The following is a 69193-nucleotide window of genomic DNA, read 5'->3' as shown; positions in this document are numbered from 1 at the left end:
TTTCTCAGCCCGCGCCCCCAACCACCCGTCCCGGGCAGCGGCGCCGCGACAGCTGGTGTCCCGGCTCGGGTTCCGGGGGGAGGGGCGGGCCGGGCGGGGAGCGCCCTCGCGGCGCCTCGGGGCACCGGGGAGACTGAGGCCGAGCCTGGCGGAGGGAGCGTCGCGGACCCGCCCGGCCCTTCCCGCCAACTTGGGGCGATCCTGGGGTGCGCCTCTCGTCTGTTTCCCGGACGCTCTGGCTCTTTGTGTGTCCTGCCTCGTCCCCGCCCCTCTCTGCCGGGTGCCCTTCTCTGTCCCTTTGGCGGCTAGGTGTCCCTGTCGGTGTGGCTCTCTTTGCCCATTGTATTTGCCCGTGCGTCTGTCTGTCTGTCCATCCCTCCCCGTCTCCCTGCGTCCTCGGCTGCTCGGCGCCTTTGGGCTCGCGCTGACTCCGGGCTCCTCCCCAGCCAGCCCTGGACCCTCCCGCGGCTGAGATGGGAGTGGGCTGGGAGGAGCCCCCATCCGGTCTCTCTGAGCCGCCCTGGAGCGGGGAGCTGCCAGTTGTCACTGACCATGGAGCCAAACTTTGGACCGGGCAACCCGGGAATGGAGGGAGGTGTGGGTGTGCGTGCCCGGCCACCGGAGTTGGAGACCCGGGGCGGCCCGCGTAGGAGAGGGGCCCGGTCTGATTTCCCCCTTCCAGCCCCTCTTTCTTCCCTTTCCCCTCATTAAATCTGAGGTTCATTCTGCAGCTCCCTCCCGCTCGGGCCCCACACAAAGAGGGGCGGAGAGAGGGGGCGCCGGCGCTGCTGGAGGAAAGCTCAGAACTTGGCTTCCTTTGTCCCCGATTTGTGTGTGCGAGGAGGGGCGCGTGGGGTGAGCGCTGGGGAGCGACAGATTCACTTGGTAGCCATTTTCTGAGAATGAGCTCGGCCTAGGGAGGCCCTAGAGTGGGTCCCTCGACGCAATTCTCTGTTCTTCTCTGGGCCTCCATTTCCCATCTGTGAAGTGAGTGTGTGAGTGTGTGTGAGTGTGTGTGTGTGAGTGTGTGTGAGTGTGTGTGTTCGCACCCAGGATGACGGCTCCGCCGGTACCTGCAGTCCCTCCCAGCCCAAAGAATTCAAGGTTGGGGCTGGCCGGCTGGCCTCCTGGTCGGGAAGGAAGAGCTCCCCTGAGGGTGACTGGCTTTTCTCCTGGTTCTGCTGGTTGGCACGGGCTTTGCTGTGCTGGGTGGGGCAGGGGATGTAGGGGAGCCCTGCTAATCCCCATCCTAGGTCTCCATCTGTAAGTCCAGGATGATGGCAGTGTCCCCCCGCCCCCATGCTGTTGGGAATGTTAAATGGTAGACGTGGGGCCGGGCCAGGGTGCGGTGGCACACACCTGTAATCCCAGTGACTCAGGAGGCTGAGGCAGGAGGATCCCAGTTCAAAGCCAGCTTCAGCAACTTACCAAGTCCCTCAGCAACTCAGAGACCCTGTCTCTAAATAAAATATAAGATAGGGACTAGGGATGTGGGAGTAGGGATGTGGGTGGGAAAGCTCCCCTGGGTTCAATCCCCAGCACCAAAAACAAACAAACAAACAAAACCCAACAAGAAACGCGGTAGGCATGGAAAGTGCCCAGCACAGCTCTGCTCATCTGGTGAGTGTTCACCATGGGTGCCCTTATCTCAGAGGGAAGAAGGTGTGTGGAGAACTCCATCTGGAGAGTCTCTGAGTCACAGGATTCAATGCTGAGAGCAGACAGGTCTGCTCAAACCCTCCTTTTACAGACATGGAAACTGCAGCCCAGAGAGGTTAGCTGCTTTGCCTGAGGTTGCACAGTTGGGATTAAAATTTGTTTCCTGGTTCAGGTTTCTGTGCACACCCCCACTCCCTCTCCCGCATCCTGGCTGCCTAGGGACAGGGCTGGCCTAGGTAGAATTGGGAGGAAAGTTAGTGAGTGTCTAACGTCTGCACAGGACCTGCCCCTCCTTTCAGTTCCTTCCTCTTGGAGTTCTGACCTCTGACACTGTTCTTGGTGCTGTGCTGAGACCGTCCCCCATGCCATCCCCCCCGTGTGGCACGTGTGGCACTGATGTCTCATTCTACATGCACCATGCCCATGATGGCCACCATTTACTGTGTCCTTATGTAGGCCCAGTGCTCATGGGAAAGAGCTGTCCTGCAGCCCAGCACGATGGTGAGCGAGGCACTTCATAGTCCCAATTCAAAGATGAGAAAGCTGGATCAGAGAGGGCAGGTGGTTCCCCATGGCCACACAGTATTAATTGGTACAATGGGCTCCTACTGGACACCAACATCCTGTTTCAATAGAGTTCCCCCAGGACTGAGGTCCTGATGGGAGGTTTCCAGGCATCTTAAGGGGACTGTCTTGGGTACACGAGTTGGAGAAGACTTCTGAACCCTCCTAGCTGTGACCATCTGCCTCTCTGAGCAATTGCTGGATAGGAGGCGAGTCCAGCCTTGGATAGGCATAAGGTGGGTCCTCCAGAGCTGGGAGTGGCCAGGCAAGTCAGCATGGTGTGACGGGATAGTCAGCAAATATCGAGGGAGGGCCATCCACATGGAGGACTGTGAAAGGCCGCTGGGGCAGAACAGCTGGACTCAAGTCCTGTTGGCCTCTTCTCATCTGGAAGGCCGTGGGCAGTCCCTCTGCCCCTCCTTGTGTATGAAGTGGAAAGAACAGTGGTACCTGCCGTTCAGCAGCGTTGCAGGATTAGATGGAACCAAGATGAAAATCTCAGTATGTTTAACATGAAGCTGGCGTGCTGTGACTGCCCCATACGCACCCCAGGGTGGCAGACTGCTCCAGACCACGAACGAGGAAGTGGTGAGAGGCCCGGCTCTCCAAATGGAGCCTGGGCTCAGGAGCCATTGCTCCTGCCCCAGGAGCCCATTTCATAGATGAGGAAACTGAGTCCCACAGAAGGGAGGAGGGACTTTCTTGGACTCCGACTGTGAGTGGGCAGCCAGGCCAGCACTGGGCCTGCGTCCTTGGCACTGGGTAGGGGAAGGACGCACGCCTTGAGTGGTTTCAGGCCACCTCTTCCCTGTGCAGGGGCTGCCCTGCGGTAGCTCAGCAGCTGTGAACGGTCTGTGAACGGTCTGCATTTTTGCCTGGGCCAGTGTTTTTGTTCTTAAATTGCAACAAGCTACACATGAGATTTACATCTTAGCCTTTTTTTTTTTTTTGTCTTCAAGGAGCTTGTCCTTTGTTTCAGCCGATGTACAAAGTAAAGTTTTTTTTTTTAGTTGTAGATGGACACAATCCCTTTATTTTATTTACTTATTTTTATATGGTGCTGAAGATAGAATCCAGTGCCTCACATGTGCTAGAGGAGCACTCTGCCACTGAGCTACACCCCAGCCCCCCAAAAAATGGGTCTTTAACTAATGCAGCCATAATGATATGGATCCCCAGCGAGTGGCATTATCAGAGTTTCCTCTGATAACAGGAAAACAGCCATGTGGGGAAGCTGCTTCTTAAGTCTGGCTTAAGAAAATGGCTCCGGCTCCCCCTCCCTCCTCCCACAGCACTGCAGCCCACCCCCGGAGCCGGCCTGGGTTCTGCGGTCAAAGTGATATATCTTTTTTTTTTTGTACTGGGGATTGAACTCAGGGGTGCTTAACTACCGAGCCACATCCCCAGCCCTTTTTAGTTTTTGAGACAGGGTTGCTTAGGGCCTTAATTAGTTGTAGAGGCTGGCCTTGAACTTGCGGTCCTCCTGCCTGAGCCTCCAGAGTCCCTGGGATTACAGGCATGTGCCCCCATGCCCAGCCAAAGTGACATATCTGAAAGGCAAATCTGATGTCATTCCTCTTGGCAGTGGTTCCCTATTGCCTAGGGGGTGAAGTTCAGACTCACCTAAGGGACTCTGGCCTCCACTTCCGGGTACCACGCCAGACACCCTGGAAATAAAATACTGACTGAATCTGTGTGTGACTCCCCTGGCTGGGACGCCCTCCTCCCCCCTCCCTGGCTGCCTGCTCTCCCTGGAAGCTCCCGCCCCTCCCTTTTTTATTGTGGTGAAATACCTGTAATATAAAATGTCTCATTTTAGTCATTTTAAAGTGTGCATTTCAAGTGGCCTTCGGTGCTGTCACGTGGGTGTCCCGCCATCGCCAGCCCCCCAGCCTTCCGCACACCATTTCATCTTCACAGACTGAAGCTCCCATTAAACAGTAGCCACCCTGGTAACCACTGGTGACAGCCGCAGCCCCTGGTAATGACTCTTCTACTTTTTCTGTCAATGAACTTGACTGCTTGAGGTTCCTCAGTGAGTGCAGGATGCAGTGTTTGCTCTCCTGTGGTGGCTTCTCCATGTGTCATGTGTGTGTGTGGGGAGTCTTCCATGTGGTGTGCAGAATGTCCCTCCTGTTCCTGAGTGAGTGGTATTCCATTGTGTAACTAGACCGGGTTCTGTCTATCCACTTATCATCAATACACATCTGGGTGGTTTCTGCCTTTGGCTGCTGTGGATGAATCTGTGCTCACCCTCTCGGCTCTAGTGCCCAGCTGCTGTGTGCGGCGGGGAGCTCTCTGTGGGAGGCAGGGCACAGGCAGCAGAGGCTGGCTGGCTGCTTTCGGGCTGGCTTGTCAAACCCAGGAACCTCGTAACTCCAGGACTCTGAGGCCCAGGGCTTCCAAAGTTCCCAGGGAGCCCTCCGTTCTGAGGCCCTGGGCTGGTGGCCGGGCTGGTTCTGTGCTAGGCCTTCTGGGCTTTTCCACCCACCTCAGGCCCTGGGGAGCAGGAAGTGGTGGGAGGCCTGGAGGGTTTCTGCTCCCTGGGCCTCTCGCCCTGCCCAGCACTGACCCATGTCACTCGGCAGCTTGGTGACTTCCACCACCTCTGTAGTGATCCGAAGAGTGGGCGGGCCACCACCGTCCCCAGGTGTGGGACATTATTATTATTTGCAGGTTCTCAAGACGATAATAAGCTCGTAAAACCTAAAGCTTTGTGCCAATTTCAGGTTTTTATCTTTATTTGTGAATCTTATTTTTTCATATTTGTAAAATCAACTCCATTGACACATAATTAAATGTTCTCCAGTTAAGTGTTACCTGCCCTCACACTCGCCCAGGTGGCGGGGAACCTTCCCTGATGTACAGGTGGACATTCCCTTCTCCGTGTCCCCATGTTTCCGTAGGAGCAGGAACTTGTCGTGTTTGTGTGGGTGCCCACGACCTGCCCCTGCTCCTGCGGCCTGGCCGGCCTGACTTGGGAAGGGTCCTTTCGGGAGCTGTCAGAGGTGGGGAGAAGGGTCCAGGGGACCAACCTGGCTCTGGCAGCCGGGGCTGCTTCTGCCTCCCCTCCTCCTGGTCCCTTGGTTGCTGATTGGGCCTTGCAAGTCCCAGGTCTCAGGTGTCAGGAACACCTGGATTCGGATCGCTTAAGAACTGGAGCAAATTGAAAGGTCAAACTCCCTGAAATTGGGATGGCTCTTCTTGTCGCACCTGTCGCAGGTTGAAAGGTCATGAGTGGAGTCAGGCCCCCAGGTCCTCAGGGCGCGTGGGCTTCCCAGGCGAGTGCTGTGCCCTGGGATTCCTGTGGCCGCGGAGGGATGGTTTTCTTCTCTGTAGTATTTTTAAATGAACGAGGCCGCCCTCAGTGCGCTGGGAAGTCGCGAGGCTCTTGGGCAGCACACAGACCCCTCAGCTTGCTTGCTGGGTGACCTTGCTTATGTCACCTTTTTGAGTCTCTGTTTCCTCCTATGTAACTGGGATGTTGTCACACACCTCCTACCGTCAGGGAGGCTGACGTAGATGGAGTGCTTGCCACCGCGCCTGCCGCTGAGTACCCCTCAGAGGCGGTGGCTGTCACTTGGGTTGCTTGAGTCGCAGTGTTTTTATTGACTTGCTGCGTGACCCCAGGTGAGTTTCTTAACCTCTCTGGCCTCAGTGTCCAGCTTTATAAAATGGTACTTATAGCCCTGCGTCTGATAACCAGGAGACTCCTGTGGTCCACAGAACACTGCCCCAGGTTATGCTGTCCCCCGGGGATGGCAGGGCTTCTGGCGGCAGCTCAGGGTGTAGCCAGGAGTTGCTGGGAGGGGGCATTCCCCAGCCGTCCAAGGTGGCACCTATGCTGTACCTGGCCTTGTGGGTGACAGAGAAGGGACAGGAGGGCTTCCAGGGGTGTCATCAAAGAGGCAGAGGGAGGCAGCTCCACCCAGCTGAGGGTGCCCCCGGCCTGTGCCCATCCAGACCGGAAGGCGGGGAGGGAGCCTCAGGGGCCGGGCCCTTCAGCCTGCTCTCTGCCCAGCTCATCTCCCGGGCAAGGTTGCTCCTGTCCCTCTGCCTTTGACACTGAGCCGGGTTGTACTTGGGATGCAGCCAGTCCTGTGCGTGGCTGCCACCCTGCGGGGTCCTGCCAGCCCGGCCACACGGCCACTTGTGCTCCCACCTGCAGCTCAGGCGGCCTCCCCAGGGGGCCCGGGGGCCTTCTTCCTCCTGCCCCTCAGCTCTCAGCTAAAAGGCGCCCTCTTCCAGGCGCCCTTCCCCGACCTGCCACCCTGTTGGCGCTCATGGCAGCGGGTACTTCTTGTCGCACCCATCAGGACGGGCTCTTGCTCTTAGACACCTGGGTGAGGACTCGGGGACGGTGGCCAGGAGGCTGGAGGCGGGGCCTGTTTCCTCAAAGGCCGGAGGGCGGGTCCCCCTCAGGGGCCAGCTGTGAGGGGTGTGGCCTCCGCCGTCCCTGGGAAATTTCAGCCTCCAGAGCGGAGGGCACAGGCAGGGGACCCCAGACGGGAAGGATCAGGCCGCCACCTGTTGTCCCAAACTGGTGCAGCGCTAGGGCCGGAGTTTCCATTGGTTCATTCAACGGATGCTTACTCTGCGCCTGTGTTTTTGAGTTTTTGAGCCGAGTTGGCTTCTGGCCAAACACTTCGGACACTCAGCAGAGAGTCCAGGAGGCCTACTGTGTGCCAGGCACTGTTTGGCCGGGTAACAGCACAGTGCGCACAACGGGCGAACTCCATGCTCGGGGCTGGGGTTGCGGCTCAGGGGCAGAGCGCTTGCCTGGGTGAGGCCCTGGGTTCGAGTCTCAGCACCACATATAAATAAATAAAATAAAGGTCCATTGACAACGGAAATAAATACATACATAAACATGCTCTGCGAGCAGGGGAAGCAGAGGAGTAGATATAGGCCTATCAGGATACAGAAGGTCCTTGGGGACAAAATGAAGGGACAGGAAAAGGAAGCCCAAGGGCAGGGGTAAAATTTTTAATCCTGGTTTGTTCTCACATTTTTCCTGTGAGAAGTAGGTATTGTTATTGATTCCTGTTTTATAGAAGAGGACACAAGTTCAGAGAGGTTGAGTGAGTTGTATAAAGTCACACAGAGCTGGCTTTTTCCCTTTTTTTGCGCCACCCTCCTGACTTAAGTTAGAAACTCTGACCCGTCCTCGCTCATGCGCTCGTGCTCTCTCTCTCTCTCTCTCTCTCTCTCTCTCTCTCTCTCTCTCTCGGTGTGGCACTGGATTGGACCCAGGGTTGCTCTACCACCCAGCTACATCCCCGGCTCTTTTTAATCTTTTATTTCCACTGTCTCACTAAATTGTCAAGCCTGGCCTCCAACTTGCAATCCTCCTGCCTCAGCCTCTTGAGTCACTGGGATGACAAGCCCATGCCACCCCACCTGGCTCCAGCTCTCTTTCCAAAGCCACAGTGGTGCGTGAGATGGATCCAGGTTGGGTCTGGCTCCTGTGGCTGTGGTGGCCCGGCGTGACTTCCCCCTGCAGCTTAGACGGGTATCCTCAGGGAAGGGCGCAGCGCTGCCCAGCTTGGTGCAGATGCGGAGCCCTGGACAGGCGGGTGGTGGGTGCCGTTGCCGGGTGGTGAGTGACAGGGCCCTCCCGCCCCCCAGGCCTCCTGCCTCTGTGGCACAGCTCCCTGCCTCCTGTGCGGCTGCTGCCCCGCCAGCCGCAACTCCACGGTGAGCCGCCTGGCCTTCACGGGCTTCCTCTTCCTGGGCGTGCTGGTGTCCATCATCATGCTGAGCCCCGGCGTGGAGAGTCAGCTGCACAAGGTGAGCCCCGGGGCGCTGGCCTGGCTCAGGACGGGCCTCAGCCGGCACCGAGGGGTGGCAGGACGCCAGGCGCCCGCCCCTGTGAGCTGGCAGGGACCTCTCTGGGGAGTCCTGTTCCTCATAAGCCGTGGTCCCCTTGGGATGCTGGGATCACAGTTGTCCCTTAGACAGCTGGCCCCGGGACACTCTGCTCCCGGCAGTGCTGAAGCCGGGAGTGGGGCCGCCTCTCCCCTTCATCTCACCCTGGGGCTGAGGTCAGGGGCGGGCACACCCCGGGTGTCCAGGCTGCTCCCTGGACTGAGTCTGAAGCGGCTGGGCCACAGCTGTTTTCCCCAAGACGCTGTGACTCCGAGCCAGGTGGCAGGAGGCCACACTGGGAAACCCCACAGTGCGCCCCTGGGCCCTGCCGGGTCATCTCGGGAAAGCACGCAGCCAGGAGCAAGCTGTGAGGGACCAGCCCCGGGCCAGGCTGGGCTCCCGCATCCCTCCTGCGCCCTGGGTGGGCTCAGGCTGCTCTCTGTCCCCACAGCTGCCCTGGGTGTGTGAGGAGGAGGCCGGAAACCCCGTTGTCCCCCAGGGCCACATCAACTGTGGCTCCCTGCTGGGCTTCCGCGCTGTCTACCGCATGTGCTTCTCCACCACGGCCTTCTTCTTCCTGTTCGCCCTGCTCATGATGTGTGTGCGTAGCAGCCGGGACCCCAGGGCTGCCATCCAGAACGGGTGAGAGGGCCCGCACCCATGCACCCTGCCACTCTCCCCAGCACCCTTCTCCTTCTCTGCCTGTTCCTGGGGATCTCGAGACCCTGCCCTCAGACTCGGGAGTCACTGAAGCCAGTGCTCATAGCACAGAGAACAGCTCATTTAGTTATCCCTGTTTTTCAGATGGGGGAAGAAAGCTCAGAAAGGGCAATAGTATGCTTGAAGTCACACAGCACCGTAGTGACGCAGTTGGCTAGAGCCTGGTCAACGATGCTCACTGCTTGGGTTTTCCCTCCCTGCCCCTCAGGGCTTTTTCTAGGGGCAGGACAGGCTTTCTGTGCCCATCAGATAGTCCCCCTTCACCTCTCCCAAGGTCTGTTCTTTGGGAGCAGGGTTCTAGGGCCAGGCCTGGTCTGGCTTCTGAAGTCTGTGCCCAGCTCAGCTTCCTGTCCGTTCCCACTGCAGGTTTTGGTTCTTTAAGTTCCTGGTCCTCGTGGGCATCACCGTGGGTGCCTTCTACATCCCTAGTGGCTCCTTCTCCAAGAGTAGGTGGCTGGGGGGGCCTTGGAGGGTTGGCAGGGAGGTGGCAGGGCTGTGGGGCTTCAGGTGGGGGAGCTTGGTGGGGCTGCTCTTTGCCCTGGCACCTGAGCCCAGGCTGCTGGGTCGCCCCATGGGACAGTACTAACACCCGGCTTCCTGGCCTTTGGGCAGCTTGGGGGTGGGGAGCCCGGCCCCTGACCCCTACTCTGCCATGCGTCTCTGCAAGGCCAGGCTCCCTGGAGGCAGGGACTCTGCTTCTTAAAGTCCCCAGTGCGGGATACGGCACGAGGGACAACTGAACAAAGAGTGAGTGAGAGGGAGGCGCGGCTGTCCCTGTGGCCTGTCCCGTGGCCTCACCCCGTCCCCCCCACGCAGTCTGGTTCTACTTCGGCGCCGTGGGCTCCTTCCTCTTCATCCTCATCCAGCTGGTCCTGCTCATCGACTTCGCGCACTCCTGGAACCAGCGGTGGCTGTGCAAGGCTGAGGAGTGCGACTCCCGCGCCTGGTACGCAGGTCAGTGCCGCCCGCTGCTCGGGCCTGGAGTTGGTGGCGCCTGGGGGGAGGGGGAGGGCTGCCAGGGCCCGGGGCTGGGGTGGGGCAATGGAGGAGAGCTGACCGGACAGCTCAGGGCTGCGGCCACAGCAGGCCACAGATGATGCCCTTTTGGCGGTGCCCAGACGGAGCTTCAAGGGACAGCTGGTCCCTGCAGCCCTGGGAGCAGAAGGAGCCCCTGTCAGGTCCCTGTGGGTCCTGATCCACCGAGTGCTCCCAGGTGCTGCTGGTCTGGGCCCCACCAAGCCTGCTGCTCTAGTGCGCTTTAACCACTGCGCTGACCGGTGATCAGGGCAAGGCCGCCTCGAGCCAGCTCAGGCAGTCACCCGGAGGCCCCTGGAAGACACTGATGTCGCTCCTTGAATGAGGACATGGCCCACCGGGGAGGCTGCCTGCTGCCGCCTGAGTGGCTCCTGCCCTCCTCCCAGGCCTCTTCTTCTTCACCTTCCTCTTCTACGCGCTCTCCATTGCGGCCGTGACGCTGATGTTCATCTACTACACCCATCCCGGCGACTGCCACGAGGGCAAGGTCTTCATCGGCCTCAACCTCACCTTCTGTGTCTGCCTGTCCATTGTTGCTGTCCTGCCCAAGGTTCAGGTGAGCCTGCCGTCGGCCCCGTGCAGGCGGGACTCCTATAGAAACCCAGGTTCCGGGCAGGCCCCGACATGGAGAGCATGAGCTCCAGAGGCAGCATCTCCCATCTCATGCTGGGTGTCCTTGGGAAAGTGCTGTAACCTCTCTGTGCCTGTCTTTCCTCAAATGTAAAATGGGATAATAACATCTGCCATCCGTAGTTACCCTCTGGACTGAAAGGGAGCCGTGCCTGACATCATAGGGGACCATCAGACATTAGCTGTTGGAGTGATTGATGTCATTTTTTTTTGTTGTTTTCATGCAAATTGAAAGACCGTCAGGAGGGGGTGGTGAGTGGTGGTTCCTGGATGGTCCAAGAAATAGTGCTGGGATGAAATTCCAGTGTCCCACCTCAGACCCTCTGAGACAGTAGGTGGGGGCTCCCAGCATACATGTCCTTCACAGACTGTCTCTGGACCCCCTTGGGCATCCAGCAGTACCTCACAGTTGGGGTCTCAGCACACCAGGGTTTCCGAGGTAGCTTGGGTGGTCTCTGTGTGTCTTCAGCAGAAAGGCTGAGAACCTCTTTTCTGCTTAGAGCCTCCATTTGTGTGAGAAAGTTGAAGCCCAGAGAGGGAGACACTGTATCCCGGAGCACACAGCAACCAGCATTCGTTCAGCAAATACCTTATTTATTTATTTAGTACTGGGGTTGAACCCAGGGTCTCACTAAGTTGCTGAGGCTGATCTTGAACTCATAATCCTCCTGCCTCCACCTCCCAAGTCTCTGGGATTACAGGTGTGCACCACTGTGCCTGGCTTTTCAGGCTCACTGCTAAGTATTTTGGATACAGCTGCCAGGAATAGGAGGAATGATACAGTGGCTATAAGTTAATGACATCTGTCATATATGTCATTTGGTCTTCATATCATCATTATCCCTATTTCACAGACAAGGAAACACAGGCTTAAAGAAGTAAAGAGGCCAGGCATGATGATACAACCCTGTAATCCCAGTCACACGGGAGGCTGAGTCAGGAGGTTGGCAAGTTTGAGGCCAGCCTCAACAATTTAGCAAGATTCTTTCTCAAAATACAAGGGCTGGGGTGCTGGGGTTGTGGCTCAGCGGTAGCACATTTGTCTGGCATGTGTGAGGCACTGGGTTCGATTCTCAGCACCACATATAAATAAATAAAATAATAGTCTATCAACAACTAAAAAAAAATGTTAAAAAAAAAAAATACAAGGGCCAGGCACCATGGCACATGCCTATAATCCCAGCTGCTCTGGAGTCTGAGGCAAGAGGTTCACAAGTTCAAGGCCAGCCTCAGCAACTTAATGAGGTCCCAAGCGACTCAGTGAAGCCCTGTCTCAAAATAAAATACAAAATAGGGGCTAGGGATGTGGCTCAGTGGTTAAGCGCCCCTGGGTTCAATCCCTGGTATCCAAAACAAAACAAGGAGTGGGCACAGCAGGGGTGAAGGCCCTGGGGCAGGAGATGGATGAGGCGATCCGGGGATGGAGAGGCCATCGGGAATGGAGAGGCCATCGTGGCTAGCGTGCTGGGCCTGGAGGAGAAGGCTGGAACACCAGGGAGGCTGGTTGGCGGTGCCACCCTGAAGGGTTTTCAGAAGGGAGGGGCCTGGGTGATCTGAGGAGTGAGGAGTGTGAAGAGGAGGGAGAATTAGAACCCTACTTCTGGAAGGTGAGGGTGCTGGGGGACCTGGCTGGTGTGTTTTCCCAATGTGGGGTGGATGGGCCTCCCAGGGCGGGGGATTCCTGAGGTCCCCTAGTTGGTGAGAGTGGTCTGGGTGGGTGTGGGTGTCCCTATTCTGGCAGGGGACTTACTGATGACGACCTTCTGCAGGACGCCCAGCCCAACTCCGGGCTGCTGCAGGCCTCTGTCATCTCGCTCTACACCATGTTTGTCACCTGGTCCGCCCTCTCCAATGTCCCTGGTGAGTATGGACCCAGGTTCGAGGAGGCCTGGCCTTGTTGCTGGACCACAGTGGCAAGCTAGGGAGCTGGGGATCCTCACAGGTGACAGGGACACGTGGCTGCAGCCCATTCTGAGACTGGGTCCTCAGAGAGGTGGGCGCCGTCCGGCTCCCGGAGTTGACTGTCACTGTGTGTGCTGCTGCTGGGCCCTGGCTGGTGGGTTGGGTTTCTGTCTTTCTGTCTGTCTACCCATCCTCAGGGCCACCAGGCTTCCCAGCGGCTCAGGGGGTGGAGGGTGACTGTGCCCCCCTTCCTAGACCAGAAGTGCAACCCTCACTTGCTGACCCGCCTGGACAACGCTACGGTCATGGCAGGCCCCGAGGGCTACGAGAGCCAGTGGTGGGACGCCCCCAGCATCGTGGGCCTCATCATCTTCATCCTGTGCACCCTCTTCATCAGGTATGGCGGGGTCCAGTCTCCGGGAAGTGGTCATGTGGGGGGCCAGAAGTGAGGAGGACCTGGGAACCCCACACCAAACTGGAAGGTGCCCTGAGCCGGCCGCACTCCCAGCTCCTGCCTTGGTGGAGTCTGAGCATGCGCAGCAGGAGAGGGCAGCAGAGGTGGGCCGGGCCCCGCCTCCCGGGCCCCGCCTCCCGGGCCCCGCCTCCCGGGCCCCGCCTCCCGGGCCCCGCCTCCCGGGCCCCGCCTCCCGGGCCCCGCCTCCCGGGCCCCGCCTCCCGGGCCCCGCCTCCCGGGCCCCGCCTCCCGGGCCCCGCCTCCCGGGCCCCGCCTCCCGGGCCCCGCCTCCCGGGCCCCGCCTTGTTCTGCGCACAGCTAACCAGCATTCATTCAGCAAATACCTTATTTATTTATTTAGTACTGGGGTTGAACAACAGGCCCAGGCTCCATTTCTTCCCTGCCATGTGACTTGGGCAAGTGGATTAATCTTTCTGAGCCTCATTTTCCTCCTCAGTAAGAGGAGGACGGGGCTGTCCATGGTGGAGGAGCTGACTGTAGTCTCCTCATCTCCCCCAGAGGCAGCTCATGCTGAAGTTCACACAGCAACTTTTTATTCTTTTAATTAATTTTACTTCTTTGGCACTAAGGATTAAACCCAGGGGTGCTTTACTGCTAAGCTACATCCCAGCCCTTTTTATTTTTTATTTTTATTTTAAAATTTTTTTTTAGTTGGCGGAAGTTGCGGCTCAGCGGTAGGGGGTTCACTTAGCATGTGCAAGGCTCTGGGTTCAATCCTCAGCACCACATAAAAATAATTAAATAAAAGTATTGTGTCCAATTACAACTAAAAAATAAATACTTTTTTAAAAATATTTTTTTAGTTGTTGATGGACCTTCATTTTTATTTATTTATATGTGGTGCTGAGAATCAAATCCAGTGCCTCACACATGCTAGGCAAGTGCTCTACCACTGAGCCACAACCTCAACCCTATTTTTTATTTTGAAACAGAGTCTGGCTGAGTTACTTAGTTACTAAGTTGCTGAGGCTGGCCTTGTACTGGCAATTCTCCTGCCTCAGCCTCCTGAATCACAGGGATTACAAACTGTACCATTGTGCCCAGCTACACAGCAACTTATTAAAAGGAACATATTAGAAGTGCTTATTAGTGTGGGCTCTGGAGCTTGCCTGCCTGCCTTTGAATTTGGCCCTGCCACTTGCTAGGTCTGTAATCTTAGGCAAGTCATTTACCCTCTCTGTGCCTCAGTTTCCTTATCTACAAAATAGGGATAAAAATAGTACCTACCTCATTGGATTGTTGAAGGTTGGTGCCATGAGTTATTGTGTATACAGCAGTATAAAAGACCAGTATGAAGGAACTTGGCAAGTAGCAGGTGCAAAAGAAGTGTTCTCTGTTGTTCTAACTCTCTGACATTTGCACAGCTGGGTGGAGTGAGCTGTTGCTTTGTAAGGCTCTGGGTCATAATGTCAGCACCTTTGAGTTCTGCAGACTCTCGCCCAGCCCAGCACTTCCCCAGGCCCTCTTGTGTGCGCCTGCGCTCCACTCTCTGGAGGATCCCTGGGCTCTGCCCCTCTGCCTCTCCTTCTCCCGGCAGGCCTCCGTGCTTTGAGGTTGTTGCAGTTTGTTTTGTTTTAACCTTTTCACAACATTTTCTCTGAGTCTCACCAGGGCAGTCCATGCTCCTCTCTTCTCCATCACAATCGATCCCGTGTAACCTGGAAAGTTATGAAGTCTCTTTTGTAGATGGGGAGACCACGACTCAGGGAGGAGGAGCTGCTTGTCAGAGGCCGTGAACACACAGTGGCCCGGGACATCTGCTGCCAAAGGGCAGCGGTGGCCCAGAGGACCAGGACTACCCGGAGTCTCTGCCCAGCTCCGGTGGCCTGGGCCTGGCTCTCCTGCATTGGATGCCCACGCGAGAGCTGGGGCCTGGGCTCTGGAGGCTCACCAGGGTAGATTCCCAGTTCCATGGGGCAGGGCTGGAATCCAGCTCTTCCTTCTTTTTAGGGATTGAACCTGGAGGCATTTTATAAATGAGCTAAATTCCCAGTCCTTTTTATTTTTTCATTTTGAGACAGGCTTTCACTAAATTGTTCAGGTGGGCCTTGAGCTTGTGTCTTCCAGGAGTGGCTGGGATTACAAGCATGAACCAGTATACCTGGCCTTTTTACCTTTTTTCCAGAATATGAGTTGGGTTTTCAAAATTGTATGTCTTGAGCCACTAAATTTTGTCTTTTTTTTTTTAAAGATAGATAGAGAGAGAAATAGAGAGAGAGAATTTTTTAATATTTATTTTTTAGTTCTCGGCGGACACAACATCTCTGTTGTATGTGGTGCTGAGGATCGAACCCGGGCCGCACGCATGCCAGGCGAGCGCGCTACCGCTTGAGCCACATCCCCAGCCCTAAATTTTGTCTTAACATTAAGTCCTCATTGTAGAAAAACAGTGACAGCCAGGTGTGCTGGTAGGTACCTGTAATTCCAGTGACCCAGGAGATTGAGCAGGAGGATTGTAAATTGGAGGCCAGCCTCAGTAACTTAGCAAGATCCTGTCTCAAAATGAAATAAAAAGGGCTGGGGGTGTATTTCAGAGGTGGACCCCTGATGGGTTCAATCCTCAGTACCCAAAAGAAAAAAGAGAGAGAGAGAACAAAAGCAATGACATACAATCATTCTGTGATTGTCATTTTCTTCTTTTAGTGTAAACGTGAAGGAAAGGGAGGCAAATGATTGATTACCTGAGACCAGTAAAAGCATTGTTAATTATTAACATTAAAACCCTGGTGCCATGGCTTGCAGCACTAGGAACTCAATACATGTTTGTGGAAGTAGCAAATGGGCAGGCGTAATTATTGACTGTTTATTTAGCTCATGCTCTGCACCAGGACAGTGCCAGGGGCTGTTCATCTTTATTTCATTTAATCCTCCTAGCAACCCTATGAGGGAAGTACAGATGAGGCATCGGAGGCTCAGAGAGGTTAAGTATCTTGCTCAGTGTCACAGAGGGAGTTGGTCTAGAGTTGAGAGTCAAAACAGCTTATTAACTTCCAGGCCCAGACCATTGGGTCACTGGCCTCCGGAGCTCTGAGACCCTCTGTCTGGGGTTGTAAGCAGTGCCATGGCTCACAGGGCACCCTGCTACCTGTATGCCCACCTTGGTGGCAATGGCCCTGACCCCACCTTCCTCTCTCGCTGACAGTGTGCGCTCCTCAGACCACCGGCAGGTGAACAGTCTGATGCAGACAGAGGAGTGCCCGGCCGGGCCGGAGGTCATGCAGCAGCAGCAGCAGATGGAGGTCTGTGAGGGCCGGGCCTTCGACAATGAGCAGGACGGTGTCACCTACAGCTACTCCTTCTTCCACTTCTGCCTGGTGCTGGCCTCCCTGCACATCATGATGACACTCACCAACTGGTACAGGTGTGCACAGCCTGGCGGGCAGGTGCCCAGGGTGTGGTGCCATGTGCCCTGTCTCCTCTGTTCCCTCCCTGGGTGTCCCTGATGCCTGCTCAAGGCTGGGGGCATCTGGTGTCTGCCCTGCCCTGACCCAGTTTCCCTGCTGGTGCCTCAGTGTGCCCAGCTCCTGCGGCTTCCCCAAGTGATGGTGGGGGGGTCACAAGAGTGGGGGGTGTCACAGGAGGCGGGGCTGGGCCTGTGTAGGGCCACGGGGTTTCAAATCAGGGTGACCATGGAGTCAGATTTGGGATTCGTGGCTGGAGGTCAGGGTTAGGGTAGGACCAGAAGCACAGGTGCAGGGTTAGGAGTAAGAGTGGTGGCATCGAGGGCTGGGGTGGGGCCTCTGGAGTTGCACCTGGTCTCTGTCACTCGGGACTGTTGCAATGGCCACACACCATACTGTGTCATTTGGTTAACTGGGGTCTGGAGCCCACAGCTGGGATCAAAGCTGCAGAATCAAGGAGCTAAGATCAGGGTGATAAGGTCAGGGGTCAGGTGGGCTGAGTCAAGGTGAGACTAAAGTCAGGAGTTCCAGAGTCCCAAGGTCAGGGGCTGGGAATGAGGTCAGAGAGTTGGGATCACCTGTCAGAGACCAGCAGTCTGGTCAAGGTCTAGGACTGGGGTCAACACCGGAGTTGAGGTTGGTGCAAGGCCAAGAGCCTCGCACAGGGTCATGAGGCCAAGTGTCTCAAGCGTCAGAGGCAGCGTAAGAGCCAGCGTGAAGCCAGGCATCCCAGCTGGGTCATAAAGTCAGGGAACGGGACCCAGGGCACAGATGGGGCCAGGCTCACGAGGGAATATGGTGTGTTCCAGACCCGGAGAGACGCAGACGATGGTCAGCACGTGGACTGCCGTGTGGGTGAAGATCTGCGCCAGCTGGGCAGGGCTGTTCCTCTACTTGTGGACCCTGGTGGCCCCTCTGCTCCTGCCCAACCGTGACTTCAGCTGAGGCAGCCCCTGGAGCCTCCCCACTTCGTGCCTCGGGCTCACCGACAGCCGCCCTGCCGCCTCCCCACCCACCCTCCTCCAGGCCTGGCCTGAGTGGCTGTCCTCCAGTCCTAGTGCCCTCAGGGTCCAGGAAGCACCGAGCTCACATCTGTGCCCCACTCTGCTACCACCCTGGGTCACAGAGCCGCCTCTTCCTTCCCTGACCCCAGTGACCCAGGGTCACCCTGGGGACAAAACATCCCCTTGTTCCCAGGCTGCCCAGAGGGGACTTAAGGGGAGAGCAGCTCAGAGCTGTTCAGAGGGCAGTGAGCACGCGCCATCTTGGGTGCCTGGCACCAAGGCCGGTGTTCCTGCCCGTTATCCCCTTCCTGGACCATGTGCCTTAGGAGTCTCTAAGACTTTGCCCAATAAACACGCTCGAGTGTGTGCCTTCCTACAGCCTGTGCTCCTCACCCTTGCTGCTGGGTCTGTCACCTCTGCAGTCATGTGGGGCTGGGACTGGAAAGTCAGGGCTAAGGGACGAGGGGTCTGGGCTCCAGTCATGGAGAACCCAGGGTGCAGGGTGGCAAGGAAGGAGGGCCAGGCCAGGGCCTTGGACAAAGGGAGTGTGGGGGCCAGACAAGGGGAGCCAGGAGGCGTAGGACCAGCAGGGACCCTTCATGAGGACAGGGAGGCCATGTGGAGAGCCACGTGGAGGGCAGGGGCCATGCCAGCTGGCTGAGGGCACTGCCTTCAGGGTCCCTCTTACCAAGCACTGCCCCAGAGCTGCCCGTCTCTGGCCGCGTGCACAGTGAGGACTTGGGCACCACCCTTCGCAAGGGCATTGGCATCTGCCTGGGGCCAGGTGCTCTGGGGAATGCAGAGAAGATCCAGTGAGCCCCAGGCCTCAGGCCACCTTGGGGAAGGTCACGTGCCCTGACTCACCAAGCCAGCCTGCTGCCCGCACAGAGGGAGCCACGGGGACCTGTGGGCTTTGGGCTCCTGGTTCCTCACTCACCAAAGGGGAGCAGTGCCACCCACTGTTGTGAGGACCCCTGGAGCAGCCTGTGGCAAGGCTGACGGGGTTCCGTGAAGGCCAGCTCCCATCTCTGGAAGGGCACAGGCTGGTGAGGGGCACAGACAGGCTCCTGGCTGGGCCCAGGACCTGTCACCGTGGTGACCAGATGCAAGCCGTTCGTTGCTTCTGCTTGTGGGTCTAGGAATGGGTACTGACTTGGTTTACTGAGGCTGGAGGATGGGATGGCAGAGGACAGCTCGCCTTTAAGGTGCTCCATGGTTACGGGGTGAGTGCAGTGGTGGACGTGGCCCCAGGATCTGTGGGGTCACCAAGGAGACCAAGCAAAACCTGTGCTGAGTAGGAGTTATGTGCCAGGCTTGGACTGGCGCAGTCCTGGTGGGAGAGGAGGCCGGGGACAGACAGAAGAGCTCGGTGTGGGGGTCACCCCCTCGGAGAAGCTGCCTGATCCTCTAGGGCAGAGTTCTTCCTCATCCCCACAGCCCTGGTTCTTCCCTCCAGCAAGGAACTGGTCACACCGGTGAACTGGGTGGTCCGTGAGGTGGCGCTGGGGCTGGGGAAGTGCACCCGCCTTTCCTGCTGCCCAGTATCAGGGCTGCCGTGTGCCCTCTCTCTCCTCCCTCACCCCAGCCTCCCTCCAGCTCTTCTCCCTGGACCTTCCCCTTTCTCGGTCACCTATCTTCCTCTGCATGCTCTTCTGGGGCACTGCTTTCCTCCTGTGTCCATCTGTGCAGACGCTGTGACACCCCGGCTCCTCTGTCTGCCAGCCCCTGGCTGCTGGGCTTCCCTGCTGGGCTCAGTGAGGAAGGAGCTGCCCTTGGTTCTGAGGACCTAGGCTCTGCCTCTGGACACCTGCTGCCCTGTCCCTAGGCTTGGGCTGTTGTCATTGCAGGGGTGCCCCCGCAGCCGCGTGCCTGCCTGCCCTGCAGTGGCCTTGGCCCCAGGTGGTGGAGTGATATCTGGCAGAGTGCCCACAAAGCCCCTAGACCATGTGGGGAAGCTGAGCGGAGCGGGGTGCTGAGGAGAGCCCCGGGCCCAGCTTGCCTTTTCTTGATTTCTGTTTCACTGTGTGACTGTGGGCAGCTTAGTTGCTCTCTCTGGTTTCCATCAAAGGGCACCAGCAGCTGGTTTGTAAACTGTAAAGCACTGTGCATTCCTGTACAGTCTGTGCTTAACAAGTGACAGTCCTCTCTCTCTCTTGCCTCCCTCATAAAGGCTGGAGAAACCAACTCCTCACTTTGTAGCTTCCCTGAGAATTGAAGGTGGGCACCTGACCACAGTTGGGTTAATCAGATCTAAGTAGAAATGCTAAGGAACATTTCCAGGGAGCATCTGCTTTCCTGTTACAAGGCACAACTGGCTCCCACTTTACTTAACACAAAACGATGTCTGGAGCTGCAGCAGCCCTTTTTGAACAATGAAGCTACAAACCTGTGGGTGAGAAATCAACATGGCGAGGATGGCAATTTAGACAAACAGGGGCTGCAGCCTTGATCCACCTTGGAGCTGCACTAGCTCTGCTGGGCCTGGCCCTACACTTGTCACCCAAGCAGAACAAGCCCGAGTGTACTTCAGCCCCTGTTAGTTGAGTATGAAGTCCCTTGCACCTGAATGTATTTCTAGCTGATCTGATTAGTGAGATGACCATTAATTTTGCTGATAATAAAAACAGCACAGAAGAGAAACGTTTCCATCACTCAAAATGATCAGGTAGCGGGGCTGGGGTTGAGGCTCAGTGGGAGCACTTGCCTGGCACGTGTGAGGCACTGGGTTTGGTCCCCAGCACCACACAAAAATAAAGATATTGTGTTCATCTGTAACTAAAAAATTATCAGGTAGCCATAGCATAGTTTGCCCACATACACACGTGAATGTGTAGACTTATATGTATTTTTCTATTGGTTCATATAATGTACATACAGGATTACTAATGGGGGAAGGTGAGAAGAAAGAGTTTTGAAGAAGTTTCTGGCTTGGTGTGTGGAATGGGAAGCGAGGGGGGGACTTGCAAAGTATATTTCCTCTACTTTGGTTTTTCACAAAAGGATGTTTGTTGAGGTGCGGTTGGGGGTGAGGTAAGGGGGGCCTGCAGGGCAGGGGGCGCCCTGATGAGGGTGAGGAGAGCCAGGCCTGAAGGAGCTTGGGGAACCTAGGAGGGCGGCGGGCCTTCTCCAGGCCCCGTGAAGTTCTCGGTGGTCAAGGAGGAGGGTGAGGCTGTGGGCTCTCGGAGCAGGAGCGGGCACACCCTCCCCTGGGAGTGGGGGAGCCAGCAGGGCCTCAGGGGGCTGGAACCAATCCAGCTCTGCCCTGGTGCCCGAGCCCTGCGGATGGCTTAGGGGTCTGTGGTTCCGGTGAGCTGTGACAGTGGCTGTGACCCACGTGATTGGTGTTCAATGACACGGAATTCCCACACTCCGCATGCGGCCTTGCTGCTCCCTGTGATCCCAGAGCTTTTGCACTATCCTGAGGGGACACGTGTGCCCTGGGAGGGGGCCGGTGCCTGGTGGAGGCTGAGTTTTCTCTCCAGTGGGGGGTGGGGGTGGGGGGGCTGGGGCATTGGGTAGAAAGTCAACCAAGGCAAGTGAACCAATACCTCATTTCTCGTACACCGCTGAGTCGAGCTCAAATAGTAATTTGATATAAGGCACGTTTATGATTTTAAAAAGTACAAATAATAGAGGAGCGTGGCAGGCATTTGTCTCAAGCAGCAGCGTGGGCTCCGTGGTGGGCTATTCTGAAATTTAACTGAGTCCCAACTGATGGCATTTGCTCTTTTGTGTTTGTGCCGCCAGCCACTGGGCTGCTTCTGGCAGGTGGCTGGGTGATAGGCAGGCCATGGGCTTCAGACCCCGGACCCCCAGGTTCTCATCTTGGCTTGTCCCCTGGCTGCCGTGTGCTCCCTGTCTGCAGAAGGGGACTGTAGCAGCACCCACCACGGGGTGTCATCGGGTCAGTAAGAACGTGTGTGTAAAGGGCCGGTCCCGTGCTGGCCAGAGTGGGGGGCAAAGAAAGCAGGGCTCCTTCCTTTCTCTGGCATTCAGTCCTGGGGGACGGAGACCAAGGGCGAGGCAGACAGATGAGGTCACCTTAGCCTTCCTCTACCTGCAGGACCACCTGCCCTTTGCCCCTCTGGAGGTGGCTGTGGGTGACAGGCAGTAGGAAGTGGAGAGGACCAGGATGACAGGATCCAGGGTTCAAGGGCATTTCCCAGTCCTCCACCTGGAAAAGGAGCTTTCACCCCTAGCACAGCCTGCGTGCCCAGGACAGGAAAGGACAGAAGAGGAAGACGGAGACCCTGCCGGCTAGGCTGTTGACCCTCTCTCTGGGTGCACTCAGTGCCTGGCCTTTATTACTGGGTGTAACTATGTATCCACTTGTGCGCTTTGCTGTGGATTGTCTGGGGGTGGGACAACCTACCGCAGCTAATTCTGGTTTCCCTGATGCTCAGAACAGATAGAGAAGGCAGGACTGACCCACCATCTGAATGAGCATTTGTTGATTATGGAGCGGCCTCAGGTGCCTGGGGCAGGAGTGGCAGGTCTCTGCAGTGAGTGGACCTCTGCTGTCACAGAGCGAGGGGGCTGAGGAGCTGGAGCCCTGTGGTGACAGGTGAGGCAGCAGAGGGGACAAGGTTGGGCTGTGTCCTTGATTCACAGGCAGAGACCTCAAGATGGTTTGACTGTCACTGTGTTTAAAACAAGAACCTCAGCAAGCTGGGTGCAGTGGCGCACACCTGTAATCACAGCGGCTGGGGAGGCTGAGGCCGGAGGATCCCGAGTTCAAAGCCAGCCTCAGCAATGGCGAGGCGCTAAGCAACTCAGTGAGACCCTGTCTCTAAATAAAATTCAAAATAGGGCTGGGGATGTGGGTCGGTGGTCGAGTGCCCCTGAGTTCAATCCCTGGTACCCAGAGCCCCCCCAAAAAAGAACCCCAGCAAAATTGCCAAGTAATGGCTGAGGGTGTGGCTCAGGGGTAGAGCGCTGGCCTAGCATGTGTGAAGCCCGTGTTCCATCCCCAGCACTGAGACAGAAAGAGGCAGAGAAGAAAGTAAGGTTGCCAAGCCTGGCCGTGGAGCACATTCTCCACCCCACTTCCAGCTGCTCTTCCACAGTTCTCCTGGGCTTTGTCATTTAAGTGACCTACCTGCCTGGCCCATGACGACATTGGCATGTGTAAATCCTGATGCAGGGTCAAGGGCCAAGGAGTCTGGGAACTGGCTGCTGATGGGAGATGATGTCCCGGTGACACTCAGGGCCCTGATGGGAGAGGATGTCCCCAGGACACTCACCACCCTGCTCAGTTAAAACTGAACACTTCAGGGGCCACAGGCTTGAACCCCTCACCTTTCTCTGTCCAGTTCCCTAAGGCGTCCCAGGTTGGTGACCTCTGACTTGTGAAGGTGGCAGGGTTCTCGGGAGGGGCAGTACCCAGCAGTGGTCAGATCCTGAATTTGGAGATAGGCGGGCCTGGGCTCCCTTCCTGGCTTCTCCTGGACCTTGCTTCTCTGAGCCTCAGCCTCCTTGCTGTGACAGGGTTGGCAAGAGTCTCACCTTGCGGGGAGCTGCAGGGTTTGAGCACATGAGTAGGGCTCGGAATAAACCTTATTCCACTTTGACCAGGAGCCATGATTTGCTCACCTGCCTGCCGGGGTGCAAGGATTAACCATGTCTCCAGTTCAGAGGGAACACGGTCCACAAGCCGCCCTCTCTGCTGTCCTCACCAGTGGCAAGTTCAGGGGTTTTTAGAACCATCCTCAGGCTCATAGTTCACTAGAGGAATTCATGAAACTCATCAAAATTGATTGTACTCACAGGTAAGGTTTATTACAGGGCGAGGATGAAGATTAAAATCAGCCAAGGGAAGCCGTGCATAGAGTCTGGGCAGGTACCGAACACAGGGCTTCCCTCTCCTGTCCCTGAGGTCAGGACGTGTTACCTTCCCAGTGTCCAGGTGCCAGCATATGCAGGGGGTATTTTCAACCGTGGAGGTTTCCAGAAGTCTTGGCGTTCAGTTTTAACGGGGCCTTCATCATGCAGACAGGTTGCTGGTCACCCACAGGGTTGATTTCAGCCTCCAGGTCCCCACCCTATATCACACGGTTGGTCTACCCACGCCACCTCACCCCGGCTAGGCCAAGACCTTCAGGCAAACACGGAACCTGCTAGGAGCCAGGGCGCAGGCCAAGCCTCTTTGAGGCAAGCTTAAATTCTATCCTACATACAAGGTCAGCTTCTGTCCCCTTGGAAGATTGTGGGGGATCCCCTGCCTCTGCCCTCACTTACAGTCTCAGTCGTCAGAGCTTGGCAGCCGGGAACCTAAGGTAAAGAGACATCACACTTAACGGGGGCTTCTTACATGCCAGGCTTTTTCCATGCACTATCTCACCCAACTCCCACCTACGCCACGAGGGAGAAATATTCATGGTCCCTTTTTTTTAATATTTCTTTTTTAGTTGTAGTTGGACACCATACCTTCAGTTCACTTATTTATTTTTATGTGGTGCTGAGGATTGAACCCAGGGTCCCAGGCTTGCAAGGTGGGTTCTCTACCCCTGAGCCACAACCCCAGCCCTCATGGTCCCATTTTATGTATAAGAAAATCACAGCAAGAGGGGTCTCACCCAAAGCTTGCAGCTCATAAGGGGCCGAGCCTAGGAAGTGGACATGGGTCTGGTGACACCTGGGTCTACACTGTCTGCTGTGCTGCATCTTAGACTCAGAGAGCATGGGTTTGGATTCAGATATATTGGGTTCAAATTCTGGGCTCACTTGCTTCCAGGCAGTGCGACCTTGGCTGGGTCAGGGATCCTCTGAGTCTCAGTGTCCTCATTGGTGATAGTCCAGACACCCTCTCCGGGGCCCCTCCCTCCTTGTTGGCCTCCAGACAGTGTGGAGATTGCTCACTGGGTCCCCCACAGGACTAGAGATTGCTGGGGAGGAACGGTCACCTGCGTGCTCACCCAGCTCCCTCTCTGGCAGAGCTGTCTCCTCCCTTTATTTTTTTAACCTCAGTTTCTCCATCTCCAAATGGATTTAGGATTAAGCATCTAATAATAATAAATACATTTCTAAATGTGTTGAACATGTTAAATCATTGAATAGTCACAATAATCCAATGACTGAGTTCTAGATATTTAAATGTTTAAAATCGAGGTAAAAGTCTGTAGAACTTCCAGTGACCTTGTGATCACAGAGACTCCGGAGGCTGAGGCAGGAGGATGGAAAGTTCAAGGCCAAGCTCAGGAATTTAGCAAGGCCCTAAGCAACTTGGCAAGACCCTTTCTCAAAATAAAAAATAAAAAGGGCTGGGGGTCAGTAGTAGAGCATCCCTGGGTTCAATCCCTAATACCAAATAACCCTTCCTCCCAGCCCCTCCCCCCAAACCCCAGCAGAAATAAATAACAAAATAAATTAAAGACTGGGGGATGGAGGAAGCCAGCAGTTCTTAACCCCTTCTGTGATTTCAGTCTCCATCACATGGTTCGTCCACCTCACCCTGGTTAGCCCAAGACCTTCAGACAAACATGGAACCTGCTAGGAGCCCAGGTGCCCTAGGCCTCCAACAGTTGGCGAAGCCTGAAGACCTTTTCTTAGAATGTGTTTAAGCTGGGCACAGTGGCGCAGGCCTGTAATCCCAGCAACTTGGGAAGCTGAGACAGGAGGATTGCAAGTTCAAAGCCAGCCCCAGTAAAAGGGAGGTGCTAAGCAACTCAGTGAGACCCCGTCTCTACACAAAGTACAAAATAGGGCTGGGGATGTGGCTCAGCGGATGAGTGCACCCGAGTTCCATCCCTAGTACTGGAAAAAAAAAAAAAAAAGAATGCGCAAAATATATAAGGCCGAGCTGGGTGCGGTGGTGCACAGCTATAATCCCAGCACTTGGGAGGTTGAAGCTCGAGGATTGCAAGTTCAAAGGCAGCCTCAGCAACTCAGTGAGACCCTATTTCAAAATAAAAATAAAAGGGGCTGTGGATATGGCTCAGTGGTTAAAACCCCTCTGGGTTCAATCCCTGGTGCCAAAAAAAAAAAAAAAAAAACCAAACAAACAAACAAACAGCAAACAAACAAAACCAGCCAAAATACATAAGATCCCAAAGGAAACAAATTATCTGAAAACAATGAATGAACAAATTTATGGTAAAGTGATATGCATGTTTTTATTAACATATTAGCTAATAAGACAGTATATTTAAATATGGATAAGTCAAAGTTTTAATCTTATTTCATAGTGACATATCAGTGAGGGTAGTCATCGTTTTCCTTTGCTGTAATAAGAATATTAAGCTGTGACTTGGTATGGTGGTGCCTCCCTGTTAATTACAGGGATTTATGAGGCTGAGGCAGGAGGATAGTAAGTTTGAGACTAGCCTCAGCAACTTAGTGAGGCCCTGTCTCAAAATAAAAAGGGGCTGGGGGTGTAGCTCAGTGGTAAAGCATCCCTGGGTTCAATCCCTAGCACAAAATAATAATAATAAAGAATGGTAAACTATGATGTATTCTTCCACTTATCTCCTTCTGATTGTTCTACAAACAACAGGAGAGGGATCCAGGACGGCACGACATGTCCAGTATTAGGACATGGCACATCCCTGCAGTGGCTGAACTGGACACAGAGCTGCCTGACACTGGGTATCGAGGCTGCAGGATCATTGGATGAAAAGATTCTGATCACAGGGGCTGGGGCTGGGGCTCAGTGACAGAGCACTTGCCTAGCATGTGTAAGGCACTGGGTTTCATCCTCAGCATCACATAAAAATTAATAAATAAAAGAAAGATATTGTGTCCATCTACAACTAAAAATAATTTTTAAAAAGGTTCTGATCTCGAATGTTTATCAGCAAATCGAATAATTGCCGTCATTTGGGGAAGCCTGCAATGACTGTCATTTACTATAAACAATCTGTGACTGCCACTGTGAGAAGACTCAAATCCTTCCAAAGTGTGCTCGGCTACCTATACTCACAATAGAAGAAGCACACATTTCAGTGAGCATCTGGTGAAAATAAAGATACCTTTACTCTCCTATGCACCCAGGGACCCCTGGCTTCTCTCTGTGGCCCCCAGGTTAAGGACATAAGTCATTCATGGCCACCCCACCCAGAGGCAAGATCAGTGTCACACAATTTCTAACCCTGGAATATTCTAGTATGATAAATGGGGAAGGTAGGGGACAGACGCTGGGGTGGTGACAAAGGAGTGTCTGTCATATTCTACTGCTGTGGGTCTTTCATCAAGTGTCCCAAGTGGTCACATGTCCTTTCCTTGTTTGGGTACTGAGAGGCCTGCATCCTAGAGACGCCTGTCTGGGGAAAGCAGGGAGTTCCTCCTAGTCATGCATCCTTCTCTGGGCTTCCGTGAGTTTATGGATTCAGCCTCGTGCACCTGACCTTCCTCTTAACCCAGCAGGCTGTAGGACGGCAGTGGGTCGGCCTCGGAAAACTGCCCCCTCAGGTTCAAGACATCTGGGTCTTATTTTCTGCTTTTTCTAGATAGATTTTTTTTTTTTTTTAAATCACATGGAACTTGCAAGCAGGTCTGGAGTGGGTAGGGAGTCCTCCTTGTAGAATGTTAGGACGTGCAGACACTTCCGGGCACACAGCATTAGCAGAGGACCTTTCCAAGCTGGGAGTGAAGCCAAAGCCCTCAGTTTCCTTATCTGAGAAATGGAATGACTGGAGATCAGATATCTTAACCTGAATTTTTTTTTTTCAGTGCTGGGGATTGAACCCAGGATCTTGCATATGGTAGGTGGGCTCTCTGCCACTGAGCTATGCCCCCAAGCCTGTTATTTTTTAAGCATATTTTTAGTTGTAGTTGGCCATAATATCTTTATTTATTTTTATGTGGTGCTGAGGATCGAATCCAGTGCCTCACATGTGCGAGGCGGGTACTCTACCACTGAGCTACATCCCCAGTCCTTCCAAGCCTGTTTTACTTATTTTTAAAAGTTTTTGGTACTGGGGATTTAACCCAGGTGTGCTTTCCCACTGAGTTATATCCCCAGTCCTTTTGAATTTTTTTTTTTTTTTTTTTTAATTTTGAGACAGGGTCTTGCTGAGTTGCTGAGGCTGGTTTAGAACTTACTATTCACCTCAGGCCCCCTAGTGGCTGAGATTTCAGGCATGTGCCACCATGCCCAACTCCTTCCTTACTTAAAAAAAAAAAAGTTTAAACAAGAAGATGCTGGCAATTTGGGGAAATGCACAAGGAGTGCAAAGGTCTATACCCATCTCCCTAACCCGTTGCTCCACATCAGTCCCTGTCACATAGCCACTGCCCACTTGGGAGGAAGAGACAATAAAGCCTTTACCCAAAGAAGACTGTGTCACCTAAACTAACAGTTCAAAGGATGTTTTTGAAGTAGATCTCTGTACTAGACTGAAATGCAGCTTTTTTTTTTTCTTCTCTGCCACCCTGTGGGTGGGGCTCAGGAGACAAGCAGAATCTATTATAGACAAATTTTTAAAAAACAACATTTTCTTTGCACATCTGAATGTAGCTTAAGTGCCCCAAAGACTGAAAATAATTTTATTTTTCTGTGCATTAAAGGCAATGTAGTATAGTTTTGTCATTATGCATAGGGAGAAAATACACCCTAGATGTTCTATTATCATTTTCCACTAACCAAAGAAAAATATGATTCAACCAAATGTATCTAAGTGTTCTTGTTTTATACAAATTACTGTAATTCCACAAAAAAAAAAAAGAAAAAGAAAAAAAGACAAATGAAGAAGAAGAAAAAGATGCTTGACTTGAAGAGAAATCTAAGTTTATTTGTAAAAGTAATTTGTCCCTGCCTGTAATCCCAGTGGCTTGGGAGGCTGAGGCAGGAGGTTGCAAGTTCAAAGCCAACCTCAGCAAAGGCGAGGCACTAAGCAACTCAGTGAGACCCTGTCTCTAAATAGAGTACAAAATAGGGCTGGGGATGTGGCTCAGTGATCAAGTGCCCCTGAGTTCAATCCTTGGTACAAAAAAAAAAAAGTAATTTGTTCTACTTAAAGACAGAATGGAGCTGTGTGCAGTGTCACATGCCTGTAATCCTGGTGACCTGAGAGGCTGAATCAGGAGGACTGCAAATTCAAGGCCAGCCTGGGCAACTTAGTGAGACTCTGTCTTAAAAAATAAAGAGGGCTGGGGATGTGGCTCAGTGGTAAAGCACTCCTGGGTTTGATCCCTAGTACTGCAAAACAACAACAACAACAACAACAACAACAAAAACAGATTGCCTTTCATGTAACAACTATGTAAAACAGTTATAAAAGTGGCCTTGGTTTTACAAAGATGATTGAAAAAAATCAAAATGCTCCAATCAAAAAAGGCTGTAAGCATTTTTATGTTGTTTTGTTAAACCAGTGAGGTGGGGGGTGGCTAGGGCTGTAGCTCAGTGATAGAGCACTTGCCTAGCGTGTACGAGGCATGGGATTTGATTCTCAGCACCTCATACATATACATGAATAAAATAAAGATCTGTGACATCTAAATAATATTTTAAAAAAACAGTGAGAGCAAAGTAACTTATGAAATAAAAAGACAAGAGTCAAATAAACAGCTGACTAATGGATAAAGGGGATATTTTCACAGAAGCAGTATTTTTCCCTGTCCCATTTCCATTTGTGGACCATCAAAACCTACCACCTCTGGGCACAGTGGTCACAGCTGTACTCCCAGCTACTCGGGAGGCTGAGACAGGAGGATCACAAGTTTGAGGCCAGCCTGGGCAACTTAAGGGAGATCCAGTCTCAAAATAAAATTAACAGGGCTGGGGAAGCAGCTCAGTGGTAGAGCACTTGCCCAACATGAGCGAAGCCTTGGGTCCAATCTCCAGTATTCATAATAATAATAATAATAATAATTGGCCATTTAGAAAATTAATAGCAACAGTGCGGTGTGCTTGTGCACACGCTCCTGTTCCTTTTTGTACATTAAGGCACGGGAGGATGCAGTAGTGGGGAACAGGATACTGCAGGTGTCAAGCCGTGGTACAAGCAAGCTGTGGTTTTCTGCCTGACGATGTGGCTGGATCTGTGGGAACCGAGTTCTGGGGGGGCGTGGGGGGCTCCTGGGGCTGGAGACACCCCCGTCTCTGCTGGAACCTGCGGTCCTTGGCATCTTCATCTTCCGTGACCAGGTGTGTCTGTTTCAGGGACTGGCTGTCCCCCAGTGGTCCCTGATCTGCCTCAGCTCCACCCAGCCCTTCCACTGGCTCCCTGAGTGGCTGGCGCCTGGTCTTCTCTACTTCTCTTGACTTCCATTGTCTTCGCTTTATTTGAGGTTTGCTTTCCTCTCTAGGAACCTTCACCTTACCTGGCCCCACAGAAGCATCCTGCCCGATGCCTTCTGCTTAGGGCGATGGTCCTCCATCCGGACTCTTCCCAAGGGGCTGCTCATCTGCCCTGAAAAGCGCCAGAGTCTCCCAAGATGCTGCTTCACCCGGGAGATGCCAGGGCACCTGCTTCCCTCCCCGGAAGCTGAACGGTGTGCCCTTGTACGGGAGTATCAGCTCATCGGATCATGGGATCGGGGTTGTTTTCTCTTGGGCTCTTTTGAATCACGCTGCTGTGAATACCCATGTCTGCTGGGGTCCCTGCTTTCCTTCCCTGTGCCGGATGCCTTGGACTTGGTGGGTCATACAGTGATTTTATGTTTAATTTTTTGAGCAATTGCCAAAACAGTTCCCACAGCAGCTGTGCCACTTTACATTCCCACCAGCACAGAGTGTGGGTTCCAGTGTCTCCACGTCGTCACCAACACCTTTATTTTTGTTTTTGTACCAGGGATTGAACTCAGGGGCACTTAACCATGGAGCCACAGCCACAGCCCTTTTTATTTGATTTCGAGACAAGGTCTCACTAAGTTGTTGAGGCTGGCTTTGAACGTATGATCCTCCTGCCTCAGCCTCCCCAGCTGCTGAGATTACAGGCTTGTGCCACTGTGCCCAGCTCAGATTTTTTTTTTTTTAAAGAGAGAGAGAGAGAGAATTTTTTAATATTTAATTTTCAGTTTTCGGTGGACACAACATCTTTATTTTTTTATTTTTATGTGGTGCTGAGGATCGAACCTGGCACCCTGCGCATGCCAGGTGAGTGCATTACCGCTTGAGCCACATCCCCAGCCCAGCTCAGATTTTTAAACTATAATCAGGTACTTGTCCTGGAAGCGCAGTAAGCCTGGCTGTGGCCAGAGGACAATGGTGCTTCCCAATGGCAGAGAGAAGACATGCTCATTATTTTGTCAGGAGTCTCTTAAAATAATCTTTTTTAAAAAAGAGGAAGTCCCTCTTCTATATAACCACAATATTATTCCACCTAAAAAAGTAGGAGTGATTCCTTGACATCCACTGAGACAGTCCATATGTAAATTTTCTTAATTTCCCCCTCAGTGTCCTCTCTAGCTGATGTTTTCAAACCAGGCTCTAATCACTAAGGACACAGTGCAGCTAATTATTATGTGTCTGAATTCTCTTAAATGGTCTCCCTCCAGCTCCCTCCTGTGAGGCTGGAAGAGTTGAATTGTGTAATAGCCCACATCTGAATCAGTTTGATTATTTCCACTTGATGTTGGTTAATTTGTTCCTCCATCTCCCAGATTTCCTGTCAACTGGGATGTCTGTCAGTGCAGACATCATGAACTTAGTCCAAACACGTTTGTGTCTTTCCTCCATGTCAGAATTGATTGAACAGCACTTAGTCCACAGCCCCCTCCCACCACCACTTTCAGTTCCCTGAACACTTGTGGCTTGTCTGGTAGTCATAAGCCAGGCAAACACAAGTTCTTTTATTCCAATCTATTTTTTTTTTTGTGTGTGTGTGGGGGGTGCTTGGGATGGGAGGTACCGGGGGTTGAACTCAGGGGCACTCGACCACTGAGCCACATCCCCAGCCCTATTTTGTATTTTACTTAGAGACAGAGTCTCACTGAGTTGCTTAGTGCCTCACTATTGCTGAGGCTACTCTTGAACTTGCGATCCTCCTGTCTCAGTCTCCCAAGCTGCTGGGAATACAGGTGTATGCCTCTGTGCCCGGCCTTTTATTTCAATCTTAATTTCTGATATCTGTAACACTCAAGTCACACGTCACACTTGACTCAATTGTACACACAGGTTCCAGAAAGGCTCAGAAAGGGTTCGGGCAGCCTTAGGGGTTCTGAACAAAGCAAAGGCAGAGAGCGCACAGGGAGTGGAGCGGAGTGGCTGTAGGTGGTCGGATGCGATTAGGAACCAGCCTAAGAATAGGTTCAGGGTGCAGAGCTGTCAACGTGCAGGAACTTACTGGAGGCCAAAGTGGAGGACTGATGGCACTTGCAGAGTGTGGAGTGGGTCTTGCATAGTCCTCAGGGGCAGGAGGCAGCGCTGAAGCTTGAGGACACAGGTTCAGAAGTTCTTCTTCTTCTTCTTCTTCTTTTTTTTTTTTTAAAGAGAGAGAGAGAGAGAGAGAGAGAGAGAATTTCAATAATTATTTTTTAGTCTTCGGCGGACACAAGATCTTTGTATGTGGTGCTGAGGATCGAACCCGGGCCGCACTCATGCCAGGCGAGCGCGCTACCGCTTGAGCCACATCCCCAGCCCCAGAAGTTCTTTGCGATGGCGATTTTCCTGGGCAAGGCTCATGACCAGTGAGCAGGCGGGGGGCCAGGGTGCTGCCGTTTCCAGTCTCGGGGTGCTTCTCCTTGTATGGGCCCCAAGGGAGGAGGTTGCTTCTCTGGCGGCCTGGTGTGTCGGATCGACTCATGGGTCTGGTTTCCACTATGAGCTTGGTATGTCCATATCATGTCCACCCCGTGCTTCTGACGCATCAGTAAGTCCACGGTGGTCATTTTTATTAGCACAGTTAATTTCTTTATTAGCGTGTGCCTGGTTGGTTGTGCCAGGGAGATGGTTTTCGTTTACTTGTACAAACAATGTTCAGAGCGATTCCACCCCAGCACTTACGGCGGGTAGCTCGCGGCCAGCTGCTGCTTTATAAAGGGGAGCAGCACAGGCTGGGAATAGTCTGAGGGCTACTGCTCTGTGCTTCATGGAGTGACTTTGGGCAGGGCCCAGCCCACTCTCCACAGTCAGCAGCCTGACTGGAATCCAGGAGACCAGCCTTGGCGAGAGTAAATACCCAGGAGCTCACGCGGCCTTCATCCTGAAACCCGCGCCATCCGCGGCCAGGGTGAGGGTGAGGACTCTGTCTGCCTTGGAGACCCGTGTAGATCAGCCACAAAACAGCTCAAGGGTTATTTACCATTCAGTTGTGTAAAAATACACTTATTATTGTAAGGATTGTATTACGCAGCTCTTCAGATAAGTTTTTGCCCTGAAGGACTAGAACTGGCAGGTCAACACCAGGATCCAAGAGGAAGACTTTACAAAGATTCCAAGGGCGGCTGTTAACTAGAGAAGACTCAAGTCTCAAAAAAGAAAAGGGAGGAGGGCCTGAGAGGCCTTTAAAATGGTACTGAAAATCAAATCTATGTAATGACATAGACTATAGGGAGAGTTTCACATAAACTATCAAGGTTTGTGTTGTTGTTTTTGAGAGAGAGTCTCCCTATGTTGTCCTGGCTGACCTTGAACTCCTGGGCTCACAGCATCCTCCTGCCTCAGCTGCCGAGAAGCTGGAACAAGAGGTGCTCAGCACTGTGCCAGCTTCAAGATGGAATATTGTATGAATTACATGTTGTTCATGTGACCTATGGTATACCGCATTATATAATTTAAACACATGTCACGACACAGTATAGCTCCCCTCTAGGTCTCAATATTGGTTATCTTTTCTGCCATTCTGAGTGATTTGAAGGGAGTAGGCATTTTATAATACAGAGATGATGAATATTGCTTGCTTGTTAACTCTCTTGGAAACTCAAGTTCACCACTAAGATGACCTATGACAAAGCCATGAATAATGGCATCATTAAAAGGAGACTTTTGGAAAGAAGTTTCAAATAGTGAGACTGAGTTGAAGAAAGCTAGCTAGTTTGGTGACTTTAGTTCATAAGAACAAAGAATTTACCAACCTAGGTGCCCTTCAACAGATGAATGGATAAAGAAAATGTGGTATATATACAAACAATGGAATATTAGTTAGTCATAAATAAAAATGGAATTATGGCCTTTGCCAGTGGAAGGATGGAACTGGAGAATATCTTGCTAAGTGAAATAAGGTGATCCCCAGAAAAACCAAAGGCCGAATGTTCTCTCTGGTTTGCAGATGCTAACACACAAAAAGGGACTGGGAGGAAGAACAGAAGTACTTTGCATTAGACAAAGGGGAATGAAGGGAAGGGAGGGGAATGGGATTGGAATAGACACTAGAATGCACGGGACCTGACTTTCCTATGTTCATATAGGAATACATGACCAGTGTGACTCCCCATCCCGTACAGCCACAAGAATGGGGAGTTACGCTCCAGGTATGTATGATATGTCAAGATACATTCTACTGTCATGTATAACTAAAAAGAACAACAACAACAACAACATAAAGAATTAAAGGAGGGCTGGGGTTGTGGCTCAGTGGTAGAGCGCTCGCGTAGCATGTGCAAGGCCCTGGGTTTGATCCTCAGCACCACATAAAAAAGAAATAAGTAAAATAAATACATTTTTAAAAAAAGAATTAAAGGAAACCTTTAGAGAAAACCCCAGAAGCAACTCTGTCCGTATTTTCCCTTTTGTATTATTCCCTACCTTCTATTAATGCATGGAGACTGTGACACTAAGTGCCCTGGTTTTCTCTCTCTCATTTGTGCTGGGGATTGAACCCAGGGGCACAGTACCACTGAGCTACACCCCCAGTCCTTTTGTAAATTTTATTTTATTTATTTTTTATTTGGAGACAGGGTCTAGCTGTTTCCCAGACTGACTTTGTACTTGTGATCCTCCTGCCCCCGCCTCCTGAGTCCTGGGATTACAGGTGGGCACCACCATGCCAGCTGGTTCTACGTTTTTCTCAGGGTTCACCATGATGTTTTCTCTCCGGGGCTGAATAGTTCAGCTCCTCCCCGCACTTGCACCTCTCACTGGGCAGAGCAAAAGCCCTGTGTCTCCAGGACCCAAGCTGGCCCTTGGGAGAGACCCCCCTCCCCGCAGTGACTTACCCGTGTATCTTTTCCAACCATCCGAATGTGAATTCTGTGAGTCTTTTCTTATTCCAGGAGTTAGTGTTCTTCCAGTTCTTCGCAGAAGGGGGTTTAGGGGTGTTGATGGAGATTGGAGAAGAAGCCCAGGGGTGAGAATGGGTCTCCTTGAAGATAAGACTATTTAGCTGGGCCTCCCTCTTTCCTTTCTGCAGAGTTCTGAGCTAACAGGGTTCAATTCAATTCACCTCCAGGGTTCCATTCACTGGCTAGAGTTGATCAGGAATGGGTTCTAAGCTATTGCCACCAGCATGGACAGTGCCTGGGACTTTGCAGAGACAGGGTGATGGGTACCCAAGGCCCCGCCTGGGGCTCCTGTCTACAAGGGAGGAGTAGGGGGTAGGTCACAGTCTGGTTCATGGCCCTGCCAGGTGGAGCTGGAGCAGGTGCTGGGCCTGGGCATGTTCCCCTGGTACATTATTTGTGTCTACCCTTGCAAGTCTGGGTCCCCCCAGGAGAGGCACTCCTGTCCTCCTACATCAAGGAGGAGCCAACCAAGATGGCCCAGCTTCACCCCAGGCCAGATGAGAGCAGCAGGCTGCAGGCAGGTGGGGTGAGAGTCAGCAGGAATGAGTGACTTACCCAGCACAGCACCTGGCTGAGAAGGCTGGCCTAAGAAAAGTGGAGAGGACCCCCAGGCCAGCACCCTGTAGGGGCCTGGTGGCAGGTGGTGTAGGGAAGCCACCCTGCATTTGCAGTGAGACAGCCCAGGGTCACCTCCTGGCTTGTCACCCACCTGATGTGTACACTGGGCAAGTCTCTTTCATATTTTCACTGAATTCTTCTTCATGGACAAAATAGGGGCCTGTGGCCTAGTTGATAGTGGGTGTTCATGACTTTGTACCTGTTTCCTACACTCTGTATCTGGATGCACCTGAGGAAAGGGTGGCTGTGTACACAGAGTGCGGTTGGTGGGGCAGGTATGATGAATTGGGTGGCACTGAAGCCCTACCGGATCCAGTGTCGGTTGAGCCTGGAGAGGGTGGTAGACTGTCTGAGCCCCTGAGTGCCTTGGCTGAGCACTGACTCCCCAGCCTCCCTAACCACGGTGTCTTTCCTCCAGGTTGTCCTGTGGTTGCAGGACTAGGACAGCCAGAGCACCTTCCCCTGAGTGCCATGTTGGGGGCCTGCAGCCGAGAGGCACATGGACACTGCTCATGGTCACTGCAGACCTGGGTTGGCTCTAGACAGAGCCAGGTGAGTGATGCTCAAGATTCTGGATTGGGGACAGGAGCCCTGGGTTCTAATCTAGCCCTTGCTGGGGCCCATGGCAAGCTGCGGTCACTCTCCTGGGGGAGCCCATCTTGTCAAAGGGGACAGGATAGGACGTGAAGCTTACTCCGCTCCTCGCTGCTCAGAGTCCTGGGGTTTGAGAATCTCTGTCATGAGCAGGCGGGGAGCCTCCGCGGCAGGGCTGGGGCCAGGGCTGCCTCTGAGGCATGTTCATGGAGATTGTCCCTGTGAACACTCAGGTCTCAAGGAGAGTGTCCCTCCATGGTGCGTTTATCCACTGGAGCCCTCAGGAGTCTGTGAGCACACACCTGTGCCAGTGTAGCCGGTTACGTTTACAGTCATTTGCTTCTGTATTTGGCCCAGAGGCTCTGGACCTTCTGTATGACTGAGTCTGTCTGTCTGTCTTGGTGTGTGCTCATCCATACGCGGCTCTGTGCCTCTGAACATAGTACTCATCTCTCCCTTTGTCCCATGCATGTGTTCCTAGCTCCCACGTGGGCTCTGTACCAGACACCCCAGAGCTACACGCAGGCCATCGCTGACCGCTGGCGCGTGTTTGAGATGGGCCGCGGGGTCAGCCATGACATGAGCTTCCTGGATCTTGGAGGGGGCTTCTCTGGATCAGCAGGCTCTGATCCTGAGTTTGAGGAGGTGAACTGGCGAGGGCCTGGTCCCTGTGCTTAGGGAGGTCAGAGGCATGTCTGTGAGTGCATGCATGTGTGTGTCTCTGCATGTTCACCTCTCTTAGCGTGCCTCTGAGTGTGCTCCTGTGTGCACAGGTGGGTAGGCATGTACATGCCTATGTTAGTTTGGTGTCCCTTAAAAGCCAAGTGCAACATGAAAACTTGGGTGTGGGTAGTATTTTTGAAGGTGATCCTTCACATGGGGTATGGATGAGCCGGTCCCACTGTAGGCACCAAGGTCAGGCCCTCTGGGGACCACGTGCACACATCTTAGAATTGTCCCTTAGCAGGACAAGGAGCTATGGCCCCTATTCACTGACACCTGCCCCTCTTTGGTTGAGCTGAAGACGGGGGTCTTTGTGGTCTGCCACCCCTGCTAGTTCCCGGTGGCACTGGAGAAAGCTCAGGGAGAGCCACAGAGGGAGGCTGGAGCTGGAAACTGTCTAGTACAGGGCAGGTGAGCACAGGTGGCTTAGGGGGACACAGTTTGGGGGACACCAGCAGCGCTGCAGATGTCTGTGCCCGTGCCTCTCTGTGTGTCCCTGTGCATATTTGTACATGTTTATTTCTGTGTGTGTTTTCTGTAGAATTGGTGTCAATATCACCAAGTAAGTGACCACTGGGAGTCCACCTTCCCTGGGTGTAGGAGACATCCTGTCCTCTTACTGTGTGTGAATTCAGTCGCTGTGCATTCAGGGAGCCTGGTAGCCAGATGGTTCAGTCTCTACACCTGCCATGTGACCTCACCCAGGTGACCGCCGACTCCCAGCTTCAGTTTCCTCTTTGGCAAGCAGGAAACATTCTAACCCTCTCCCGCAGGCTGCTGGGATTGAGGTGGCTCATGCAGACCAGGACCTGGTGCGCCCACACGTGTGGGATGAAGCAGAGTCTCTTCCCGCTGTCCTGCACCTCAATTCTAGTTGGTGAGTGATCAATGCTGCCCTGGCCCAGGGCTTCCCTGAGGACACTAGAGTCAAGGTCATTGCAGAGCCATGGCGTGCATCTGCACAGCTGCCATCAACGTCATTGGCAAGAAGGCCATGCTGGAGCCTGGTGGGGGCGCCAGGGGGCCCTGCGTGGGGATGTCACTGTCTAGGCATCCCCAGGCCCTCTGGGGAGGATGGGCAGGAGGTTGGCTCTATTCCAGGGTCTGGGTCAGGGTACGACTGAGCACCCCTACAACACTGGCCTCTCCTGTTCCCAGGAGGCACCAGGAAGCCGCCTCAGTGATGGTCGCGATGGTGCCTTCTGCATCTTCCTCAAGAGCCTGCGCCCAGGTTCATGTGGCGGTGAAAGTCAGGGGCACCTGTGTGGCCCTGGTGTTGACCCTCCCTGAGGTGCCCTGTGCCTCCCACATTGGGAAGGGTGGATGTGTCTGACCCCAGTGGGACGCTTTCCCTGATGGTTAGTGCACACTCAGACGCATGCTCACATGGGGACCGGGGTCAGAGCGTTTGCTGGATATGGCAGCTTTGCGGGCCAGGAGATGGTCCCCAGGATTCTCTGGTATAGCCTGTTTTCCAAAGTACTGAAATTCTTCCCACTTCACAGGCGGTCCTGCCACTCAAGCCTCCCAGAATCTAACACCAAACTGTCACACAGTGTCCTCCTCCAGTTTGATGGCATTTACAACTACAAGCCACATAGTAAATATTTTTACTCTCTCTCCTGAACAATGAGTGTCTTGGTCTGTGTACAAGTCTGCTTGTATATGTGTGTGTATCTCTCTGCACATGCATGTGTGTTAGTGTCCCTGGTTGTGTCTTTGCCTCTCCCCTCCCATTAGGCTAGAAAGCTGGATGTGGAGGTACCCTCAGAACAGAGGTTGCAAATAGGAGGCCCCTGGGTGCGTTTGACCCCCATCAACTTTAAATTGTAGTTAAAAATATTGAGAAATCTAGACATATCTGATGAATGTCTGGATTTTTCAGCTCTTTTTAAGATACTGAGAAAGATCTGATGATAGGGGACCTGCAGTGCAGCCTGGCAATCAGAAAGGTCACAAATTTGCATTGCAGGGAACACCTGCAAGCAGGTTCCAACCCCTGCCTTGGAGCAGTCATTGACACCACCAGCCCATTTACAGGTGAGGAGCCTGAGGCCTTGTGTGGGCAGACCCTGGACCCTGGGCCATTGATGCGAGCGATGAATCCTGGGCCCGGGTATCCCGGGTGGGAGTGATAAGCCAGCTTTTGTGTTTGATCCTCGCGAGTGCCCCTCTTCCTCTGGACCCTCTGTGGCCAGCTCTTTTTGGAGGAGGTCCTGCTGCCGCAGCTGGCCCTGGGCCCCTACGTGTGCCCCAGGAGCTCCACCTTCAACGCCACCCCCCCCCCCCCGCACGTGGCTCTCTGCTCTGCCGGGGACCCCCAGCTCAGGTCTGAGGGTGGGGGTGGAAGAGGAAGTGGGGATCACACAGTCGTGGGGAACCAGTTCCAGGGAACCCGTCCTCCCCTGTGGACTCACCAGAGCCCAGTGTCCATCTGCCCTTCGACTTGAATCTGCCTCTGAGCCTGTCCCAGGGAGGTGGAGACTTACAAGGTGCAGCCTCCACTGGAGCAGAATTGAGGAGCAGGATTCCTGGGGCCTCTGGCCGTGTGGCTGGTCCCAGGCTTTCAGATATCACGTCCCCCTGGGCTCTGCCTCCAGGGCCCAGCTGCACTGCTCAGCTGTGTGCAGCCTCAGGGCTGGGGACCAGGGGCTTTAAAGTGCCCTGTCCACCTCACAACCTTTCCCCCAGGCGTCTTCTGGAGTCCGCAGAGCCCTAGATCCAGATCCTGGCCGGATGAGTGCCCCTGCTGGGGGAACAGGTGAGGCAGGTGTGGGTCCAGCCCCAAGGAGTCCAGATCACGGGCAGGAACTGCAGGGGAATGCGTAGACTTTGGGAAGATACTCCAGTGAATCGTCTTTGTTATGGGGGATGGGTGGGTCTGGACATGGAATTCACAGGCCGCCAGGCCTAACCAGTCTATGCCAGACCTTCAAGAAGACGTTTGCTTTCTGTCATCCATAATAGCAAGACTCCATCACCTGAATCATGGGAAATTCTTTTTTTTCCCCACAAGGTTGCCATCCTCAAAAAATCTTGGGAATCCAGGAGTCGTCTCACATATCTTATAACACCATCCTGCTGTCACCTCCCGTCTGTGCCAGCCCTGTCCAGCTGAACTACTGCAGCTCTGGATGCAGAGTGTAGCTCTATGGAGGCTGGCCTTTCTGGAACTTTGGTGACAAGCAGAATTACAATGCAGAGACCATAACTTACTGTAGATTTCCAGGCAAGGGCTGGGCATGATGGTGCATGCCTGTAATCCAAGCTACTCGGGAGGCTGAGGCAGGAGGATTGCAGGTTCAGGGCTAGTTCAGCTACTTAGTGAGGCTCTGAACAACTTAGCAAGACCCTGTCTTGAAGAAAAAGAAAAAAAAAAAAAAAAAAGGATAGATCCCTTTTATCCCTTAGCTCAGTAGTAAAGTGCCCCTGGGTTCAATTCTCAGTACCAAAAATAAATACGTATGTTAAAAATAAATAAATAAATAGGGTGTAGCTCAGTGGTAAAGGGCCCCTGAGTTTAATCCCTAGGACTAAAAAGAGAGAGAGAGAGAGAGAGAGAGAGAGAGAGAGAGAGAGAGAGAGAGAGAAAAGAAAAGATTTCCAGGCAAGAGGCTTAATTTTCTGAACCTGTTTCCTTATCTGTAACAGAACATAGTAGCTATGCCTTCCTCCTGGGTGCATGTGAGGAGCTAATGACAAGATATGCGTAGAGCATGGAGACACTAAAGAGGTGTCAGAGCACTTCATTCCATTGCATGTCAGTCAGCAAGTATTTATTATGTACCTACCGTGTGCTGGGCCCTATGCTGGGTGCAGAGTGTTGACCAAGGCTGCCCTTTTTGAATGTACGGACCACTTGAGATGTGAATTAGTCAGGTTCTTATCAGGAAAACAAAAAGGACTCCCAAACTCTAGACAGAGAGGGATTCAAGAGAGGCGATTTGCAGAGAGAAGCTGTAAGTGCCATCAGTGTGGAAGACACGATCCTCAGGGTCTTAAATCATCCCCTCTGGGAGGGGTGACCCTGACACAAGGATTTGAAGACATGGATTTTGGAGCTGCAGGGGAGGGGGCAGCCACCAAGGGCAAACACACAGCTCGTGACTGTGAGCATTGAGAGCCTGGGAAATGCTGGGGTATAAAACATCAGCCTCACCAGCACGGTGGCGCAGGCCTGTCATCCCAGCGGCTTGGGAGGCTGAGGCAGGAGGATCGCGAGTTCAAAGCCAGCCTCAGCAATGGTGAGGCGCTAAGCAACTCAGTGAGGCCCTGTCTCTAAATAAAATACAAAATAGGGCTGGGGATGTGGCTCAGTGGTTAAGTGCCTCTGAGTTCAATCCCCGATACTATACAAACAAAAAAACACTAGCCTCAGAGTGACCCACATGAGGACCCAGGGGCCGAGTACTCCACACCAACCCTCAGGCACCCCTGGCTGAGGGGTCCTGGGAGTGGGGCTTGATTCTCCAGGCATCTGTGGCCTGTGAGAGTGCAAGGAATACGTCTGCTCCAGGGACAGAGAAGCATAGTGGCGTCAAGGGCTGAGGCTGAGCCCTGAGAGCATCCTCTCCCTGAGAGATTAGGAGCCGGGGAAGCCTACAGTCTGAGCCCGCTGTCCTTTGTCCTGCACCGTTGCCAGTGTTCCCAAGGCCACTACCCTTCAGCAAGATACACTCCCTTGCCACTGCCACTGTCATGTCAGAATGGCTGGCCAGCTGGCCCCTCTGCTATCTCTGAACTGCTGGCTCCAGCACAGGAGCCACAGCCATCCAGCCCCTTAGCAGGGGCCCTTCCCTGCCAGGGCTGGAAGTCTTGCCTGGCACTTCCACCTTCTTCCCACCTTCCTCTCTGGCATGAGTGCTTCCCATTGGCAGAACCTCTGAAACCCAACTGCAAGGGGATCTGGGAACTGTAGTTTGCAGGCTTGCAGCCTGGTGGCACAGAGAGTATAGAAAGGCCAGGAAGGCTGAGCATGGGGCTGTCAATAGAAGGTCTCTGGCACAGGGAGAAAGACGAGAGAAGAACTCATTAGGACTTGTGACTTCTGTACATGGACAGAGAAGGCAACCTGAAAACTTCGGGGCTGTGCTACAGTAACCAAGTAGGTTGACTTTTCATAGCCATCTGGGGCCAAGCTACGAAGGGCCTGGCAACAGGAACAGGCGTTTGATCCATCCACCCTCCTCCCAATACGCAGACACCTTCAATTAAAAAAGTGCACTAGGAAAAAGTCCACCCTGCCCACTGGCACAGAAAGGTAACGAGAAAGATTGTTTATCCTGGGAGAACTTACAAGCACGTCAAGCCTTCCAAGGATTTAGGTTTCAAACTTACCTTTTCTTCATGGTTTGAGAAATCCTAAAGCTGCAAAATCAATCTACTCAATGGTCTGTGGCTGGTACTGTCCCAGGGATGCCTGGCCGAAGCCATAGAGTCTGCTCTGAGGAGTCCCAGCCTCAAACCACAAAGATGAGCTCACAATCCCAAATTACACAACGCAAAGAGTCACAGCACCTCACAGACAAAGGACAGCAGATACAGAGAGCAGAAGGACCCATCTCCCACGAATCCTTGGGTGACAGAATGGGCAGATTGTGCTGAAGGAGGAGTGCAAAGAGAAACAGAGTGGATTGGTCAATGTGCAGGGAAGGCCATTGCTCAGTGAAGGTGAGAGGTGAGTGCCACCTGGGCAGATTGGTGGCAGGAGGACAATCTGTGTGTCAGAATCGCATGCCAAGCAGAGCAGAGGAAGACATTTTGTACATGTTGTGGACAGAGCTCTGAAGCTTCCAATCCCAGATATTAGTCTCCTGGGCTGCTGTACCATGCACCGCTGACGGGTGGCTTAAAACAACAGAAAGTATTCCCTCAGTCCTAGAGGCTGAAGTGTGACCTCGGGTGTCAGGGAAGGATCCTCTGGGGCTGGTGACCCAGACCTCCCTCAGCTTGTTCCAGCAATATCCAATCTGCTGCACAACTTTCTCCGTGTCTCTGTGCCCTCTCCTCTTTATATAAGGACAACTGGCCTTGGAGGTGGGGCCCACTCTAAATCCAGGGGGATTTAATCTTGAGATTGTTACTGATGACATTTGCAAAAATGCTATTTCTGAATAAAGTCCCATTCTGAGGTTCCAGTGGGGGGGACGCTCTTCCACCCCTCCACGCCCGGCTCCAGGTGGCCCCTTGGCCTCTGCAGCCTCCAGGCCTGGCCCCTCCGCGATGCTCAGGTCCAGCCTGGCTTTATGGCATCAGTGACTGTGGCGGGAGCTCGCTGCCCAGACCAGGGTTGCCGTGTTCACTCTCTGGGGCTCTGGGATTGCCTCTGTGCTGGTGACTCCAGCTTTCTTTCTCCGTCTCCAGAGTCTGGTCACCTTCCCAGGGACGTTCCGCAGGACCTCAGCACATCTCAGCCGGGCTCCGCTTGTTCCCATCTCGGTGAAGGGCTGCTCCACTCAGCCGGAGTGTCTCTGGCCTCTCAGCACGAACCTGGGCCTTGTCCTCACTGTGACCTTCTCCCTCACCAGCAGGCCACACCATCTGTGTAGAGAGCCTGGTGGAAGCCCCTGTGTGTTCTTGGAACCCCACCTGCTCAGGCTGCAGAGCACCTCTGCACCCAGCCCCTCCCTCCCTCTCCAGTCACTGCCAGCACTGCCAGGCCCAGCCCCTCAGTGGCACTCTCTAGAGCCAGAGTGACAGCCCCGATGGCCTCCCGGCTATGGTCTTGCTGTCGCTAGTGCAGCCTCTCTGCTGCCCCACGGAGCTCCCTCTAATGTGCTCTTCTGAGCCTGTTGCTCCCCTTGGAAGCCCTCCTGCGGCAGCCCACCACACGTGGGATGAAGTCCACTGGCCTCAGCCTGGCGCTGGCCTTCCACAAGTCTCCCCTGCTCACATTCCAGCCCCATGGGCACCCGCTTTGCCCAGCTGGGCATTTCTGGTAGCTCACCACCTGCGCCCGGGCCACTGCCTCGGCAAGGACCGTTCCCTCTGCTGGAGCGCTCTCCCCTTCTGCTTCTGCCCGAACCCCACTTGTCTGCTTGACAGCCAGCTCGGGTTCCCCAAGGGCCTTCTGCACGTGGCACCAAAGCCCTTGGCTCACCTCAGCGCCCCCTGAGCAGCCTGGCCTCCTGCCCTGGGGTCCACGCCTTGTCTTGCCCTTGTTCACCTGGCCCTGCAGACTGTGGTCCCCTGTCCTGGCTCAGCTGGCTTCCCCAGCTTCAACCATGGAGGCTCAGGTGGAGCTCAGAGGGTGGGAACGAAAGAGAAGCACCCTCCTCCCCTGTCTGCCGTGGGTGGCTTCTCCTGCGGTGGCCATGTCTCCTTCCTGGCTGCAGGTGTCCTGGTTGACTCTGACCCCTGGGGTCCAACAGCATCCCTCGTCCTTTTTGTCCCACCAGCACAAGGTGGGACTTTCCCTCAGCACTTCTGAGGGTGCAGGGGGATTATTTTAGTATCACTTCCATGCTCATGGTCACACACTTGGGGACAGAGCTGCACTCAGTGGTGTCTCTCATCTCCCTGGAGGCCCAGCCTCCCTGGGACCTCAGCGGGGGCCTCTGTCCCCCAGGTGGCAGCAGCGTGCAGAGAACGTCCAGCCACCGGCTTCTTCCCCCCAAGGACTCTGCTTCCAGCTGCTTCCCAACCAGAGGCAGATTTATCCTGAAGCTAATGAAGCTTCAACTTCATGACATTCCACTCGCTCAAGCTTCTCTTGAGGCCCAGGGAGAGGCTCAGCAGTTTTGTATGAGTAATTTTGCATTTTGTCCCTTAAATCTTACCGAGGCCCCCAGTCTGTACCTTCGGATTCCATCAATCCCCTTAGGGGTCCAGGGTCTCAGGAGGAAGGCCAGGTCACTGTGGGCCTGTGGTTGAGCCGGTGGGGCCGGAGGGCTTCCTGGTGGGTCAGGGCACTGATCACAGCCAGAGCCGGCCAGGCCAGAGCAGCCTGTGACGTCAGAGCTCCCCAGGAGGGTCCCGACATCCCTGACCTGGCTCTGCTGTGTGAGCTGCTGGCTTGAACAGGCCACCTTCCCGCCTGGCCTCGGTTCCACCTCAGAGAAGCCGGAATGAAGATGGAATGCGGGAGGGGCCGCCTGAGCCCCAGAGGCTTCCCGTTCCCTGTCCTGAGGCGGCTGCTTGGCCCCCTTCCTCTAAGACGCCTCACTTTCCTGAGGGAATGCCCTCTCCAGCCTTCAGTGTGCAGGGGGTTTTCTTGCAACCAAAAGAACTTTGGCAAAAAACAAAACAAAACAAAACAAAAAAACACCTGGCCCTTTCCTTTAGCTGGTTTTTGATGCTGCAGATGGAATCCATAGGAGTCAGGCTGCTGGTGCCTGAGCAGATTTGTGTATGGCCAAATGGGGGCTTTAAGGAAACCGGGGGCGGGGGGCTTTGAAAAATGGAAGAATATGTTGGAAGAGACTGGAACTGTGGACTGACTTTTTGGTTGGGAGGCACTGGGAATTGAACCCCGGTGCTGTACCCAGCACTTTGTATTTTTTATTTTGGGATAAGTTCTCGCCAAGTTGCTGAGGCTGGCCTCTTGTGATCCTCCTGCCTCAGCCTCCTGAGTAGCTGGGGTTATAGGTGTTCACCACTATGCCCGACTTGAACTGACTTCTTTTTGATGTGGTTTGAACCAGTTTGAGCTGATTTTCTCTGGTTTGGTTACCAATCACCCTGGGGTTCTTCTGCTCAATTTGGGATAGAAATCAGAAGGAGGCGAAGTAGAGCTCTTTGGGGTGTTAGCAGCTCACCTGAGGGTTCTTCTGTCCAATCGGAGACGGAAATTCTGAAGAGGCAGGTGATTCCACCCACGCAAGAGTGTGGGAGTCCAAGATCACACAGCCGAAGGGCAGGGGACTCAGGGTCAGTGTCCTACACCAAACCAGATTGTGCCTGCTCTTCTGCCTTCCGCCTCCCACCAGGATAAGTTCTGGGGTCAGACAAACCTGACCTTCACAGTCTGGCCTGTCCTTGTCCAGCCAAGCGGTCCTCTCTGGAATCCTGCCCTGCCTCAGATTCTGAACCAGAGAAATTACCAGAAAACCATTTCAGGCTCCAGCTGGAGAGATCCGGGGGTTATTTTCTGCCTCGGCTGTGATTTGTGGGCTGACTCTTTTTTGCTGTGTGCACAGATCATACAAGAGTCTGGCATCTTCTCAGTTCTTTACAGAACATTAACCAGTGGCCCTTTGCTTCCTGATTCCTGGGACAGCTCAGCCATGTCTGCACACCCATTTCGGAACACCCACTGAGCCCCGGTGCCGGGTGGGAGTTACAGGGTCAGGCCATGAAACCAGGCTTTGCCCGCAGCCCTGCATGGGTGCTGACATCAGTCCTCACATCAACCCCGAGAACTTAGCACGTGTCAGTCTCCATGACAGGAAAGAAGAGACACACCAAGGTCAAGTGCACAGCGGGCGTGAACCTTGCAGTCTGGCTGCAGAGTTCCTGAACTCCACCACCATGCTCCACAGAACCATCTGAAAATTTGAACTTCGATTTCCTCATCCATAAAACAGGAACAATAATCCCTTGTTTCCCAGCTCAAGTTGGCTTGGCCCCACCTGACTCTGCACCCGCCTGAGTCAGAGCCTCTTGGGTTTGCTGGTTTTGCAGTACACAGGAACATATCCCAGCGAGGACAGGGTACAAGTTGTGCATTGGGTGGGGCAAGGAAATCCAGATCTGCTCCATAGGGTGTCTGTCCTCAGGCAGGTGTGGACAGGTCTGACCTCCAGCCTCCTGTGGGGTCACCCAGGAAACGGAGCCACAGCACAGGGAATTTACAGGCCCTGCCTGAGGGGGTCCCTATTCTGCTGACTGTCAAAGAAGCCCTGGTCTATGACACTGAGCTGACAAACCTGTCTCTGTGACCTTGGGTGAGTTACATCACCTCCATGTGAGAAGGAAGAGGAGGATAGACCCATGGGAACAGGGGGCATTTGTCCCACAGTCAGCTAACTTGGGGTGGGTTGGGAGCCCTCTGCAGGTTGCCATGGAAGGTGTTTGCTTCCTTCTTTGGCAGAGAGTTTATTATTTTTTTTTTATTTTAATTTTAATTTTTTGCCTTTTCAACTTTAAATAAAAGTCATATAGCTAATAAGACAGTATTAAATAATAGATAATGAAAAAAATAATAATAAATAATAGATAATGAAAAAAAAATAATAGATAATGAAAATCTGGCCAGGCGCGGTGGTGTACGCCTGTAATCCCAGCAGCTTGGGAGGCTGAGGCAGGAGGATCGTGAGTTCAAAGCCAGCCTCAGCAATTTAGTGAAGTGCTATGAACTGATTGAGACCCTCTCTCTAAATAAAATACAAAATAGGGCTGGGGATGTGGCTCAGTGGTCAAGTGCCCTGAGTTCAATCCCTGATACCTCTGTGCCCTACCCCCAGAATCAACAGATCTGTCCCACATTCCTTATCCTCTAGATTCATGGTCTCACATTAGTCGGCACGTTTGGGAGCAGCTGTAACATCCCACCCCCCAGAACCTGATGGGATCGGGCTGGAGAGGACCCTGGGCAACTGGGTTTCCTTAGCTCCCCAGTGATTTTAAAGTGGAGCCAAGATTGAGAACCAAGTTTTTTTTGTGTGTGGGGGGGAACTAGAGATCCAACCCAGGGCTTTTTATATGTGAGGCAAGCACCTTGTCACTGAACTACATCCTATGCAGGAAGTTTTCTTTTGTTCTAGTCTTTCTTGATTTATCACTTTATAAATCATTATCTGTTACTTCTTGTTATGATAATTGACTGTATTATCAGAGTCACTGAAGCAGGTAATGCGACCCCTCACCAGTGACTTAGACAACAAAGACACCTCATTATCACATGTCCAACCAGAGCTGGTTCAAGGATGTCATGGAAGATTCCAGGTCCTCCCGTTGAACCATTTGTCCTTCTTGGCACTGAGTCTCTTGTCCTTCATGGTCCACACTAATCCTGGTGACTCGTAACTGGATGACTGTGCCAGGCTGTCCCTCCAGGTCTGACGTAGATTCCCCTCCTCTCGCAGTCCTCTCCTACTGCCTCAGAGTCAGCCGCTCCTCTTCAGCAGGGTGAGAGGGCGACCGTTCGTTCCCCCTGTGAGAGCAGAACCTGTGGCTGTTCCGCTCACATCCCAGAGGCCCTGGCTCCTGAAGACAGAGGAGCAGCTGTGAATGGTTCAGAGTCCTGTGCATGGAAGATGCCAGGCGACTTCCTGGTGTCTGATGAACACCAGCCAGCAGTGTTTCCCTAGGACTCGCGTCGACGTCTCATTCAAATGTCATTTATAGAATTGGAGGGGACAGATCCAATCAGTGCTTCTTAACCTATGAGTTATCATTATATATACGCACTTTTCTAGAACGAAGCACACATTTTGTTGAATTAACAGAGGGTCTCTGAATGTCACAACAGATGCAAGGACTACTGGTTTTCGTCATCTCTAAAGGTCTTTCTAGACAGGTGCTGTGGCACATGCCTCTCATCTCAGCTACTGGGGAGGCTGAGGCAGGAGGATTACAAGTTCAAAGCCAGCCTCAGCAACTTAGTGAGCCCCTAAGAAATTCAGTAAGACCCTGTCTCTAACATGAATACAAACAGGGCTGGGGATGTGGCTTGATGATTCAGTGCCCCTGGGTTTGATCCCAGGTACATCCTCACACACACACATAAACACACACACATACACACAAAAAAAAGATTTTCAAAAGGGATGAACCAGGATCATATCTGCTCTTAGTGGAGGGCGCTCTGACTGCAGGGTGGAGGGCAGACTGCAGGGCAAGGCAGAGGAAAAACCACTGGGGTCAATGGCCAAGACGGAGAGGAGTGGACGATCTGGGACACGGAAGAGGAAAGCCAACAAGGATCCGATGTGTCCATGGAGAGTGAGGCTGGGCAGTGTGGAGGAGGCGTCCTAATGTCTCGGCTTGTGTAACGACTGGGTGGTGCCGCCTTTCACTGGGAATTGAAAGTTACCAGTAACCAAGTTGGGATGATGGTCAAGAGTTCACCTTGGGACACGTCGATAGAATGAATGCTCTGTGCCTGGCACACAGTGGACACTTCTCTTACTATCTGTTGCAGGTCTTCCAGGCTCAACCCTAAAGGCCCTTCTCCCCAGGGCCCCTAGGCAGAGTCTCTCCTCTTGCAGCTTTTTCAAGAGACCTGCAAGAACATCACCCACCACTACCTAAGGAGGTCCTGTTGGCTTCCCTGCCTGTTTTTGACCTGGAGGCCTAGCGCCTAGTAGGTGCTCTTATAATGTTTGTTATATGGGTTAACAGGACAGAAGAAGCTTCTCTCTGGGGTCTTGCTTTCCTGGTTTCACCATGGAAGTGTTGAAAGCAGCTGGCCCTCGTCCTTCCTAACCTCTGGGCTTCCATGGCGTGGTGGCAGCCCGGCCGGAATGTGGACCAGGATAGGCGCCGACAAGCATTTGCAGGCCCCGAGTACAGAACGATCTGCAGTTCATTCTCTTCCCCAGTAGCTTCCGGAGGCAATTTGCTCTTGCCGTGCATATTTAAGCAGGTCACGAAGGGACAGAAACTTTCTTCTTTCTAGAAGGTAACCAGAAGTCTTCCCTCTTCCCAGAGGGGAAGCTGCCCAGTTGTGGGCTCTGGACACCTACTTCAGAATCCACTGCAGACTTTCCCAAGCTGGGAAAGAGATCCCAGGAAATCTCAGCCACAGGCCTCATTTCCTCATCTATAAAATGGAAGGTGCCGGAACACCCTGGAGTTAATGAATGTGCAGGCCACAGTGTCTCCTGGCCATCTTCAGAAGAGAGGGCCATTTGCGTTCATCAGGTGATGAACCCTGGAGTGGAGCATGGTCCACTCTCCCGGCTCTGACCTCACCATGGTCATCGTGAGCTGAAATGTGAGGTGGCTGTGACATCCAACAATGGTCCCAAGGGTTCTGTGGTGTGTGTGAACCTTATTTGACCTTAACCCAGGTGAGCAGCAGTCCCTTGGCCCACTGTGGAGACCAGTCTGTGGCCTGCTCTTAGTTACTCCAAGGTGAGCAGAACAGTAGTTTTCAGGCTGTCTCCATCAAAGGAGAAGTCCCCTAATGTTAAACCTTGACACAAAGAAAAGACCACCAACTCCAATTTTAAATCAAATTAAAGCAAGCTTGTAATTTTGGCCAGGACCGTCTCCGAAAACCCTGGGCCAGAGAACAGCCCCCAGCTCTCTAGGAGCATAGTTTTATAGCACAAAAAGTTGCAAAAGTGTGGGGGGTGTGTCTTGAGAACTTACAGATAACAGGATTTTGATAAGCATAATACAAAGGCAGATAGTAGGCTAATGATCTAAATGGTTCAACATTTCACGTTAGGGAGTAAATTTAGATCCCAACTCCAGAATTTATGAGGCACCACCGAGGTTTCAGAGAGGGTTGTTATCCGGTCGGGGAAAGCCAGGCAGGGGTGAGTTCCAGGCACGGGCAGGCATTCCAAGCAAGTTTAGAAATCGCAGTGATTTATAGTAAAACAGAAATTAACTTTTCATGACTTTGTGACGAGATGGCTTCCAATCTTAAGGTGGAATTAGGCTGGTGTCATCACTAAGGGTGGACTCGGCAGCACCCTGCCCTTGTCACCTGGTCACTTGTCATAAGCTTTGCCCAGGGGAACTGCCAGAGCTATGAGCCTCTGACCCTGTCCCTTGAGGCTTCGGCAGTGGGATGTCCTCTACCATGATGACAACGTGGGCCCACTCCAAGCTGACACCTAGCTGGCACCCCAGAACTGGAACTGCTGTGCATCCAGACCCTCTGCCTTGACGGCTCTGTGACACTGGCTGGTTAAGTCCTTCTCTGACCAGCTCCTGGGACTCTGGGACTCTGCTCTCACCTCTCCCCTGGGCTCTCGACCCAGCATTCTGAACACCTTACCCCTCCCTTAGTCCTCTGTCACACACGCCCCACATCTGTGTGTGTGACACACGATGCGTGACTTGAGTATCATGGATATTACAAAGTAAGACTGGAATAGGGTAAAAGAACTCGTGGTTTTCAGGTGACCTGTGAGTAGTCAGTGGATACCGGCCACTGAAAGTGATGTACCTTGTGAATTTATCGTTATTCGATAAATTCTGACGTTGTGGTAAGACGCAGACGTTTGGTCTATGATGCCATAGCTCACTCATGACACCCACACTGACCAAACCAAAGTCATCGCATTTAACCCCAGTGACCCAAGAATACAGTCGCTGGAGCGGAGCCTGGGCTGTATCACAGTGAGCCTTGCCTCCTGGGTAGCTGGGATTATAGGCGTGTGCTACCGCACCCAGCTAAGAGAGAGGTTAAATGTTCTCACCAAAAAAAAAAAAAAAGATAAACACTTAAGGTGATTGATGTGCTTGTCGCTCTGATTTGATTACTCCACCTGTATACATGCATAGAAACACCACATGGCACCCTGTGAACAAATTCGGTTATTATGTGTCAGTTCAAAGTAAAATAAAACGTAGGGCTGGGGATGTAGCTCAGCCTTAGAGCCCTGGCTTATCCTGCACCCTGGGTTCAACCTCCAGGGCTTCAAGAAAAACAAAAAGTAAAATAAAACTTAAAAAAAAAAAAAAGGGGGGCGGTATTTAAAACTTACCCAAGTTAAAAGTACTGTGGGTGGCCGTGGGGGGGTGGGGGTCTCTGTGGAAGCCACTGACTCCACCTTCCTGTTTGGACTCCCAGAGCCGAAGAACTTCTCTGGCTCATGCTGCATCTCCACCCACCTCTTTCCACAAAGGACTCAGGAGGGCCCTAGAGGGGAGAGTCCTCCTTCCAACTCAGCCTCTTCCTGGTCCTGCCTGGACCTGTGAGCTCCCAGAGCCGGGAGGTTTGGTCTCTGGGGGTGAGAGTGTGGAGGGCCCAGTGGAGGATTGCCCCGTGCGCTCACTCCTCCTCCCTCCCTCCCTCTCTCTCCTCCTTCCCTCCCGCTAGGCCTTCAGGGCCACCTAGACCCTTCAGTGGGGCCACCTGGGTGTGCTGGCTGTCACCTGGCATCTGTCACTCTAACGTGACTTCCTGGAGCTTACCACCTGAGATGTCAAAGCCGCAGCCTAACTCAAGGTCACGTATTCGGGTCACACTCCCCTGTGAGTCAATCCCAGGTCAGCACCCCCACCCAGGTCTCCTAATCCCCAGCAAGAACTGAATTTTGTGTTCAAGAATATGCAGCGTTTAGAAATCAGGTGCCACCAAGGCTGCTGATCCTTCAGTGTCCTCTCGGGTCCCATCCCAGCTTAGAAATCATCCCCGGAGAGTTCACATAGTCAATCCCATTTTCTGAAGTTTTGAATGGTTTGTTGAAAAGTATATTAGCTTTCTACACCGTCTTCCTGTGGGGGAGGGTCTTTCCACGTCGCTCTCCCCACCCATTCTGTGGATCTGTCCTCCTAGGCGATTTGTTGAAGTCCCCTGCTCTGAGCTCCATTTCTGGTCGGGTCCCTCTGTCCCACTGGTCTTTGCTGCTCTGGGTCCTTATCAGGATGTGGAGTCACAGGCTGGGTCTTGTGTTCCCTCGGCTCCCAACTCGTGATCACCCCAGGAGACGTCTGGGGCCTTCTGCCCACACACCAGGCCAGCCGGCAGCGCTGCAGCGGACGTTCCGACACTGTTATGAAAGCTTGGTCCTTGTCCCCGATGCCAATCCAACAATGAGGACACAGTTTTGAGAAAAAGGAAGAAGTTTTATCACAGCCTGTCCCAAGGCTATGATTCTGCCCATCAGCAGGAACAGGGGGCTTTTATAGAGGTGATTCAGAGAAAATGAGATGGGGGAGGAGAGATCGGGAAGGAGATCAGGGGAAAGAAGATAATAGGGAGGAGAAGGTTGGGGGGAAACCCACATGTACGTTTCAAAGCTACAAGGGACATAGTCAAATCATCAAGTGAACCCCTGTTACCTGTCTATCTGGAGACTCCCCAGATCCCACAGTCCCTGGTCCGACTGCTCTGCCCGCCAGATGCCTGTGGCCAGCCCTAGATGATTTCACTGTGCTTCCGACAGGCGGGCTATGAACTGGGTTCCCACCATCCCTCCTCAGCTTAGGTGAATTTTCTGCACTGGCTCAGGTGACTCAGGGCAGCCCTTCCATTCTCCAGTTTATTATGAAGGTCATTACAAAGGGCAAGGGCCAAGGAAGGCCAGGTGTGTAGGAAGGGGCTCAGCTGGAGGGAGCTCTGTCCCTTTGGATCCCCAGGGAGGCTTCCCTGCATCTCCGATGGTCACAGACTGGTGGCTTCTGCATCATTATTGGCCTCTCTGTGCGCCCTCCCCCCACTCCCCCCCACCTCAGGACGGCACCCTTCTGGAATGAGAAGGGTCTATGACCTGCTATAGGACGAGGGTGGGTCAGAGAGTCTTTGCGCCTGGAGGTGAGATAGAAAGGCAGGGAAGATTCAGTTTCTGTGACGGCCTGGGGAAGAAGGCCTGGCTTCTGTGGCTGGCCTCAGGGAGGGAGTTTTGAGCCAGGATCCATGGACAAAAACCAAGACATCCATACCACAATATCACACTGGCCTTTATCTAAACCCTCAATCTAAATGCATTATTTCTCCTACAAATATTTACTGAGGCAAATTCTGTGCTGAATGCTCCCCCACTCCCCCCAGTACTGGGGATTGAACCTGGGGGCTTTCACCACTGAGCCACATCTCCAGTTCTCTTCATTATTATTTTATTTTGATACAGGTTCTAAATTGCTGAGGTTGGCCTCCAACTTTTAATCTTCCTGCCTTAGACTTCTGAGTAGCTGGAATCACAGGCATGCCTGACTGCACTGGGCTCTGTGTTGAATTTCATAGGAGGACGCAGAAATGCAGAGTGGGTTCCTGTCTCCCAGGCATGGCCATCTGGTGGGGAAGAGTCAGATGGGCAGAATGACAAACACAAAGACCAACAGTGAGACTGAGGTACTCTGTGCATATTATCTCACTTAATCCTTATCCTGCTCCTTGATTTTCCATTTTCCAGACAAAGAAACTGAGTCTCAGAGTAGTCAATTAACATGCCCACAGCCACACAGCTTGAGATGCTAAACCGGCTGATTTCAAGGCCATGGGCTTCCCTCTGCTGTCCTGGGGAGGCAAGGCCCCAGAGGGGGTGCAAGCGGGAGGCAGTCCACGGTTGTAAGAGGGTTAGTTTCCGGCTTAAGATCCACATCTCGGTCTGGGGTTATAGCTCAGTGGTAGAGCACTTTCCTGGCATGTGTGAGACACTGGGTTCGACCTTCAGCACCACATAGAAATCAATAATTAAAGCCATTGTGTCCATCTACAACTAAAAAGTATTTAAAAAGTAAAAAGGTTCATATCTCTGCTAACCCAAGCACAGGACGACCTGGGCCCTGCCATTGTCCTCCCCACCCGCTGCCCAGGCACAGCTGGCCCCATAGATCTGTTGGAGGATCGCAGAGGACTCAGCACAGCAGTGGGTGTAGCCTGCAGAGAGTGGTAGCTGACATCCCAGCCCCAAGGTGGAGGCTCTAGCCTGGGAGGGCCAGGAGGTCACACAGAGGCAGTGGAGACTCCCACAGAAAAGTAGGGTGGGGAGGGGTGAGGACGTGACGAGCCCCTGAGCCATGATGCAGACTGGCTCAGGCTTCTGTTTGCAGAAGCTTCCAGAGATACTTAAATCTGGCTGAGGGCAAAAGGCTCCATCCGGGAGAGCCTGGCTCATGCTCCAAGTGTGAGGGGCCCGCTCCCCGGGAGTCGGAGGGGTTGGTTCTCCTCCCGGGCCCACTCCCAGTCGGCTGTGTGATCTGGTCACTTCCGGGTCCTGGTTTCCACCTTCAGGAGGAAGGGTGAATAGGAATATCTCGGCTCCCTCTGTTTCGGGCCATTGCTGATGCTCGCATATGACAAGAGTGACAGTCTGGGCACCTGTTGTGCAGGAGACCTCCTGCCTTGGAGGTTGGGACAGAGAAGGCCGGGGAATGAGGTTAGGCGGGGACAGGTGGGGAGGCACATCCGCTACTCGGGATCTGTCCTTCCCACAGGGTTTTACCTGGAGTTTGGGGACACCACTGACCTTGCTCCCTGGGCTGTTCCTGAGAAAGCAGGTCGCCATGGCCACCAGGTGAGTCAGGAGGGGCTGCAGACATAGAGCTGGAGCTTTGGGCCGCAGGCTGACCCCACCTTAGTCCCAGGTGACAGCGGCCAGGGTTGGTCCAGTGGCTGCTCCAGGGAGTCCGGTTCCAGGCTCAGCTCTGCTACTAACCAGCTGACCTGGGCCTCTAGTCCCTTTTGTCCGTATTGGTGACATGTGGCTGTAGGACCCTGCCTTCTCCCAGGTCCCAGTTCTGATGTCCTGGGAGCTGGAGGATTTTGGACTCCACACTTCTACTGAGCCTCAGTCTCTCACTTGAATGGGAGCATTAGGCGGAGGAGCCTGGGAGGGATGATAGCCCCCCCCACTGGGCGGGTGGGCCCACGGGTCTTGCTGCCCGTACCAGGTGTGGGACGGAGGCTGGGCTGGGGCCATGGCCCATCCATTTGGAGAAACTCACCAGGGCTGTGGAGTCTTGGGGCTGAAGGGAGGTGGGGGTCAAGGACTCAGACCAGCCACTCAGGCTTCCAAGGCCAGCAGGGATCTGGGAGGAAGAGGCCGGTCCTCAGAGCAGGCCGGTTCCAGGATGCCGGGGGTGTGCCTGGAGGAGGCCTCAGCTGAAGTCTCAGGGACCAGCACCCACCTTGGGGCCTGAAGGAGAGTCTCAGGTCCCCTGGAAGCCCATGGCCAGCGGAGCTCATCGCCCTGGGTCCTGGGGGATCGGCCCGGCAGGAAGTCCTGAGGAAGATCCAGGAGCTCTCGGATTCGGATTCGGTATGGAGGGAGTCAGCAGGAGCTCACAGGCCTCTGGTCTACAGTCAGAGGCTGGGGAGGACCAGGACAGCAGCAATGGGGCCATGGGAGGTGGGAGTCTTGGTTGTCCCTTTGATGGGTGAGAAAAGCGGCTTCCTGCTTTGTGGCTTTGCAAGGCCATCTCACAAGTCTTTTTCCAAGGCCCCCTGGGGGTCTTTGATGAGCAGCTCTGCTCCCCGCAGCCCCCCTGGTCAGGGGGGATTTTACTGGGTCAGACCCTCTAGTGGAGGTGGGAGCCTCCTTTTCCTAGCTTTGGTCCATAGAGATGATGCCTTCTGCTCTTTTCCTTTAATGGTTAGAGAAGGCTAAGGATGTGGCTCAGCACAGAGCCTGGTCCTAACACGCCCAGGGCCTGTTTGGTCTCTGGCAGGGGGTGGGGAGACCCGGGTTCAACTCGTCTGTGTTGTGTACTTGCTCTCTGACCTTGAGCCAGTGTCTCTTTCTCAGTCTTCCTTTCTCCATCTGAAAGAGGAAAGCACTAGCGTTTCATAGAGCCGAGGGGATTGTGCGAGATTAGCGGCTACCCAGCCTTCTCTCCCTGGGTCCTTGCCCCAACAGGTCCACCGAGATCCCTTCATGGTGGCCGACCTGGACATGCTGGCCAGCCGCCACGCGACTTTCCGCCAGGCCCTGCCACGAGTCTGGCCTTTCTATGCGGTGAAGTGCAGCAGCAGCCCCTGGGTGCTGCGCGTCCTGGCTGCCCTGGGCACAGGCTTTGACTGTGCCAGCCAGGTGAGCCTGTGTCCACGGGGCCGTGTGACTAAGGTGGGCAGCCTGCTAGGGAATGGGGGAGCACAGGCTTCAAGCCTCAGAGCACACTCCTGTCCTGGTACAGCTAGCTGACCTTTCTGACCCTCAGTTTCTTCCTCTGGCCAAATGTGATGGTGGGCGCCTGTAATCCTAGTAACCTTGGAGGCTGAGGCAAGAAGATCAGAAGTTTGAGGCCAGCCTAGGCAACTTAGCAAGACCCTGTCTCAAAATAAAAAATAAAAAGGGCTGGGGATGTGGCTCAGTGGTAAAGTGCTCCTGGGGTTCAATCCCTAGTACCAAAAATAAAATAAAAAAGAGGCTAACTCTTAATTTCCCAGTGGAGTGCTTGGTAGGTAGCTGGGGTTCAATCCTGGGCAGCTCCATTTGCTCAGGCCAATCTTCCTGTCCCCAAAGAGTAGAAGGTCAGCAACTCTGGCTTTCACCCATGACAGGTGGAGCTGGAGCAGGTGCTGAGCCTGGGTGTAGCCCCCTCACGCATCATCTTTGCCAACCCTTGCAAGGCCAGTGCCCACATTCAGTATGCAGCCCGCCAGGGGGTGAAGCTCCTGACCTTTGACAGCGAGGAGGAGCTGACCAAGGTGGCCAAGCACCACCCTGAGGCCAGGTGAGCAAGCATACGAATTGGGGTCAGTAGATCAATGCTTTCCCTGGTGTACATTGGTATCAATTGCTTTTGTCTGCACAGACACTAGACAGAGCCTGGCACAAGGACATCTGACCCATGATGTCAAAGAAAAAGAATTCACATGGGCTGGGGGCGTGGCTCAGTGGTAGAGCACTGGCCTTGCCTGTGTGAGGCTGTGAGTTCAATCCCCAGCACTGGGTGGGGGGGAGCGGGATATTACTCACACTGGAGTGAGACAGGGCTCTCTTCTCAGAGGCCTGGGTCTCATGCTGTGAGGTCTTGAGAAAGTTAGAAACAGCACACTACAGTGACACAGCCACATCCATGTTTATAGCAGCACAATTCACAGTAGCTGAACTGTGGAACCAACCTAGATGCCCTTCAACAGAGGAATGGATTAAAAAACTGTGGCATATATACATAATGGAATATTACTCAGCAATAAAAGAGAATAAAGTCATGGCGTTTGCAAGTAAACGGATGGCATTGGAGAAGATAATGCTAAGTGAAGTTAGCCAATCCCCCAAAAAACAAATGCCGAATGTTCTCTCTGATATAAGGAGGCTGACTCATAGTGGGGTAGGGAGAGGGAGCATGGGAGGAATAGACGAACTCTAGATAGGGCAGAGGGGAGGGAGGAGAAGGGAGGGGGCAGGGGGTTAGCAAGGATGGTGGAATGTGATGAACATCATTATCCAAAGTACATCTATGAAGACATGAATTGGTGTGAACACACTTTATATACAAACAGAGATATGGAACATTTGGGCTCTATATGTGTAATAAGAGTAGTGATGCATTCCACTGTCATGTATTCAAAAAATAAAATCAATTAAGAATTGGAAAGAACCCATCTCTGGTTCTGCAGAAGGTGTGTTTACGATTTTATCCTTTTCCTGCTCGTTCTTGCCTGGCAGGAGTCCAAGTCCACTCCCTCTGTCTCAGAGGCTGGATAATCAGGGGGGTTGGTGGGGGTGCGGTGGAGGGGGGGGTAAAGAAGGCTTCCAGGTTCACGTGCCTAAACTCTCCTGCCATGCCTCCTGCCTGCCCCAGGCTGGTCCTCCGGATATTGGCCGAGGACAGCAAGAGCAGATTCCCCCTGAACACCAAGTTTGGTGCCAGCCTGGAGGCCTGTGGACACCTGCTGACGAGAGCCAGAGACCTGGGGCTGGCTGTGGTCGGAGTCAGGTGAGTGAGCAGTAGCCTTCCATGACGGGGAGGCGGGCGTCCTGGTGCCCCCCTGAGCCCTTTACTCAATGCACATGCTGGGCCAGCTGTGGCCTCTCTGGCTCCCAGTGGCCTTTACCCCTGGATTCAATTCCCAGCACTACAAAAAGCAAAATAAGATGAAAAAGGAAAGATCGCATCAAATGTGATTTGATGTTTTGGTGCCCCCCCCCTTAAATATTGCACCTGAGGAAATGGCCCACCCTTTCTGGCCCTGACTGATTACTCAGCCGGCCTTCTGGGGAGCACTGGGACTGGGAGTCAGACTTCTGACCACAGACCCTCCAAGACCCTGCAATGGAGGCCTTGGGCGGGGCAGCTGGGGGTGACATAGTCCCCAACTCCAGGATCCTCATGTGGGGTGTGTGCACCCCTGAGGACACCCTGTGCATGTCCCAGGTTGCACATTCCCTGGGTACCCACCTGGGCCCGTGCAGAGGGGCACTCTGAGGTGTCAGATCTGTGCTGGTCTCTGCTCTTCACCTGCGTCCCGGCAGCGCCTGGGCAGGTGTTTCTGAATGCGTCACTCTTCACGCTGACCCTTGCATTTCCATCTGTGTGTCTCCCGTGCCACCTGCCACGGTGGTGCTCAGCTTCCACGTGGGCTCCGATTGCCAGACCCCCCAGAGCTTCGCCCAGGCCATTGCTGACTGCCGCCGCGTGTTCGAGATGGGCCGCGGGGCCGGCCACCACATGAGCCTCCTGGATCTTGGAGGGGGCTTCCCTGGAGCCGAGGGCTCTGAGCCTGTGTTTGAGGAGGTGCGAGAGATGGCCCCCGGAACTGGGAGGGAGTCTGGTGTCCCAGTCTGGGGTGAGCAACACGATGTGAGCGTGAAAGCCCGGTGTTTGGGAGGCTCTTGTGCACACCTGGGGTTCTTGTGCACACCTGGGGTGCGTCTGTGTTCAGAGCCCTTTGCCTGACTGCGCATGCGCTACCTGCTGTGTCTCTCTTGGAACACGTTCCTGCTGTCCCTGGCTGGGCTGCAGTCGGGTAGAAGTTTGCAATCCCCAGATCAGGGAACATTCTCCTTCTCCTGTCGGTTGATTTAAATGCTCTGACCTCCCACTTCTCAGGGTGCCTTTACCTCTCTTGCTGGGTGCCTTCACCCTTCTGGGTCCTACCTGCTCCCTCCTCAGTAAAAGGGGGTGAGCAAACCTCTCCACATCCCTGTCACTGTCACTGGGGCAGAGGGAAACGGAGCATGCTAAGCCCACTGTATAGGAACTGGCCACAGGAGAGGCTGGGTCTGTCCCTGCAGATGGCGAGTGTCATCAATGCTGCCCTGGCCCAGGACTTTCCCGAGGTCACTGGTGTTGAGGTCATTGCGGAGCCTGGACGCTTCTACATGGGACCTGTCTGCACAGCCGCTGTCAACATCATTGGCAAGAAGGCCGTGCTGGGGCCTGGTGGGTGGGCCCGGAGGGCGCTGGGTGGGGAGGCCACGGGCCAGGCATCCCCAGGCCCTGGGCAGAGGATGGGCAGCTGGGCTAGGCTTTGCCCCTGGTGCGTAATCAGCAGGAAACGAGATTTGCATTGGGTTTGGAAAAAAACCCATAGTGTCACTAATTTCTTGTTCTCAAATAGACTGTGAAGTCCGGAATGAAGACAAAAGGTCTTTTCTTCCTCAATATCCCGTGAATTTATGCTGCATTTATAAAGTTAAAGTCACAGAATACAGCTCAGGTCCCAGGCACCCTTGTAATGTATACCCTGTAACTAAGCCTAGTAAGTTCTCCTGCCTCCCTCCTCCCTCCCCCTCCCCTCCCTCCCCCTCCCCTCCTCCCTCCCCCTCCCCTCCCTCCCCTTCCCTCTTCCCTCCCCCTCCCTCCCCCTTTCCTCCTCCCTCCCCTCCCCCTCCCTCCCCCTCCCTCCTCCCTCCCCCTCCCCCTCCTTCCCCTTCCCTCCTCCCCTCCCCCTCCCCTCCCTCCCCTTCCTCTTCCCTCCCCCTCCCCCTCCCTCCCCTTCCCTCCCCCTCCCCTCCCCTCCCTCCTCCCCTTCCCTCTTCCCTCCCCTCCCTCCCTCCCCTTCCCTCTTCCCTCCCCCTCCCTCCCCTTTCCTCCTCCCTCCCTCCCCTCCCTCCCCCTCCCTCCCCCTCCCTCCTCCCTCCCCCTCCCCCTCCTTCCCCTTCCCTCCTCCCTCCCCCTCCCCTCCCTCCCCTTCCCTCTTCCCTCCCCTCCCCCTCCCTCCCCTTCCCTCCCCCCTCCCCTCCCCTCCCCTCCCTCCCCTTCCCTCTTCCCTCCCCTCCCCCTCCCTCCCCCCCTCCCCTCCCCTCCCTCCCCCTTCCCTCTTCCCTCCCCTCCCCCTCCCTCCCCTCACTCCCCTTCCCTCCCCCCTCCCCCTCCTTCCCCTTCCTCCCCCCTCCCCCTCCCTCCCTTTCCCTCCCCTCCCCCTCCCTCCCCCTCCCCTCCTCCCTTCCCTCCCCCCTCCCCTCCCTTCCCCGTTCCTCCCCCCTCCTCCCTCCCTCCCTTTCTTCCTTCCTTCCTTCCTATTCTTTTCCAGGGCTGGGGATGGACCCAGGCCTTTGCACAAGCTAGACAGGACTCTACCACTGAGTTACTTAGAGCTGCAGAACCAGACTAGTAAATTCTTTAATCAAGTGAAAAGGTACCAATTCACAGAATCAAAAATATAGCAAGTGTACCCAAATTCTCACAAGTAAATCAGGCAGTATTCTATGATCATATCCTGAGGATTCTGGCCCAGAAGGTGACAAAGCCTGTTGACAGTGGAGTCCGTCTACCACTGGAGGGTCTTTCCATTGTCCATCTGTTTTGTGGATGAGAATGAGGTGGTTTGCTGTTCTCACAGAACTAACCAGAACCTCAATTTCATGATGAAAGAGAGAACATGACTAGATCCAATCCACTGTGGCTTAGTGGAAATTGACATGTCACTGCTTACAAATCTCTTTAATCCCCTTCCATATCCTTTTGACAAGTGGTTGGCCACCGCTTCAACACCCCAAGGCAGTCATGTCAACAATCTCATTTCGTTGCAGAATGTCTCAGTCAAGAACATTACAGGCAAGGTGGTGCACGCCTATAATTCTAGCAGTTGGGGAGGCCGAGGCAGGAGGATCACAAGTTCAAAGCCAGCCTTAGCAACTTAGTGAGGCCCTAAGCAACTTAATGAGACCCTGTCTCTAAATAAAAAATAAAAAGGGCTGGGAATGTGGCTCAGTAAAGCTCCCCTGGGTTCAATCTCCAGTACTACCACCACCACCAACAACAAAAGTTATAAGATGAAGCATATGATTTCAGCCTTCGTTTCACCAAAGTCTGTTCTAGGTATTTGGAGCTGGTTATTTATGTTCACAATAGAAAGAGCTGCCAACTAGCATGATGTGTGAATTACATATTTTATCTCATTTCCGCTCAACGATCCTGTGGGGTGGCTTTGGGTCATTCCCATTAAACAGGTGGAGATGTTGAGGCACAGAGAGGGGAAGGCCTTGTGCACGGCGGCACAGCCAGCGTGTGGCACGATGGGGCCCTAGGTCCGTCTGACTCCATCAGGGGCTGTCAAGCCTCAGGGTTGTCGTGATGAACTATCCTGAACTGATTCAGGGTCCATGGGCTGGGCCTGGGGCTGGGGAGAGCAGCTCAGTAACAGCAGCTGAAGAAAGGGGAGGAGCAAAGGGTGACGGACAGCAGCGAGAATTGGAGCAGGAAACTTGGGGAGAGAAAGTCAATATTCAGAAAGACCAGAGCATCTAGGTGGTAACTGAAATGCCCCAGTGTTACAGAAATAAGTGTAAAATTCTGAGTTTTAATCCAAGAAGCAATGTGCTGAGTGCAGTCTAATGACTGCAAAGAAACTGGTTTGTTTGGAGGTCATGTCCAGAGGACCTGGGGGTCAGCAACTAGGGAGAAAGCTGCCACAGGTTTACATTAGCGATATCATTAGAGGCAGGGAGCTTAGATGGAGGGAGGTGAGAATCATGTAGCAGTCAGTGCTGGCTAGAGGAGGGCACTGTTTTAAAATGTAGGCAGATTTGTGAGACATAGACTCAGAAACAGCTGTCCTGAAGGGAGAACTTCACACGTGTGGGACAGCCCCACAGCTGGTCGGCAGGCAGAAGGAGAAAGTGAACGGAGAGGGCAGAGGTCTTCACTGTGGTTTTGAGGGAAGGAATGGGCGAGGCTGGCACACAGCGCAGGCAGGCTTAGGACTGGCCAGGCTCTGGGATGAGAACCAGGGGAAAGGGCAGGAGTCCTTTGCTGCTGCCAAGAATGAGCTCTTCTGGGGATGACTAATCCCTCAGGCATGCACAGGGCCCCAGAGACCAGAGCACCAAGAACACGCAGATCAAAATCTCGGTCATCCAGGCAGCCCTGCCAGGAAGGAAAGAGACAAGTCAGCCCACCACGAGGAGCAACCAGAACAGGATGGTCGGCCAGGTGTAGCTGTGCCACCCGGAGGCTGAGGCAGGAGGATGGCGATTGAGTGAGACCTTCCTTCAAAGTAGAAAATACACAGGGCTGGGGGGTAGCTCAGCCCCTGGGGCCAACCCCTGGTGCTGCAAAACAAAACAAAACAAATGGAATTGTCACACAAAGGCCCGTGGTTCCCTCTTCTGCCCCCACTCAGCAGGTGCTCAGACACCTGGCCCAAGGCCAAGGACTTGGGATCTGTGACCCGGGATGAGTTCCAGCCCTGCCACCTTCCCCTGTGGACTTCTGGCAAGACTTAGTTTCCCTGCTGTAAAGGATGGTTGTGCCTGCTCAGGTGTGGTGAAGCATGTTATGAAACACACGTGGAGGCCCAGGGCAGTTCCTGAGCTGTAGGGCACATGCTCTGCTGGGAGGAGCAGAGGGCCGTGGGGGCCCAGGGACAGGCCCTGGCCAGGCATGGAAGAGGATCAGGGAAGCCTCTTGGGGCAGGGGACAGGAGTTATCCAGCTCTGGGCAGAGGGGCTGGCCTCTCCCAAGGGTGCAGGGGCTCCTGTGTGGAGAGTCAGTAGTGACACCAGCCAAGCACCCTCAGTCCTACCATTCCCGCTCCCAGGGGGCCACCGGAAGCTGCTCTACTACCTCAACGAGGGCCAGTATGGCTCCTTCCGCATCTTCCTCAGGGAGCCCACCCCCAGGACGCCCATCGTGGTGAAGGTAAGTGGGCCCTTGTGTGACTCCGGCTCTTCCCAGACCCTGAGACCACCAGGTCCAGGCTCCTGCCCTGAGAGGGAGGAGGAAGTGAAGGATCTCAGATAGAACCTGGTTCTACAAGTGACCACACCAGGAGTATGTGTAGGGACCTGGTGTCCAGCTCTGTGTGCTTCCTAGAGGGGCCTGACCATCTGCACCTGTGCAGGTACCTGGGCGCCCAGGTGCATGGGTCGGTGGAGGTTGCACATCTGTGGCCCTGGGTGCTTCCGCGTGTATCTCCGTGTGCACTCTGTGTATGAGCGTGAATACTTGAATGTTGAGGTACAGGAGACCTCAAAGGAATGGTTCTCAAACTGCTTCACATTGGCACCACCTGCGAGGCTTTAGAGGCCCCAGTGCCGGGCCATGCCCTCGGACCCTTTAAATCAGCGTTTTTCAGGGACCAGGGGCCCCGGCATCAGCCTTTGTTAAGACCCACGGGGTGGCTCCAGTGTTAACACTGAGGCTGGATGTCTAAGGGACTAATGAGTGGAATCTTCACATGCTGCAGTTGGCAAACTGCCTTCCCACACGTGGCTGCTTTGGGGGATCAGCAGGGCTGGGATGTGTCCCTGCATAGAACATAAGCTCCTTGAGGGCAGGTGTTGAACTACGCAAAGAAAAGACCTCCAACTACAATTTTAAATCAAATTAAAGCAAGCTTGTAATTCTGACTAGCTGGAACTGTCCCTCTCCCAAAATCCGAGGGTTAGAAGACAGACCTCCAGCTCTCTGGGAGCACAGTTTTATAGCACAAAAAGTTGCAAAAAGGGGGTGTCTTGAGAACCTATAGATAACGGGATTTTGACAAGCATAATACAAAGGCAGGTAGTAGGTCAATGGTCTGAATGGTGGTTCAGGACTTAGGGAGTAAGTTTAGATTCCAACATCAGAATTTATGAGGCGCCATTAGGGTTTCAGAGAGGGTTGTTATCTGGTCAGGGAAAACCAGGCAGGGGTGAGTTCAAGGCACGGGCAGGCATTCCAAGCAAGTTTAAAACATCCAAGTACGGCCAGGCCACATAGAAATCCTAATATTTTACAGAAAACAGAAAAGAATCTTGTTTAACTTTTGACAAGATGGCTCCTGATCTTAAGAGGGAATTAGGCTGGGTTCGTCACAGGGTCTTCCTGTAGAGCAGTGTCATCCCAGAGGCTGCCGGGCGCAGAGTAGCTGCCCAATCATGGCTCCTTGTGTTGAATGACAGTGTCCTTGCTGGTGCATTGCCACTTGCGCCCAGGGGCCTACCCTGGGCCTGGGGAGCCGGTGGGGGGGGTGCACTCTTGCTTCTCTGACCCTCTCACCCTTGCTCCCGGTAGGAGTTCCTCTCAGAGCCCCGCCTCTTCCCCTGCACCCTCTACGGCCCCACCTGTGATGCCTTTGACAGGCTGTCCTTGGAGGAGGTGTGGCTGCCCGAGCTGGACGTGGGCGACTGGCTCATCTTCCCCTGTGTGGGCGCCTACACGTGCTCCATGAGCTCCACCTTCAACGGCTTCCTGCCGGCCAGCGTCTGCTATGCCTCCGGCCCCCAGCTCAGGTGCCTGGGGGAGGAGGTTGGGGGAGGGCAGCGGGGGACTCTGCCAGGGCCTGAGCCTGGCCCCGGGAGGCTTTCTTTCCCTCGTTGATTCTGGCAGGGCCCAGTGTGTCCGATGGCTGGTACACTGGCCTCTGCTTATGGGCTTGACCTGTCTTAGAGTCTCCCCAATCAAGTCCAAGGTTCCGGCATCCCAGACTCTATTGCTCTCCAGATGACCCTCCCTACCTGCCTCGGCTGACTCACAAGCCCCTGCCCTGAGGCCCTTGCTCTGCCCAGCCTAGGGCTGGTCCCTGAGGAGGTGGAGGGACTGACCCTGTGAATGACATCACATTTTCACAGAAGCCTGCTGGAGATGGCACCTTAAGCCCCTGTGTGGCTGCAATGGAGTGGCTCCAGATGCCTGGTGAGCGGGGCGGGGGTACACTATTATTTTTTGTTGTTTTTTTGGTGGTGCTGGGTGGAACCCAGGGCCTCCTGCTAGGCAGGTGCTCTATTGCTGCGCCACCCCCCGAGCCCTGAGATGGTCATTTTTAAGGTCCAAGCTATTCCCCTGCAGCAGGCCTGAGGCCCAAGCTGCTCCCTGGGCCCGCCCCTCCCTGCTCCTGCCCCACCGTGGGTCCTGGGAGGGCTGAGGAACCTGCCCACTACAACACATGTGCCCTGCAGCGAGGCCCAGGGCGCTGACAGGACCCTAGGTTTCTTTCCTTCCTCCTTCTGTCTGGTTAGTGGCCCCTGTACTGCTGCTGAGAGGGTTTACATGGACTGGAGATGCCTCCCCCAGAGCGTGAGAGCTCTGGCTTCATCGTCAGACTGGCCTGGAGTCAATCCAGGCTCTACCATGAGCTGGCATATGGTCAGAGCCTCAGTTTCCCCTTCTGTGAAGGGAGGACAGTAGTTTCCCTCTCACAGGGATGTTGAGAGAATTAAGGAAGATAATGTCAATCCTCCCAAGGACCATTCATGTCCAGGGCCCGGCCTGTGGCTGGGCAGGGCCTTCCAGAGACTACCCACCGCCCCACAGTCTGGGCAACCTCAGAGGGCATGGGTAGCACCTGGCCACACAGCTGAGGGCCCAGGCCAGAGCTGCCTCAGACCTGGCCTCGACCTCAGAGGACCCTCAGATTGGGAGTTTGGATGCATGAGGTGTGGCCACAGACGACTCTAAAGTACAACACTTTTCATGTTCAAATTAAAATGTGGGGCCAGGAGTGGTGGTTCACATCTGTAATCCCAGCCCCTCAGGAGGCTGAGGGAGGAGGACTGAAAGTTCAAGAGCAGCCTCAGCAACTTAACAAGACCCTGTGTCAAAATAAAACATTAAAAGGGCTAGGGATGTGGCTCAGTGGTTAAGTGCCCCTGGTTCATTCTCTGGTACCAAAATAAATAAATAATATGTGGGGTTTTAAGCTCAAAAAATATGTATGCTGCAGGGAAGGACAGTGGCCGAGGGGAGGGTAGGAACCTCAGGATGCCCACCTGCAGTGAGAGGGGGTGGGCCTGGCTGTCCCCCAGCTCGCCTGAGGAGAGCCTTCTTGGACCCACAGCCTCTGAAGACAGTTCTCCTGCTGGAGACGGTGCCACCAGTCCTGCCATTGGCACCTCAGCCCGGTCAAGGCCAGAAGTCCTTCTTGGGCTGAAGAACATTCACCCCCTGAACCTGAGGACAAGGTGGGCGGTGAACGCCTCCCGTGGGAGCTGGAGGGACCCGAGAGCCTGCCGGACACTGTGCTTCTCACTTGGTTCTCCTTGGGGCCTTCAAATTGGGTGTGGAAGTGTCCACCTCTAACCCTCAGAGGTGTTTGAAAAAACAGATATAAGTGGGCTTTAGGGAAAATATAAAGCTGTATTCTGGTGCAAGAGATGGGTGTGTTTTTATTTTTTCCCTGTGGGTGCTGTCCTGAGGGATTGTGGATAATGATCCATCCATCCACCTGCCCATCCATCATCCATCCATCCATCCATCCATCATCCATCCATCATATACCAATCCATTTATCACCCATCCACCTATCCACCCATCCACTCACCCACCCATTCATTATCTACATCCACCCATGCATCATCTAGCTATCCACCCACCCACCCACCATCCACCATCCACCCATCCACCATCCATCCATTTATACATCCATCCATTCACCTGCCTGTCCATCATCCATCCTCTTGATAACAATACGAGGGCTCTTTTGCCTGGTGTTACTCTAGGCACACCTGTGGAGGGGTGGGACACAATCAGGGTCAGCGTGTACCTGAAAGGCTGAGCCAAGAGCCTCTGCTGAGGAATCAGATGAGGTCTTTGAGGAAAGAGGAGTCAAGTTCAACTCCAGGGTTTGGGGCCACAGTTGCCCTTATGCTCCTGGGGACCTGGAAGAGAACAGGTTAGGAGTGCTGAAATCCAGAGTTCAGTTTTGGACAAGTTTCATTTGAGAAGCCAGTCAGGCCTCCAGATGGGTAAGGTACAACAATGTGACACACACGGGCATGATTTCTATTGGATGACCTTTGAATTTCTGGAACCAAAGAGACCATCAAAGAAGAAAGAGTTGCGGAACTAAGAGTAGAACTATTCCCAGGAGGGAACCCTCAGCTGTGACCAGTGTGCTGAGAAGTGGGGGACTGAGCCCGGTCACCCAGCAGGCGCAGAGCGGGTGGAAGGTGGGGCAGAGCCCAGGGAGGTAGGGGCGGCTTAAAGCACGAAGTAGCCCTGGGGTCTATGCAGGTCAGGCTCCATACAAGGTGCCACCCCGCGGTCCCCGCAGCCCTCAAAGCTTTGCCGTGCCTGGCATGGCATGCCACCCATTTGCAGCTGTCACCCGCTGCAGACTTAGAGGGACGCCACTGTGCAGAGCCGCTGGCCCTGGGTCATCGCCGAGTCAGGGAACAATTTGAAATCCAATGCTTCAGTGTTCTGGGTTCGGGGCTTCAAGGCTTGCTCCCTGTGTATAAGCAAGCCCCGAGTCCCACGTGGTGAAAATAAGCAATTCTCCTGGCTCCTGAGGGATTAAACTTTTGATACTTGTGCTCTGGTCGGTGGAAGCCATGTCACCATTCATCCATAGGGACTTGCTGCCCCCCACTGGCCTCACTCCGTGTTGCACACAAGTGGAGCTCGGGATTTGCTAACCAACCGTGGCAGGTTGAAAAGGGCTGGAGGTGTGTGTGTGGGGGGGGGGCGCAGGGGTGGGGGTGGGGATTGTTTGTGTTACAGATTTTCATTTGGTTCCTATTTTTGCAGTGTTGGGAACCAAACCCGAGCTACATGCATGCTCAGCCAACACCTGGCCACTAAGCGCTGGGGAGTCCTGCCCTTTCCATCCATTCATCTCTTTGTTGCTGTTATTCATTGAACGTCTACTCTGTGCCATAGATGAGCAGGCACTGAGATTGTGCTGGAATCAGAGGGGAGAGGCCATTCTTGTTAGCATGGACATTCCGTGTGGGTAGGGGAGGGACAGATAATAACCAAGAGCATGACAGGTCGTGATGGGTGCCACAGTGGAATTCTGCCTGGAGAAGGCATCTGGGGAGACAGCCCTGAAAGAAGCCCCAGTGCCAAGACCCGAGGGGCTGAAAGGCTTAGGTGGGTCCAGGGAAGGCCCATGTCTCAGCCCACAGCTGTCCAAGGAGAGATCTCTGTAGAATGTTCTCCGGGAGTTGGGTGTGGTGGTGCATGCCTGTAATCCCAGTGAATTGGCTGAGGCAGGAGGATTGCAAGTTCAAAGATAGCCTCAGCAGTTTAGCGAGGCCCCAAGCAGCTTAAGGAGACCCTGTCTCAAAATAAAAAAATAAAAAGAGCTGAGGATGTGGCTCCACGGTTAAGTACCCCCTGGATTCAATCCCTCGTACCAAAAAATAAAAGAAGAATGTTCTCCAGGGATGGTGATGCTGTGGCTCAGTCCCTGCTCAGCTGACCCCAGGTCCTTGAAACTCTCCTCTCTTGGCTTGTGTGACTCTGGTGGCCGGGAAAACTGTTTTTATTTTCTTGTGAAAATTGAAGCTTAACAACCAACAAAAATATGTTCCTGGTTTGAAGGAACCCATAGACATTATGTCAAAAACTAAAGCAGGAAATACTGTCCTTCAGGGACAAAGGTCAAGCTCCATATTTCCGGGCAGGGCACAGGAGCCAATGTGTCAGAGACTTGGCTGAGATGCAATTAGTCTTGCTTGTAGCTATTGCTGAGTTGTAAACATGTTTGGGACCCTGTCTACTGCTAATGGTGAGCTATTCTTGCAAATAAGATGAATATTTATAAGTTGGTGTATATACTGTATGAGTGTGCTTTATTCAAATGCTATGAATGGTGTTCCGAGAAGTAAGTTGTGGAAGTAAGATAGGCCCCTAAATTGGCAATTTCCACATGCTGCTCAAATGCTAGCCCATTATGTTAGCTGGTGTTTTGCAGCATATGAATATTCCCTATAGGTTATTGTTCTTTTTAAAGCAAAACATTTTCTCCTTAAAAAAGGGGAAATTATATGAAGCCGCATGCACTGTAATAACCCAACTTGAAGATGTGTTTGGACACGGTCTAACAATTTACCCAGCCTCAATGAAAATGAAATAAAAATGTCTGTGTCTGAAATATGGAATGAAGGCTGGGGAACTCAATGGAAGAGCGCTTGCCTGGCGTGCGTCAGACCCCAGCCCCAGCACCGCCCACACCCCCCAAAAAGAAAGAAAAAAAGACAAAGGGGGTGGGGGTAGAGAAACTTGAATATGGCAATTAACAC

General features: G+C 53.6%; 2 protein-coding genes across 2 annotated transcripts in view; both read left to right on the top strand.

The window, feature by feature from the left end:
* The window catches only part of Serinc2 (serine incorporator 2), a 17839-nt gene extending 213 nt beyond the window's left edge, over positions 1 to 17626 (top strand). The window contains exons 2-10 of the mRNA XM_076863069.2: positions 7852 to 8013; positions 8543 to 8733; positions 9178 to 9257; positions 9628 to 9765; positions 10233 to 10402; positions 12246 to 12336; positions 12634 to 12775; positions 15996 to 16214; positions 17064 to 17626. Of these exons, the coding sequence (XP_076719184.1) occupies positions 7852 to 8013; positions 8543 to 8733; positions 9178 to 9257; positions 9628 to 9765; positions 10233 to 10402; positions 12246 to 12336; positions 12634 to 12775; positions 15996 to 16214; positions 17064 to 17199 (1329 nt within the window). The 3' untranslated portion in view covers positions 17200 to 17626. The remainder of the gene's footprint in view (positions 1 to 7851; positions 8014 to 8542; positions 8734 to 9177; positions 9258 to 9627; positions 9766 to 10232; positions 10403 to 12245; positions 12337 to 12633; positions 12776 to 15995; positions 16215 to 17063) is intronic.
* Positions 17627 to 37236: 19610 nt separating this feature from the next.
* LOC143404513 (antizyme inhibitor 2-like) lies at positions 37237 to 64823 on the top strand. The gene is made up of 13 exons (XM_077110080.1): positions 37237 to 37320; positions 38031 to 38090; positions 38982 to 39051; positions 54291 to 54370; positions 54998 to 55114; positions 55712 to 55885; positions 56356 to 56528; positions 57603 to 57737; positions 58370 to 58535; positions 59036 to 59183; positions 62785 to 62885; positions 64242 to 64459; positions 64799 to 64823. Exons 1-13 carry the CDS (start codon positions 37237 to 37239, stop codon positions 64821 to 64823), a joined length of 1551 nt encoding a protein of 516 aa, XP_076966195.1.
* The last annotated feature ends 4370 nt before the right edge of the window (positions 64824 to 69193 follow it).

This window comes from Callospermophilus lateralis, chromosome 7 (assembly GCF_048772815.1).
Source record: "Callospermophilus lateralis isolate mCalLat2 chromosome 7, mCalLat2.hap1, whole genome shotgun sequence".
NCBI classification, from domain to species: Eukaryota; Metazoa; Chordata; class Mammalia; order Rodentia; family Sciuridae; genus Callospermophilus; species Callospermophilus lateralis.
This window is presented reverse-complemented; position numbering and strand designations above follow the sequence as displayed.

What these genes read in the sequence shown, in the direction of transcription:
- LOC143404513 (XM_077110080.1), top strand. Translation starts at nt 37,237, where the DNA reads ATGGCGTGCATCTGCACAGCTGCCATCAACGTCATTGGCAAGAAGGCC. An exon ending in AGCTCTCGGATTCGGATTCG is followed by an intron (nt 55,115 to 55,711) that starts GTATGGAGGGAG and finishes TTGCCCCAACAG; the next exon opens with GTCCACCGAGATCCCTTCAT. An exon ending in CTGAGCCTGTGTTTGAGGAG is followed by an intron (nt 58,536 to 59,035) that starts GTGCGAGAGATG and finishes CTGTCCCTGCAG; the next exon opens with ATGGCGAGTGTCATCAATGC.